The 72089-nt window shown below is 39.1% G+C and overlaps 3 protein-coding genes across 4 annotated transcripts; 1 reads left to right on the top strand and 2 right to left on the bottom strand.

The window, feature by feature from the left end:
- Positions 1-2340: 2340 nt before the first annotated feature.
- Positions 2341-14254, top strand: LOC113588771. The gene is made up of 9 exons (XM_035526230.1): positions 2341-2433; positions 4700-4779; positions 8223-8282; positions 8578-8880; positions 8985-9269; positions 9737-9835; positions 10282-10582; positions 10769-11068; positions 12820-14254. Exons 2-7 carry the CDS (start codon positions 4770-4772, stop codon positions 10560-10562), a joined length of 1038 nt encoding a protein of 345 aa, XP_035382123.1. The 5' UTR covers positions 2341-2433; positions 4700-4769; the 3' UTR covers positions 10563-10582; positions 10769-11068; positions 12820-14254.
- Positions 14255-28813: 14559 nt separating this feature from the next.
- Positions 28814-32149, bottom strand: LOC113588761. 2 transcript variants are annotated; one of them, XM_035526216.1, is made up of 5 exons: positions 32017-32149; positions 31610-31900; positions 30553-30855; positions 30065-30364; positions 28814-29807 (listed from the first exon to the last, which is right to left on the bottom strand). In XM_035526216.1, the coding sequence occupies exons 1-5, from the start codon at positions 32144-32146 to the stop codon at positions 29371-29373; spliced, it is 1461 nt and encodes a 486-aa protein (XP_035382109.1). In that variant the 5' UTR covers positions 32147-32149; the 3' UTR covers positions 28814-29370. The 2 variants fall into 2 exon arrangements, with proteins under 2 accessions (XP_035382109.1, XP_035382108.1); XM_035526215.1 differs by having other exon boundaries at positions 30553-30858.
- A 12963-nt stretch (positions 32150-45112) lies between these two features.
- Positions 45113-47560, bottom strand: LOC118241289. Its single transcript, XM_035525936.1, has 2 exons — positions 47311-47560; positions 45113-46215 (listed from the first exon to the last, which is right to left on the bottom strand). The coding sequence occupies exons 1-2, from the start codon at positions 47558-47560 to the stop codon at positions 45830-45832; spliced, it is 636 nt and encodes a 211-aa protein (XP_035381829.1). The 3' UTR covers positions 45113-45829.
- Positions 47561-72089: the final 24529 nt, after the last annotated feature.

A 72089-nucleotide genomic window follows, 5' to 3' on the forward strand; every position in this document is an offset into this window, starting at 1 on the left:
ATTCCCAAACCAGACTGTGATGTTCCCCATGAGGATGCTCTCGATAGTGCAGGTGTAGAAGTTCCGCAGTACTTTGGAGGGCAGTCTGAAGTCTCTTAGGCATCTGAGGTGGTAAAGACGCTGATGAGCCTTCTTTGCCAGGGAGTTGGTATGGCGGGACCAGGACAGGTCCTGCGAGATGTGAACTCCAAGGTACCTGAAACTATCTACTCTCTCCACCGTGGTTCCACTGATCCTCACAGGTTGGTAGTGCCGCTCCTGCTTCTTGCTGCAATCCACGATCAGCTCCTTTGTCTTACTGAAGTTTAGGAGGAGATTATTTTCCTGGCACCAGTTTTCCAGGTGTTTAATCTCCTCCAGGTAGGCCCTCTCGTCGTTGTCCGAGATCAGACCCACGACAACGGTGTCGTCAGCAAACTTGACAATGATGTTACAGCTGGAAGTGGCTGTGCAGTCGTAGGTGTACAGTGAGTAGAGCAGGGGGCTTAGGACACAACCCTGAGGAGCTCCAGTGCTGAGGGTGAGGGTGGATGAGGCGCAGTTGCCCACCCGTACTGATTGTGGTCTGTCTGTTAGGAAGTTGGAGATCCAGTCGCACAGGGATGTATGCAGTCCTAGATCCCCCAACTTAGTAGTGAGTAAGGAGGGGATGATAGTGATAAATGCTGAACTGTAGTCGACAAATAGCATTTTAACATAATTTCCCCTCCCTTCGTCCAGGTGAGTCAGTGTAGTGTGGAGCAGATGTGCAATTGCATCGTCAGTGGAGCGGTTGTGGCGGTATGCAAACTGCAGTGGGTCCATGGAGGCTGGCAGTGAAGATGTGATGAAATCTCTGACTAGCTTTTCAAAGCACTTCATCACGACTGATGTGAGGGCGACAGGGCGGTAGTCATTGAGGTCGGAGGGTCGAGGTTTCTTCGGGACGGGGACGATGGTGGACCGCTTGAAGCTGGACGGGACGATACTGAGCGTCAGGGAGAGATTGAAGATGTTGGTGAATATTGGGGCTAGCTGATCTGCACAGGCTTTGAGGACCCTCCCGCAGATACCGTCTGGTCCCATCGCCTTCCTGGTATTCACCCTTTTAAACACTCTCCTCACGTCACTCTCCGTGATGATGAGAGGGCGCTGTTCTATGGTGGGCCCCGCGCATGTGCCATTGGCTGCGCCGATAGTACCATTAGCACTAGCGCTGTTAGCACTAGCGCCGTTAGCATTATCGCTGCTAGATGTAGCCTCGAAGGGAGCAAAGAATGTATTCAGCTCGTTCGCCAGAGACTCAGCCGCACTCTTCAGCCCAGAGGGTGGGCTCCTGCAGTCCGTGATCGTCCGTAGTCCCTGCCACAGGGATCTAGAGCCACTCTGCTGGAACTGTGTCTCTAGTTTCTTCCCTCACCGCCCTGCGCACTCCGTATGCTGCAGACTTGTACTCGTCCATGTTCCCGCTGATGATCCCCGCATTGTAGGCAGCAGTGCGAGAGTTCAGAGCCTCGCGGATGGTTCTGTCCACCCAGGGCTTCTGGTTGGATTTCCTCTCATTTGTTTAACTGGCTTATTCACAATGTTCTATAACCTATCTTTTTTTTTTTCACGTATGACAGGAATTAATTCAAATGTGAAACTTGTTTTACTTGACCCTGTGTATTTTTTTTAAGTATGCTAGACAAAACCAAAGTTAGATGTTTTACAAAAATGCCTGAATAAACAATCATGAAATAAATTGTCAATTTTAAGTACTAATCGCTTATTAATAATGATGATGTTTACTATTATTATTATTATTATTATTATTATTATTATTATTATTATTATTATTATCGTTTCATTTACTGAGCCAGTGTAATTTAAGGAGATGGGCCAGATGCGATCCGGGCAGTCATTCAAAACGGACACATTATTTAGTTTCCTGGGCCCACCACACCTCCCACTGCATATAGTAATTATGTTTATCTTGTTTATATATTTACTGTTATTATTGATTATGTTTTATTTAGTTTACCATTATTTATTTTGTTACTCATGACCATCAAAACCATTATCGTCATGTTCACCTGCACACTATTTACATTTTAACGTGCATATTAATTGACAGGATCTTGTCGTAACTCACACAATAAAGGTATATTTAACTGAAATGTATAAAATGAAGAAACGAGTGCACCATTTCAGGCAAAGTCTCAGGCAGCTCTTGCCATACACGAAGCATTGACGTGTCCTACTCTGATTGGCTCAGAGGAAGAGGAGGAGGAAACGCTTTTGCGGGTTGAAAATGCGCGGTACCGTTACAGAACTCCATGGAAGAAGAAAAGATCATTTCGCACATCTGTAGATCACACTTGGCCCGATTAATTCATATATCTGGATCTACCTCAACCTTCATCTGTGTTTCGTCTTACTAGCGACGGCGGCTTTTTAGATCACCAAGATCAGGTAAGATTCTCAAAACTCAGGAGTTTAACATGTCGCAGGTTTACCGCTGAAAGCGGAGGACATCGGAATAACAAATAAAGCGAATTAAAATAAAACTAAATGTGTAGGTTATTGTCCTGCACATAAAACCGATACATAAGCTACCAAACGTTTACCGTTATATCGGTCTTAACAGATGACCTCAACCTCGTGGTTTATCGCCATTTTTATAGTCAATGAATTCTGACGTTTGACGAATTCTGTCAACTCGAAGCATTTTCTCCACATTAAGCTTAACAAACTCAACACTGAGTGGAATTAACTCGACCCGACACGCACATAAAACATTACCACCAACAAAGTTTGTGCAGGAGCTGGTGCCGCTTCCTGCAAACTAGCAAACCTTTTAACGACGGACTGGTTTCAGAGCCCAACGATTACGGAGGTGGATGTGAACTTTGCTTCTTTCTTTGAGGGCATATTTTTAATGTCCAAAATACATTTTTCTGCGGTTTTCGTGCTTTTAGCTCTAAATGGCGGTAAGGCAGTTAAACAACTTCACGAGGTGACACTCAGACCCCGGAGACGTGAGTCTCTGCAGGCCGGCGGATGTGCTGACAGGAAGAGAGTGAAGAGAGTAGCAGCTTAGTGCTAAAGGTACTCGACTAGTAGGGGAGGTCGGGTACGGCTGTAACATGGAGAAAGTTGTAACACCAGCAATCCCACCAATATACGATAGGAGTCATATGATCATTTCAGTGTTTATCCAATTCCTCTCTGATTCCACATGTTGGTTATCAAGGCTGGAAACAAGCGCATTCATATTGCTTAGAGGAAAAAAAAAAGATTCTTGAGGTTTGAAAGTAATTTTTCGACCAAGACTATATTTTGTTTAGTGCTTGTACTAGTATACAAATAAAATCATCTGATTTATGTTAGATTATGTTGTAGGCAAAATGTAATTCATTTTCCCCCTGCTAATATCAAACCATTATACTAATATAGCTTGCTAAACAATAGTTAACAGGATTGGAGTGGGTTGTCACATCTTTAAAAAAAGTTACAATCATCCCCATGCATACAACTAGGAACAATTTCTTGATTTTAACCATTTTACAAAATGCCTAGGCAATGGAAAAGAGAGACAGAGGTGACAGGTGTGCCTGCCGGTGTTTAGGCCAACCTTAACTGCAAGAAATGATCATATGTGCATTGTTCTATCAGAGTTGAATGATTAAAAAAATTTTTTTTAAAGTATGCTAGACGAAACCAAAGTTTAGATATTTTACAAAAATGCCTGAATAAACAATCATGAAATAAATTGAGCATTTTAAGTACTAATCTCTTATTAATGGTGATAATGTTTAATTAATTGATGGAAAAAAAAAATATAATAGTAGCGTTTCATTTACTGAGCCAGTGTCATTTAAAGAGATGGTCAGATGTGGTCCAATATGCTGGACGTGTTGGTACAGACTCGACAGGCACAGTCGGCCCGATTAACTCATGCTGGATCTGGGCAGTCAATCAAAACGGACTCATTATTTAGTTTCCTGGGCCCACCACACCTCCCACTGTATATAGTGATTATGTTTATCTTGTTCATATATACTGTTATTATTGATTTTGTTTTATCTTGTTTACTATCATTTATTTTGTTACTCATGACTATCAAAGCCATTATCGTCATGTTCACCTGCATACTATGTACATGTTAACGTGCATATTAATTGACAGGCTCTTGTCATAACAGATACAATAAAGGCATATTTAACTGAAATGTATGAAATTAAGAAGTGTACCATTTCAGGCAAAGTCTCGGGCAGTTTCACTGTTGCACATTTTCATTTTCTCTATGTTCGCTTCCTTGTGTTGGTGATATTGCATGCTTGTGTTGTGTGAAAAGCTCGTGAAATAGCAAAAACGTTAACCATGGGGAAAGATGTTTTAGGTTTCCCATAGGAAAAAGAAGGCTGCCAACAGTAGTTGGAGAAGATATTAACGAGACTCAGGTGGCCTGATTTGCAGCAATGATACACAAGATCATCATTTCCTACGTTTGTTTGCTCTCTGCATTTTCACTGAGAGTTCATATATTTTCATAAAGAATAAGACTTTTTGTTGTTTTAGTAAAATGGCTGTTATTAAATGTGCAGGGGGTATTTCAAAGAGTGGGTTTAACAAACATTTAAGTTTACTGAGTTGAACTATCTGACCTGACATAGCAAACCTTTTAACAAGCTACATTTTCTGTGTTTTTGTGCTGTTGGTTCTAAATGGCGGTAAGGCAGGTAAACAACTTCACCAGGTGACGCTCGGACCCCGGAGACGTGAATCTGCAGACCGGAGTATTGGACATGTCGGAAGGTCAGTGGATGGTCCCCCCTCGACTTTATTAGATGGCATGCTACTTTTTTCTTGGTCAGGTGGTGCATATTTGCATCTTTTAATTACCTAATTTGTGAGAGAGTGAGATCAATACAATACTTAAAAACAATAACTGTAGAAAAAGATTCTGATAATGGGATTCTACATGGATGTGAATGATAGAGTGCAATCGTTTTTCCATCGGAACTTTAAATTAACATTATTTGTTATATACTTTAACAGTTAACACAGCAACACTAGAAAGAAACGACAATATGAGTAATTAAACAGCATTGATGGCAAAGAAAATGTAGTAAATGTTTAAGTATAACTCAATGTTTAGATTTTTTACTCGTAGCCTGTTAATTTATGTAGTGTATATTGGTAGTCTCGTAGTCAACTTATGCAGATGGTGAAAGTTTTGACATTTAGTGAGAAGCATTTTTATGCCAGTGGTGTTTCTTTAGGACTTTACCATCTCTGCCATGTTTTCTTCCTCCTGGTGATTATATGGTATGGCAGGGTGTCTGTACAAAACAAGCCACAATAAAGTGTCATGCCTTTTCAGGGCTGAACACTCAATGTTCACCCAGGCACTGGAACCTGGCCTGGCCTATGTTTCTGTCTTAGTCCTGTCTCTAGTCCTGCAGAGCGTGAGACTGTAGCAGGGTCAGGGTGTGGTGTCGTAAGAGACAGCAGGCAGGGGTCCTCTCTGTCTTTCAAAAGGAAGTCTGTTTTAATCAAATGGGAATGAACATGTGATTTATAAGACAATGACATGAAGTGACATTCCTTGTGCAAATTTGTTGGAGCCTATATATATAGTCATATATATATATATATGACTGAACCCAGATTTGCTGCTTGCAAACATATTATTTTACTTATTTATTATTGACAGACTGTCTGACGTCCGATCACGCACACTGGAATAAATAAATATATATATATATATATATATATATATATATATATATATATATATATATATATAGACATGACCTTGGGCCCATTGGGCAAAAGGTCCCTACAAGGCCTACATATCGGCCAATAACCTGCTACGTTTGGTAGTAATGTGCAACATTATAGTTCAGTGGTTCTCTGTTATTACCAGAGCAGATCAACTCTGAAGTAAGTGGTCATAGGAAAATATTTTGCATGCTGTTGCAGTCCAGATGCTGGCTTGACAGAATTTGCTGACTTCTGTCCATGTAAGTAAGAAAACAAGGCCTGTGATTGTATGCAAAGTAGTTAATTGTGCACTGATGGCTGCTGGCAGATGAGACTCCAACTCAGCAGTCAAAGTTCTGTGTTGATCTGCTTTTCCTGACATTGGTCCTTTTAGAGATTTAAACACAAGGCTTGTGATTTATTTGTAAAGTAGTTAATATTACGCTGTAGAACCTTCCGATGTCCTGACTGAAACTTTGCAGGCAACATCAGACCATCAGTTCAAGTTGTGTGTTGATGTCTTCAACTTTCCCTCTCTTCTATCTTTAAGTAATTTGTGGCTGTGAGGCTTAATGAGGTTGCTTCTTACCTAAATGAAGGAGTCGGAGTTTCTCAAGAGGTTTCCATATGTCATCATAGGTGATCAGAAACCTTTAGACAGCGGTCTGTATTCTTTGAAGAAATGAGTCTAAAGACTGGTCAGGCAGTCCAAATTTTGACATGATTTGTAATGGCAAAGTTATTCAGCTCATAGATATGACTCACTTGGCATCAATTACTTATCTGTAGTGTGCATAAAATTAGTGATTTTAGATGTGTGTACTGTAGCACCCCATAAAGGTTCATTTGGACCAAACTTCTCAGACCTCATGAGAACCTCAATCTGTGCAAGGGTTTCAAAGTAGAAGATGATCACTTACATAATTTAAGAGTTCTAGAAATAAGTCATGTACAACAAGGCTGCAATGATTGATTGATTGGTTGTTTGGTTGACAGACATTATTAGAGTAACCAAATTTGAAAAGAAAGGATCAAATTTCTTGGTCTTGTCCAAAAAGTGCAATTTTTAATAACGAATGAATGTAAAAACCATGATTTTTTTTTCATAAGTGGAAAGATTTGTGCTTGATTTTCTGGAACTTTGCCACCTAGTGGCCAGATGTTTTGATATTTCACAGATTGGCATATAAAAAGGTTGGAAATATGCAAATGTTCTGAAGGACACATTTGCATATGATGGCTATATTGTTTTGAAATTTCAAAATGCTTTTGATAATTATTGAGATTTAGACTGTTGTGAATATTTTCACAAAGAATAAGTAATTCTAGCAATTATAAAATGGTTCTATGCGCTGCATGCTACAACCCTAATAAAACAAAATTACATTTATTTATTTTGCTTATTTAGAACCTGCAATGTTGGCTGTGGCTGAGTGTCACCCAGACAGTATCAGGAAATTATGATTATTCATTTTACAATTAAAGCCCTCTTAAGTGTCATATGATCCGTGTTCCCCTTAAATTAGTCTTATAATTGAAAGGCATTTTCCTGCTTCTGCAGACAAATTCGACTTCTGAATGACTGACAGCAGACCACCTCTGAATGTCACTCAGTATCAGGGCATTGTGATTTATTCATTTCAAAATTTAAAGCTCTCTTAAATGTCATTGTATGGGCTATGTTCCATCTTAAGTTCACCTAAATTCAGTCAGACTTTACTTTGCACAAGACATACAAAGGTTTTGTTTATGTGACTTGCAGATATATTTTTGTACACTTTACACAAGTATTGAATCGTTCGTTCCCGTGCAGATTTGGCACCTTCTATGCTTTTGAGCTGCTGGAATGGTTGCTGCAGTTCCAGTGTCAGGAGGTTCAGCGTCACTCTGGATAATGTACAATATATACACGTAGCACAAAACAACGTGGCGGCCAGCGTGTGTCGTGTTTTTGGAAGTGTAGGCTTGCTTGTTCAGCAGTGAGTTCTCCCAGGCTGCTTCTTTTAACGCTCTTTATTTAGTTCAGTGTAAAAATTGTAAATGTTTAAATCGAGTAGCTGGTTGTTTGAGTGTGTTTTATGTTCTGTGTTAGTGTAATTTGTGTTTAGAAATGCCCACCCTCATCATGCCTTGTTGGTTTCACTTGAATGCACTCATTACTCATACTGAATATAAGAAAATATTTGTGGTGTGCGGACTTCGTGAAGCAAGGTATTTATTTATTATTGCCCTGTTTGTGGTCCTGTACACTCTCATTACAATTGCGTATTCAGTGGATGCTAATTCAGCCCAGAAGTTCATATAAATACTTGCTAGAAATGTCTGAGATTCCCATGAGAATTCACAGTAACACTGTGTGGATTTTCTGAAAGTGGTTAGTTAACCTCTACTTCACTCCAGCACTCCCACCCTCCATCATACAAAACCATTTACTTATTTGAACCTGAATCCTTCTACCTGAACATATGCAAAGACATCTGTGTTCTCCACAGCCATGAAGAGCTTAGGTATCCTCCTATACTCCATGTTATCAGTCCTGATGATCTCCTGCAGTAAGTACAAGTTTTTAATAATGACACAGTGAACCATAAAAATAACTGACTTTGAAATTAAAAGTTGATATTAAAAATCAGTACTTTCATCAACTGACTGATGGCTAATATATTTGAGTCAAAGAAACAGCAGTGTTTACCTGTGGTATATGATAATTTGGTTGTATTTCAGTGATTATAGTTTTGTGTATACTGTATTTCTACTTTAAATATGCATTAACTGGTATCACAGCTGTATTATGGATTATTTTGTAATTTCCCTGTTATGACTAAACATACTTTGTTTTTGTTCCGGTCTTTTCTCCAGTTTCAGCAGTCAGTCCTGTAAAGGTGAATCTTCATGAAGCTGCTACTCTCCCCTGTAATAGGATGTGTTCTGGTCTGGTTACATGGACTGTGTTCCATAAACCAGGTGACATTCTGGCTCAGTGTAATCAGACATCATGCCAGTCAAAGGAGGGATTTCACATGTCCCATGATCAGTACCTGAAGGGAGATCTCTCCCTCACCATCACTGGTGTTGATTACACTAAGAGGGCCTGGTACACCTGTAAGTGTGATGGTGCAGAGATCTGTGATGTGAGCATTCAGATTGAGTGTAAGTGTTTTTTAGATTTTTTTCTAACCTGTTTATACATGAACTCAGTCCACTTGGACATTTATTTGTTGATATTTGTTGTTTTGCTTGCTGCTCTTCTACAGCTGTAAATGTGCACAAACTTGTCCATCCTGGAGAATCTCTCAGCATGGATGTGAATGTCTCAGAGCCAGTGGAGCTGAACAGGGCTGGTGACACCAAACCAAACCTTGGCAGGCTGTGTGAGATTAGGGGGCGTGAAATTCAGTGTGTCCCTGAGTATGAGAAGAGAGTGTCATTCAGTTCCAGTCTACAGCTGAAGGATCTGAAGGAGTCTGATAGTGGCGTTTACACCATACAGGACACCTGGAATCATGAAGTCATTGGTATATACACAGTAGTAGTTGGAGGTAAAATTTGATTTTACTGTGTAACTCTTCAGTTTTGTGTTTGAGGAATTGTTTTCTGAGAAATGGGTCGTAAACCTGAGGCATACCTCCCTTAGATAATGGGCAAGGCTTCAGTCTTCAGTGTTGTGCACACCGCAACATATTAACTGTATATACAAACAAACATGTTGGCTGAAAGCTCTTTTACTCATCACAGTAAATGAGAAGAGAGAAAGTCACACACAGCAACCTTCATGTTTCCTTCCTTTCCTGGTTATATACCTGTAGCCCCTCCCCTTAACACTGGGCTAAACCATTTCAACAAGCAGGTATAACACAGATTAACACTAAAAATGGATCCATATCTTTCCTGTCATTAATGTTCACCATATGGACTTTAATCATTAATGATACTAGGTCATGAGCTATAGGCAAGTTTACATACTTAACTAGCCAGCTGTGATTCATATTTTCTTTCTTTCCTGCAGGTTCTTTAAGCAGCCACCCCTGTCCCAGCTCTCCCTGGAATGGCCTGGACTCTACAAAGGAGCCGGATGGCTCACGCTGTCGTTCCCACCTGAAAACAGGTAAGAGATCACTCATCATTAGTCCACAGATATAAATGTCCTTGCTGGCTTCTAGCGGGTAACTACTCTCCTGGTGATGTCCTTCATGGCTTCTAGAGGGTTTCTACTGTCCTGATGTATTAGGTCAGCTGACTGAATCACATCAGGGAAATGCTATCAAATTCCTATTTTTCAAATATGTTCAGTTTCTTAGCCATATATTTTTCAAATGGAACCAGGTTACAGCTTGCATAAGGCACTGTGAGCATTATGGTCTCGCATTATGTCATCTAGACTGTACTCACATGGTTATAACAATTTTAGTTGCTTGGGTACTTGTGTTGTAGAACAGAGAATATCTTGTGTATAATGTAAAGTATAATGTGTATACATGTAAATACAATACAAATATGAAAAACAACCTACATGCAGCCTAAGTTCTTTCTATGTAATGTGTTTTTCTGCAGTTCTACGTCAAGGGCCACGGAATCCTGTTATAAGAGTGAAGCTTAATGAGAATCCAACTCTCCCCTGCTGTCAGACGTGTTCTGGTCTGGTCACATGGACTGTGTTCCATAAACCACATGACATTCTGGCTCAGTGTAATCAGACATCATGTCAGTCAAAGGAGGGATTTCACATGTCCCATGATCAGTACCTGAAGAGAGATCTCTCCCTCACCATCACTGATGTTGATTACACTAAGAGGGCCTGGTACACCTGCAATTGCAGTGGTAAAACATTGTGATTGGACTCTTCAGGTCCATGGTAAGTACTACTTTACTGTCAGGTCATGTTTATATTTAAGATGGGACAGTAGGTTAGAACAGTCTAAGACTTTAATAAAACTAGATGGAGTGTTAATTCTGGAGGGTGACTGTATTATTTCATAACACTTATACACTACAGAAAGGAATATCAGGATGTTCCTAAAATATGTTTCTCTACATCCAGAATTCAGTTCAAAAGTTCGTGTTCTTCCTGGAAAATCTCTTACCCTGGATGTGCCCGTCTCTGAGCCAGTGGAGGTGCTTTTTAATAAGACTGATCATGACTGTCCAGTCACTGTCAGACTGTGTGAGATTAGGGGGTGTGAAATTCAGTGTGTCCCTGAGTATGAGAAGAGAGTGTCATTCAGTTCCAGTCTGCAGTTGAAGGATCTGAAGGAGTCTGATAGTGGCGTTTACACCATACGGGACACCAAGAATGATGAAGTCATTGCTACATACACCATCAACACAGCCACTGTTGAGGGTAAGACTTGATTTCAGAGTTCTGTCACTAAATGCTGAAGTGTTTTCCGAGTCTTAAAACCTATTTGTTAGTGACAGTATCATATGATTTGATAGTGGAATATAAATAGGAAGATACTGTAATTAATTACAAACTCCTCACCCAGTTACATTATTCATCTTACACCTCTAAACCAAGTGTGTTAAGTGCAGCGTCCACACAGCCCTGTTGTTTGGACAGGTAATTTCTCCCAAAGCAGGAAAATGTGCAGGATTACAGTCAAATATCTGCTTCTTAAAAAGACCGAGCTTCACAGTACATGATTTCATGTGTGCATACATTTGAGTCACAAGCTTATCTTTCCTCTGCAGGCTTTTATTCAGTGTGTTCAGCTTGTCAGTGAGGTCAACTAAAAACGGCAGATCTGCTAACCATGCCGGGTCGCTCAATTCATCAACACAACTTCCTTTTTCTTTTAAAATTCAGTCAATTTCAGATCTCAGTGAAAAAAATCATGTCTGAGCCAGCGTACATCAATATGATAGATTACAGTGACATATTCTACATCAATTTCAGACAGGAATGTCCAAAATGTTTGTGATTGAATGCTCTTAGTTGTAATAGGTTGATGGCTACTGTGGTGAAAACCATTACATTATCCAGTTGGGTGCCTCTGGCGCTTCCTGATGTATAATGCTGTGCAGCTTCACAGCCTCACCACCACTCAGACTTGCCATGGAAGCCATTCCGTTTCATTCACCTGTCATGGCTGGAGCTCCATCACCTCCCATCTTTGTACCTGTGAGGCTCCTTAAATGGAGGAGCTCTTCTGAAATGCTCAAGTCACTATCAATCCATCACAAAAAATTAACAAAACAGACAAACAACTGTAAGACAGATGACAAACACACAGGGACAGCAGAACTGATAGGCAGGGAAACTCTCCCAAGAACAAGCAATGAGACAGACAATATTCTCCCTCACAGAACAGGCAAGAAAGACACCAGGAGATTCTTGTTGGGAACGTTTCTCTTGTAAATTACCAGCTAGCTTAGCACTGTGAAGTCTTGGTGTGTGTGTGACATGTCTGTTGTGAGGCAGTTATATATGTGTGAGGAGATCAGGCTAATGAGCACTGATTAATTCCCAACTCATGGCCTCCCTCTGGTGGTGGCCCACTATCATTACGAGCCACCTGTTACAACAGCACAAGTACATGACACTAATATGATGTAGCTCTACACTTGTATCATAATGACATTCTATGGACGTGAATGGAAATAGAGCCCAGAATGTGTTACGATTCATTTATTATTATTATTATTATTATTATTATTATTATTATTATTATTATTATTACTGTTTGCACTGTAGTTGTGATAATAATATTTAATCACTTATTGGATTTATAAATATACAGTGTATTTTTGGTAAATGTTAACGAACATTATGTCCTGTTGTAATTCCCCTTATATGGTATATATGTTAGGTTGTGGTCGTGCACACTCCTAATGGAACTGAATTAAAGTTTAATTATGTTAGTTAGCTACTATGCCTTCCCATCTTTCTCTAACTGTTCCTGGTAGCACCCCAAAGAAGAATTCTGTAGCCTTATACATCAACAAACTACCTACACTAGAGTGTTTTACCTGTATTCAACACCAAGGGCTTTTTGTGTAGTTCTCTTCTGGAATCAATTACTAACTCGGGTGTATTAATTACTATTCTGGAGTATTTGTAAACCCTCCTAATGTTTTGTGTTCTGTGTTTAGGTAGGCAGGTGGAATCTGACACAGACACTGTGGAGAAGGATCCAGAGAAGCCTGACAAGAGAGTACTTGCAGTGGTGCTGCCACTGGTCATACTGGTCTTACTGGTGTCTGCAGTGGTGTTCCGAAAAGAAATTACAGAATTGTTGGCCACGGGTGAACACGTAACCAAATGAACAAGTAGAGCAACTATAGATGAATGAGGTACACCAGCCAGTGGAGGAGCAGAGGACCAATCAGAATGTTCCGGAGAGAGAACCAGACACACAGGAGCCACTCTTGAATCCTGATTCATCAAATAATGAATCACTGCTCTTTGATTCTGTTCATGATTCACCAAATCCTGAGCTTCTTTCTCACCCTGTTCCTGACTCTTGTTCACATGTTCCAGCTCCTTCACTGGACTGAATCACAGAACTACTCTCTGCAGAGAACATGGTCTCTGCTGCTCTAATCTTGGGGTACTTTTGGGTGTTTTGGGGGCTCTTGGATACTTCTGGGTATTTTCACACTTGGTGCTTTTCAGCATTTCTACTGCTCTCAGTTGCTGAGTCATGATGTCTATAGTATATGTGAACACAACAATGAACTCAGACATCTATGCAGATCCCCAATTGAACTGAGGTTGGTCTCAGTACTGTTTGTTTTGTGTTCTCCTTGATTCAAGTGCTGTAAAAACAAAATGGCCTGGTTCGTTGTGCATGTCCAGTCAAAAACAAAGTGACGATCTACACAGGTAACATCAAACTGGAGGAGAATGTCTGCATATGTGATTGTGTGGTGTGAGGAAGAGACCTCAGCTCTTCTTCACATCTGGATGGTGCTAACCCTCTGGTCACAGTAGTGACCAAATTATGTTTTGATTTTGTGAAGCTCCCCTGTTTATGGAGCATGTATGTTCAAATGTGATATGAATGTTAAGACAAACATGAATGTCTGTCTACTCAGTGACTGTTGCTTCCTACAAAAAAAACTGTTTTGAGACTGGATAAGTTCCTTTTTAAGTGACTGTTTAACAATATTAAAAATGTCATTCAACCGTGTGCTGAACACTTTAAAAAGTTTTAATTATTTTTGTGTCTGGAGGACAGCAAGCAGTATTTTAGACTTGTCCTCTTGTCTTTTTTGATTTTGCTGTGCCAGTTTTACACTTCTTGTTCTTGCTAGGGTTTTTTATGGAGGGGTTGGAGGGGTGTTTGTGTATTTGTTATAATGGGTAAATTTGACTTTCCTGTATTTACTATGTGTCAGTTTGACACATAGCATAAAGCTAACTTGCTCCTAATGCCTGACATTTTTCCTGTTGATCTACACTCTGCTTTGAAACCAGAGATTAAAAGTATTTTAGATACCCAGCTTGTTGTAAACAGTATCATACTGGAGAAGGAGGGTTCTGCCTTTAATCAAGAAGACTGTGAACGCTCACCTCCTGCGAGGCACGTGGTTTGGCCAGCCATGTGGTGTAGGAGGACCTCGTTTGTGGCCACGCCTGCACACCTGTACCGTTTGTCTGTGTATTTAAACCCACGTCAGGGAATGCAGGGTCATTGGTCATTGTTGACGTAACGTGTGGATGTAGCGTGTTGATGTTTCATGGTACCGTTACATGTTTTCATTATTGTTAATTGTTTGTGTTTGTTTAATGTCAACCGTTTCATGTTCGTATTATCATTTGTAATGCTTGTGAGTGCCGTTATCGTTCCATGTTTATATGTCAATACATTTATTGATTTATGTCCCAATCGCTGGAGTCTGTGCGTCCTGCCCCTCACCCTACGGCACTCTGGACACCTCGTGTTACATTTTGGGGTATGCTTTAATAGAGAACACTGTGGTAAAGGCTTATGGGTCCATCATACATGTTTGTCTTTCTGCTCTTTTTATCTGTGCACTTTGTTTCTCAATGCAGCTGCATTTTTACTTGGATGAGTTGAAATTGGTTTTAAATTACCTTTTAAATGAACTTATTCATACATTTTCTGTTTTAAAACTATTAATTCCTTTAATGTCTTAATTGCTTCAAGGTTTCACTGTATTCTTTGCATAATTAAATTTTTTGCTTTACTTTTAATTTTGGCAAAAACCTTCCTGAGGGGATGGATCTCACGCAAGACTCGCCTTCCCACTGATCAAGTGGTATGTCCCGCTGCATGCAGTGGCAGTTCACCCTTGAGTGTTTATTGTGACTTCACAGCTCACACCACCCAACCTAACACATTATAAGAGAGGTTGGCTGGTGAGTGGTGTCCCCCTCACACTACTCATGTGTTAGGTTGGCTGGTGAGTGGTGTCCCCCTCACACCAAACACATAAGAGTAGTGTGAGGGGGACACCAGCCAACCTAACACAAGAGTGGTGTGAGGGGGACACCACTCAGACCACCCAACCTAGCACATTATAAGAGTAGTGTGAGGGGCACACCACTAACACCATCCAACCAAACACATGAGTAGTGTGAAGGGGACACGGCTCACCCCACTCAACCTAACACATTATTTAAGTAGAGTGAGCAGGAATTATTGTGTTTGAACACTTGAATACTGTGGCCCTCTGGGATTTTGTGCTGCATTTAAAAGGGAAGATCAGAAACCTTCAGTATTGGCACATTTGGGTTTTCCATAATGGAAAGGCTGGGAGTTGCTGCTTCACGGCAGCCCCTGTAAGGATGAAGACCCTGTAAGAACGAAGACCCTGCTTCTTGAAGCCAAAGAGTCTTGTTTACTACTTACTATGATTTTTAATAAGTAGTAAAAAGAAAGTTTTAGAGTTTTCCCATAGAAATCACAGAGTACTGACCTCCATAATTTAAAAATGAAGCCGTAAGGAGTGACCAATTGCTATACATGACAGGTCCATAAATTTGAAGGATTTGAAGGAGGCGTGGTGGATAAAGGAGAGCACCAATCACTGCAGCAGAGGTAGACGGAGTCTCTGAGTGAGTCTGGGAGCAGCTGCGGTTAACTCAGTGGTGTTAAGTGTGTCTGGCCCTTTCAGCCATCTTCTCTTGCCTCCATACACGTCTGCTTTTAGATTTAAATGTGTCTGCAGTGTCGTCCCCCACCAACCACATCCATCTGCCTGAATTCCCCCTGTTTTATACAAATATACAAGCATTATAATTTTGGTGTAGTCAAGTGGATGATGTTACTGTTTCTAATGAAGTGGACCCAAGGCCGATGGACTTTGGCCCCTACTGTGACATCATATCCATCCAGATGAACTGGCAGACGTCTGGGGCTCATCCAGTTGTCCCAGCAGTCTGATATTCAGGCAATTATGTAGTCTGAAGATTAAATGCAAAGTTCTTTTTTAATGAGCAAGTATGGTGAGTTCAGCTCATAGGCTAAGCTCGTGTGATGAAGTCTCTCCTCTGAATTTATTGATGTCATACAATCTTTGCCTTGCATTAGTTTTCCCCTTTGAATTGAAAAATCCAGGAAAAGACTTAAAGCTTTTTGATGTCTGTTTCTGTGCTTGAACAGGAAGTTATGAACTTGGTTGCACATGAACTGCAGTTCAAAGTTGAAAAAAAAGACTGTCATTGTAAACTTACATGTATGTATAATAATAATTCCTCTGTCAAATGCAAACAAATCAAATCAGTCATGTAAACATTTGAATATTCTTAAGTCTTTACTAAACCAAAATGTGTATATTTTCTGTGTGTCTGTGAAGCAAGCAATTTGTTTGGCGTGTGTGTGTGTGTGTGTGTGTGTGTGTGTAGATACTGTTTACTGTGTGAAATACCATCAGAACTCTTTCTGAAGTGTGTCCATTCAGCAAAATCTTCATGTCCTCATTAGACCCTCCACACCTCATCACTCAAACATAAAAAAACAGCTCTTAAAATAACTACATACCTGAAGGAGGTTAATTTTACTGAGCTGGTCTACAGTAGATGGGACATGTGAAATGCCTCCTCTGACTGGCATGATGTCTGATTACACTGAGCCAGAATGTCACCTGGTTTACAGAACACAGTCCATGTAACCAGACCAGAACACGTCTGATTACAGGGGAGAGTTGCAGCATCATTAAGCTTCGCTCTTATAGCAGAAATCCTTGGCCATTCATGTAGAACTGCAGAAAAATACATCACATGTGTGTTCAGGTCATTCAACTCCTTTATAGAGTCCAGGCCATTCCAGGGAGAGCTGGGACAGGGGTGGCTGCTTAAAGAACCTGCAGGAAAGAAAGAAAATATGAATCACAGCTGGCTAGTTAAGTATGTAATCTTATCTAAAGGGCATGACCTAGTATCATTAATAATTAAAGTCCATATGGTGAACATTAATGACAGGAAAGATATGGATCCATTTTTAGTGTTAATCTGTGTTATACCTGCTTGCTGAAATGGTTTAGCCCAGTGTTAAGGGAAGGGGCTATAGGTATATAACCAGGACAGGAAGGGAACATGGGAAGGATGTTGTGTGTGACTTTGCCCTCTTCTCATTTACTGTGATGAGTAAAAGAGCTTTCAGTCATCATGTTTGTTTTGTTTTGTATTTACAGTTAATATGTTGTGGTGCGAAGATTTCTAATTAAAAATGAAGCCTGAAGTCTTTGCCCATTATTTAAGGGAGGTATGCCTCAGGTTTACAACCCATTTCTCAGAAAACATTCCTCAAACCCAAAACTGAAGAGTTACACAGTAAAATCAAATTTTACCTCCAACTATTACTCTGTATGTAGCAATGACTTCATCATTCCTGGTGTTTACACCGTATGGTGTAAACTCCACTATCAGACTCCTTCAGATTCTTCAGCTGTAGACTGGAACTGAATGACACTCTTTTCTCATACTCAGAGACACACTGAATTTCACCCCCCCTAATCCTACACAGTGTGACAAGCTTTGGTTTGGTGTCATCAGTCCTGTTCAGAATCACCTCCACTGGCTCTGAGACATTCACATCCATGTTGAGAGATTCTCCAGAATGGACATGTCTGTGGACATTTACAGCTGTAGAAGAGCAGCAAGCAAAACAACAAATATCAACAAATAAATGTCCCAGTGGACTGAGTTCATGTATAAACAGGTTAGAAAAAATCTAATTAAAAATAAAAAACACTTACACTCAATCTGAATGCTCACATCACAGATCTCTACACCATCACACTCACAGGTGTACCAGGTCCTCTTAGTGTAATCAGCACCAGTGATGGTGAGGGAGAGATCTCCCTTCAGGTACTGATCATGGGACATGTGAAATCCCTCCTTTGACTGGCAAGATATCTGATTACACTGAGCCAGAATGTCACCTGGTTTATGGAACACAGTCCATGTAATCAGACCAGAACACGTTCTATTACAGGGGAGAGTAGCAGCTTTATGAAGGTTCACCTTTAGAGGACTGAATGCCGAAACTTGAGAAAAGACTGAAATAAAACAAAGAAATAAAAAAAATTAAAATAAACATTTAGTCACAAGAGAGGGAATCATAAAATATGAATAATATATAATACAGCTATGATACCACTTAATGCATATTTACAGTAGAAAAATGGCATTCACAAAACTCTAACCACTGAAATGCAGCTTTAATTGTCATCATATGTCACACATACAAAGATATCAGCCATCAGTGGATTTATGAAAGTACTGGGTTTTTTTTAAAGTTTATTTTCAAAGTTCATTACTTTAATGGTTCAGTGTGTCATTAGTAAGACCTTACTTGCCATTATAGTTCATCAGGAGTGGTAACATGGAGTACAGGGGGATATTTAAGCCATTGCCAAAGAATCGTCATTTTTACCATGCCAACTACCAAATGTATCAATCTTTTATATCCCTTACCATCAAATATTTACACTTCTTAATGGGTTTCTTAGTGGATTTGACTGCATAGTTGAAAGGCCAAGTATGATAACATGGCACAGAACGGAAACTTGGCTTTGAGCAGTTAGTGCAGTTTCCTATGCAGTGCAGAGCTAAACTGCAGCAACTGCTGCCAAGCTCCAGCACCCAGCCACAGTGGCACGTCCGCCTGCATGGGTTTCTGATTGTGGTGTGGCATGAGATATATTCTTCTCACCGATACTCTCAATGCAAGAAACTAAAGAAAAAAGAGAAAAGGTAGATACAGGGTAGCAATGAATGTAAACAAGGCCATGACACTTTTTTCTGGAAGCACTGATAACAAAAATCCTTTAGGTGCTAAAGTGAAGTGCCCGTGTCAGTATGACAATGTGAAACAGGAATGTACAGCAGCCCTAAAGAGAATGAAAACCTGATCCTGTTGCATGTATGGCAATGTGTTATTCATACAGATGTTTTCTTACATCAGTGTATCATCAAACCCCTAGCTTGAAAATGTTTAAACTGAGTGTGAGTGTGTGTGTGTGTGTGCATGTGGGCATGCATATGTGTGTCCGTGTGCCTGGATTTGTGCGTGTGAGTGTAGTGTTTTTGAAACCCTCTGAGATGGAGACATTCGGAGGAAGAGCAGGGCAGGGTATAGGTGATTTTTCTTTACGTCTGTCTGTTTACAGAAGCCGTGGATAGTAGACGCTGCTGATTACTGTAGCCTTACATGCATAGCTGACTTTGACTATGGGGGATTTCATCAAGACGACATAACTCAGAGGTCACTATATCTCCAGGCAATGAGGGAATGCAGGATAAAGTTCCCAAAGCGTCACACGTAGGAACACTTAATCACACACATGCAGCACGACAAAACCTTTGCAAGGTTTTCAGGCTTAGCAAACAAATATTTAGCACTGTTGTATTTTACAAGCAGTGGTGTAATAAAAGCACCTTGTGAATGCATTTACATTTAAAGTAACTCTTGCTTGCTCATTCGACACAGTGGTGTCATGTATGTATAAAGTCTGTGTGTGATAAACACCATGGCAACTGGTGGATCAATAAGACAACAGCAACATTTGGCGCATCCTCTTAAACGCGAGCCAATGGACAGCTGTGGCCTGTTTTCTATCACGCTGTAGAGATATTGTGTTCTGTAAAAGGGTTGCTTTCACCACATGGCAACTGATCATTCATGAAGTGGCATGGGATCATGCTCTTTACAGGGCACCTATAGAGGAACACATATTGAGTGAGGTGAATGTTGTAGTCAGGTCCTATTTGTTCAACAGTACCTAGAAGACCATGAAGAAAGAGCATTCTATGCATCTGTCACATTCAAGCTTTATACATGTAGAACTAGTACCTATTCAAACCTCAACGTAGTGTGTTTAAGATAACAATATTAGCAATTCATGACTTATGACACAGAGTGACAGTATAGCTTCCAAGAGCAAGTATTATAAATAATCCTGTTATTGTACATGCATACTGGGTGGTAGTAGAAATTGGTGATGTATTTTCATTCATGAAATATCAGGGTTGAACGAATAGGCTTAATTTACACAAGGTTAAAAAAACATTTACTCGTAGTACTAAGATCTTATCCCACTGATACGTGATGTGCTTGATGATAACCTGTCATCAGTCTGACAGCCCAAGCTGCTGATGAAAAGCCATCATTTTTGGATGGAGAACTGGCACTGAAAAGCACTGTGGCGCTGAAGACGGAGACTGTGAGCACTTTCTTCTTCCATATCAGCTATCAATATAAGTGAGAACAGAAACCAGAGTCTCTGAGGCTTGACTCTGTACCAGTTTACTCTCTCTGCCCTCTCAATCTGATTTACAACCAGAAAGCATTTAGCTATCACTTCCCTCCCCACTCTGAACTCCATAGTTTGTCATACTTATCTAAAATATATATAATTTATAAGAAATTTATATAAGAAATCAGTACTTGCTCAGGGGGAACATAAGGGTTTACCACAGAGAAGTACGTTTTAAATGAGTAGGAGGCTCAGGTTTACTATGACAAAAATCAAAAATGGTTATTCTGCGGAAACTTCTTTGCGACTTGACTCAGTGGCGGAGTCAAAGCTCTGCCAGTAGGTGGTTGCCAAACACAGATTTGCCTTCACTGCTGTCTAGGACACTAGTGTGCTCAAAAAATATATTTCTAATCATTTCTGTGCATCTGATGGTTGCTTTCTTCATTGTGTCGGTGTAATTTTTGTGTGTGCATACACATGTTTCATGAAATGAAACTTACAAAGATGAAACATGACAGAGAAATACAGCATGCTATGAAACTGACCACTTCCTTTTAAAGGTGAGAAAGTGCACAGTGAGTCAGAAAGATGGCAAAAGCAAATAGATAAAAAGATAAACAAAGGAAAGAGAATAAAGGAAGATTAAACATAGAGTGAAATGTGTATGTGTGTGCATTTGTGTGCGAGTGTGTGTGTGTGTGTGTGCAAGAGAGAGAGAGAGAGAGAGAGAGAGAGAGAGAGAGAAAAGCAGAGATGTGAGGCAGAAGATATCTGAGTGACTGGACTGACTGTATATTCTGTGGGGAAAAGGCTTTTCTGATTGAGTGCACCCACTGATTCACCAGGACAGGAGCTCAGGTCCAGTTTATGTCACTGCACAAACACTTTATCATCTGCGATGAAACTATGCCAGTCTGCAGCTGCTGGTGGACATGGCCAGGTTTTAAGACTTGACTCTGGAGAAAGCCCCACCTGCTTTGGCCCTTTTCCCTACCATACTGTTTAATGTGCACTTAATATCACATCTGATGGGTGTGGCTCTGGTACAGAATTCAGTGTGCTATACATACACAATGTTTGTCAGGGATTACACCCGTGTGGTGAGATTAGAAACCACTTAACAAATACTGATGGTGGAGCTTAGTGATGGTGGACTCTGTAAGTGCAGCTTTTCTGTTGAAAAAGAGAGTGAACTCAGCAACCACAGTTACATCCCTTATAACAGACAATCCCTTTGATCTCGATGTTGTTTTACTGAACTGGATCTGCCACATGTCATTCACATCTGTCATTGCTGCTCCACTGGATTCTCCTTGAGGTAGATACACATGTACACACACACACACACACAAAGAATAACGGGTCTTTAGACGAGCAGCCAGCAGTCCTCCACGTACGGGGAACGGTGCTGCAGAGTTCTCCATACCACCATCAACAGCTGAACAGGAAGTGACATGTTAAAAAAAAAAAAAAAAAAAGATAGAGCAAATGCAAACATCTAAACTAGACAGAAATATCCCCCTGCCTTTGTAGCACTGGGCACAGTGTACAATTGGTACAGATTTCTTAGCATTGCGCCAGATGAAGTCATGGTAGCCTTATACTGTTTATAATAAGCAAATATGTTACCCAATATGTAATATAAATAACAGAAAAGACAGAGGATGCCTAACTTCAGGCCACTGCATTAATATTCACTGGATGACTGCTGTTAAAGTTCTGCTGTAAGGTCTTTACAAACATTTTTTGCTGTCTCATTGCACTTGGTACAGATTGCTTGATGGGCATTATACGAATCATGGACAACCTTCTGCTCTGCTTTACTTACATGATAAAAGCTTACTTATTTTTGCTAAGACATACACACAAGTGGCACCACTAACTTTGTTTATGAAACTGTTTAATTGCAGTTTCACACAGTAAACACTACATTAAATATAGCATCAAACAGCACAGGAATATGGTAAAAGTCGTAATCTAACTGTGTGCATTGATTAAACTTGAGGCATCTATGCAACTGCTCACCTAAGCATGGATATAATATATAATGGTATCTATCTGACTTTAATTGAAGCCAATAAAAAATGTTAAAACACATCCTTCGATAGGAGTACTTTAAAATAAAATAATATATTTAATAGTTCTGCCAGAGGATGAAAAAATGATGTGTTTTTCATTTTTGTTATTTGATAAACATCATCATGGTCCCAGTAAGTTGATCTTTTGATAAATTTCTCTCAACGTGCACATACTTCCTTTGGTGCTTTCCATCCATGAAGTCTGGCTTTTATTCCTGAGCTCACACAGAGCATCTATAATCAAGCTGGCACGGTCACAGAGAGTGAGGCTTAGTGTCAGACATGATATTAGAGAAACCATGGGCAGTTTTAGAGGAGAACTTGAAAAGCCTGAAGACCTTTGCTCTTGGCTGTACAACGCATTTCAAAGCTTGGACACGGACTACATCTTAACGCACTTCTGAAGAAACCTGCCTCATTGCACAGAGTACCAGACCAGAGGAGACAGAGCAAAGAAAGAGCAAGACAGAGCGTGAGTGGAACAAAAAAAACCCTTTCCTTCGTTTCCTGCACATCAAAGCTACCTCCACTGATGTGCATGGTGATCAGAGCTCCATCCTGCAGCAGGTGCAGTTACAATAACAGAGCAGATCACACACTCTAACTTTCCTCTGCAAATTATCTCTGTCATAAGCTACATACTTCTGCAACCACTTGATATGTGTTCCTCCATGTAGACCTTAATCTGGACAGTCCTGTGATTAGAATCCCACTTGTGTTTGATAATTTTAGCTTTATCATTAGCTGCAGTCCAGGTGTGTGTGTTCAGATCCAGACTGATGAAGTCTTCTCCATCATAGCTATACTGCATGGATCCTCTCTTGATTCCTTCATTATCCAGCTTGCAGCCATACATCAGCTGCACTGTTTGAACCCTTGCAGATGCACAAACATGATGACATCACATAATGTCACTGCTCACATCGTGTCTCCTACTCTGCTACTCTGGCTCTCTTTCTATTCCACCTGCTATATGACTCATTAAAAAAAAGGCTTTACTGGTAAAGGTGGTATTCCTTGTTCTGCGATGGTGGTATTCCTTGTTCCTGACATAGAATCCATTTCAGCAGGAAGCTGGGTGGAAATCATAAGGATGGGAAAAGACAAATCACTTCCGTATTGTGTGGTAACCACATAACTATGTAACATGCTGCACTTTGGAAAGTTGCCTCTTAGACAGCAGGAAAACCTTCAGTAAGCACACAGACATAACAGACGAGGAGTGAAAGAGAAAAGGCTCGTTGGAGATATTTTTGGCCTTGCCTATAGTTTAGCCCAGATGTAATCAGGAGATGAGTCAGCAAAACACAGTCAACATCCACTAGTGAACTTGCAGCCTAAGTAATCATGGCAGGCATTGCATTTGTGTTCTGTCCTGGTGATGAACTCAGTGAAATTCTCCTGAATAAGGACATATATGAGCAACAAATCAGAATAAAGTGTTTTAGAATACAAAATGAACAAAGTCCAGTTTTGAGCATGTTCTCTGGTCTAACAATGTATAATCTACTTACCCATTTAAGTTTAAAATATTAAATTCAAAATCGCTGCAATTCTGATAGGACTTATTTGCTTGTTGTCTGTCCAAGGTGAATCAGAATTCAGGTGCAGAATAACCAGTTGCCAAAGGGAAAGGAATTTTTTTTATTTCTAACTAAACAAAAATGGCGAGGGTTTTAATTAGAAAGCACTGGATTTCGTTCATACTTAATCTTTAATAAGCAATTTATAAATGCATCTAGTATACTTGAATGTATAAACTAGAATACATTTCCCAGAAATTAAACAGGCAGTGTGAAAGAGAGTGAATGATACAACAGCAGACAGAACAGGATGGAGTGATAAAGGCTCATTTGTCCAGAGAGAGACAGAGCAAATATGAAGTATGTTGGCAGTAGCTTGAATGTCCTGTGAGTGGAAGGATTGTAAAAGTGATGGAAGTAAATGAGAAGAAAGGAAAAAGAAATGAAAGCAAACAGAATGTTAGTGGAGAAAAAAATATGAAAGGATTTAAAGAGATATTTGACAGGTTTTAATAATTACTGTAAGGCAGAGCTGAGAAGTGGCGCTGATGGTTTTGCAGAACTAGTAGTCCTGGCCAAGTTGTCACGTCTGCAGACCTGAGCATTACCCGTTGTCATGTCAACCAAATCATGTCCGGGTTTTCATTCGTCTCCATGGTTCCCTGTCTCCTCCCGTTTCACGCCAGCTGTTCCTAGTTTGTTCCTGATTGTAGTGTTAAAAAATCCCCGTCCCGACGTAGCTTGTTTGTTGGTCATTGTGTTGGTTATCGAGTTTCTTTCACGATTTCTGGGGACAGATCCCGTTTGTTCTGTGTTGAGTTACCTTTGCTGCATCTTGCTTTCCTTGTTTAGTTCTGTATCTTCGTCGTCTATATTGTTTGCTCATCTTATGTAGCTCGGTTCTGTGTTGTTCCCGTTTGTCTAAGTCTTTATGCTCACTGTTGTTTTATTATTGTTGTTCTCCGTTAGTCTTTCCTTAATGTTTTATTCCCCTGTTGCCCATTTCTCGCCCTCACCCTGTTATCATATTATTTTTCTGTTAGCCTGTTTGTTGTTCTTTCTATTCTGTATTGTTAGTCTGTGTCGGTTGTTAACTTATTTATTTATCTATCTTTATTTATTTATTTATTTATTTATTTGTTTATTTATTTATTTATTTATTTGTTCTTTTGTTTATTCTGTTCAGTCAGTTTGGTTCGTTATGACATCGTAACTTCGCACGTGTGTTCGCTCTCCACCCCCTCCCGCGTTACACAAGTGAAGGCTACTGTAAAGATGAACAATCAGCTGGAGTATGTGACACTGGGATCATGGTCAATCTAGCTAAAACCTCTACCATGGGAGCAGAACACTAACAGCTGGTGTGTGATGCAATTTTTTTTTCTGGACTTGAAGTATAATCTGCTGCTAAGATCAACAATTTATTTTATTTATTTTTAATTTTTTGGCAGGAGGTATAAAAGTCAGCCACTATGAGCTTTGCAGCACACGTCAAACTGCTCCAATCTGACACACAGTAGTGTCAGAGCCACAAACACATTCAAAGCTTGTAAAGTTACTATTGCTGGCATAATCAGGAAGAAGATCCAAAAGCTTTACTCTGTCTTTCCTTCATCTTAAAGAAAAAAAACATTTCAATTTAGAACCAAGAGCAATACACAATTATTGGCCCTGTCATAAATTATATTTTAGGACTGGAAGTCTGATCAGGTGGAGATGCCCATCACTGTATCCAGTGCTGACACTAACCCTCTCAATCCACCTGTTACTTCACCTGGGACTCCACCTCTTGTGGACCACAGCTGCTGATCACCGATCCAAGAACTGCTGAGATATGTAGCCACTGATGCTTCTTTGTGTGAAATTCAAAATAAAAGGTGCAAATAAAATGGCACAGTCTTCACTGGACTATGTGATTCACCTACTTCATCAGTTCCACACACTCAAACACTAAAATGTAAACAAACACATTCTGTGCATGACAACAGTTGGGCTACACTCTAACCGCACCCTTACAAGGTGTTTCTAATAAAAATGTTTCTCATTAAGTTTGTTATAAGTGTAATTAAATCTAAAATTTATGTTGACTTATCAGGTAACAGTGAATAAAGAACTTCAGTGAAGACTACATCATCTATCAAACACTCATAATAGATATTAAAGATCAGTGCTAAGAATTCATGATGGCATCCTGTAATATAAAGGCACTGTTGTACTGAAACATCAAATACGAATAATGAAGTAACAAACAAGAAAATAAATGTGATGTTATATTTCTAAGACAAACTACAGCATTTGAATGTTGTTTTCAGCTTTGTTGTAGCATGGAATGATAAGAAAAATACTAGTTATGATTGAAGCCTTTACAAAAAAACAAAACTGAACAAGTGACCTTTTGTGCAGTGTTAACCAGCTGGTTTCTCTGTGATTGATTTCATCATTGTTCTTCTCTCTCTACTTCCTTCCTGTACAGAGCAACATGAAGATGTTGTCACTCATAATGTCATAACTCATATGTCACTTGTATGTGAATAATTTCTAGTTATACAGTCATGAGACATAGTCACTCCCATTCGTATAATATCAATACTGGAACAAGCTTGCTGATTGATCCACTGAAGAGAAGGAGATCATTGTTAATACAAACTCCTCTGAGCGACAGAGAGGCTGATCGAGGTGGTATTATGCAATCTGTGCCGACAACAGTCCTTATGTGCATCGTTAACAAAAAGAAAAATACACTGAAAGATATTCCTCATGTAAGGAAGACATTGGTTAATGGTTACATAGAAAACTGCTTAACAATGTAAGTAAGTAATATTTGTTTGTAAAGCACATTAAAACCATTTGTGTTGGCCAATGTGCTATAAATAAAATAAAATGAAAATGATAAATGAAAGGAACATAAAACACAGACACTGAAGTATGAAATACAACCACAATCTCCCACTTTGTTCAAATGTCAGTTTTCTGGAATAAGGAATAATTTATAAACCCTGATTTAATAACAACTATAGAAGGGGTGTGGTGTTAAACTGTGGTGGTAAACTGTTCTTCACTCTTGGAGCATAGACAATAAACACGTGGTCACCTTAACATTATAGGTGTTACGACCCCGTCTAGGCTGTGAGGCCGTAACAAGGAAAAAGGAATACAAACGGCTAATGTAATGGAAGTTGTGACAAAGTGAGCAGCAACAAAACAAACAGAAGCACAAATGGAAGGTGTTTTTCAGTGTATTTTACAGAGGTTATGGTTCATAAACAAACAATCATACTGGTGCAAATGTCTTCAGGAGTGATCCAAGCCAAAATAACAAACAAAACCCACTCTAATTAAATAAAAGTACACACTTACTAATCCTAACAACACAAGAAACCTACAACAAACTTTCCTAACTCCGTAATACAAAAACAGAGACAAAACCCACACCCAACAAAAATGGCAGTCACTCCCTACCACCAGTGTCCAACACCAAACCACCAAACAAACATTTAAACAATCGATATATATGTATATATACAAAGCTACCAAAGCAGTAGGGGCGAAGCCAAAGACAAAGTCCAAAAATGGGGAAAAACAAGGTCATACACAAAATGTCATACAAATGTTAAATCACAGCAAACCAACTCCAAACTAACACACAATCTCCTTCCTTCCTCTCTCCCCTCTTCTCTTCTCTTCTGGGAGTGGCCTTTAAATGGTCGACACAGTTGGCTGGGAAACCCGGCAAGGAATGGGGCGGAGTCTCAATCGGGGTGGAAATCCTGGCAGTGGATCTGGAACACACACACACACACACACACACACACACACACACACACACACACACACACACACACACACACACACACACCTTTCCATAACAGGTGTACCCTCTGAATGCAAGTTCTAAGAAGACTTCAAAGAATGGCTGTGTGGTTGAAAGGGAAGTCAAATTACCAGTGTAAGAGGGGGCTAGGCCAATAAGAGCACTTCATAGTGTAATGAACGTAAATAACGTTGTGTGGTTGTACAATATGTTGAAATCTTGAACACAGAAATGTAAAGAAATTGCTGAACACTTCCTGTAAGCCACAGTACAAGGTGAATAGTACTAGAAAAAAAGTTTCTCCTTTTGTGACTGTACTTATCTTCTTATATGTAAGCGTTGGCTCAGTCTGGCTCATGTTTTGTTTTCTGTGGTGCTCTTAATGTAGTCTTTTGTTTCTGTTTTCACAAGCAGGTTCCTATTTGCCTGTTTATACTTCTAGTGCTTGGTCACTGGAAGTATGAAAGATGCGAGTCAATAGGAGCAAGTTGGCTTTGTGGAAGACATTAAACGGCTCCAGTGTAGGATACACAGTACGTAGGCAGAAGTCAAATTTATCCACTAAATTTGCTTGTATCAAAGCTACTATTACCACATTGCTATTACTCACATAATCAGGAAGAAGAACCAAATGTCCCATAGCAACCAAACACATGCAGAGATAACAGATGTAAAGGTAACAGATGCAAACTGAACCCATGCAAAGAAGTCTGGTCATCTCATATGGGCAGAGCCTTTTAAAAGGCTGGATGTGAAGAAGAAGAGACCTCAGCCCGTCACACCGCACAATCCGATGTACAGCAATTTTCCCCAGTTTGATGTTACCTGTGAAGATTGTCACTGTGTATGACCAGCCTCAAGGTCTGCAGCAAATAACACAGAATGAACTGGGGCAGTTTTGCTTTCACAATGCAATACAAACCCCAAAACAAACCATACTGAGACCACCTTCAGTTCATCTGGGGGTCTGCTTAGATTTCTGAGTTCATTGATGTGTTCACATATACCATAGAAACCATGACTCATTGACTGAGACCACTAGAAACACTGAAAAGTTCCAAGTGTGAAAATGCCCAGAAGTATCCAAAAGAGTCCCAAAACACCCAAAAGTACCCCAAGATCAGAGCAGCAGAGACGATGTTCTTTGAAGAGAGCACTTCTATGAATCAGTCCAGTGAAGGAGCTGGAACACATGAACAAGAGTCAAGAACAGGATGAGAGAACAGCTCAGGATTTGAAGAATCAGGAACAAAATCAAGAGTAGATTCATCATTATTTGATGAATCAGAATTCAAGAATATCTCCTGAGTGTCTGGTTCTCTCTCTGAAACATTCTGATTGACCTCTGCTGCCCCATGGGGTGTTGTACCTCACTGATCTCTTGCTGGCTCCTCTTCCCAGACTTAGAGCACATAACTGCCCTCTTCACTTACCCAAAGCCTAAAGCCCATAACTACTAGTAGCCTGCTATTTTGATGACTCTCCTTCATTTTGACCTTCGTCTTCCCTGGTGGAGGAACCCGTTATGTCACCCATGATGGTATGTGAGTCAAATCCTCCATTAAGAGTCGTCCGAGCAACTCGACTCCTTTATCTCTGAACATGCATCTTTCACCTCATTATTTGATGAATCAGGAACATGATCAGTGAGCAGTTCATTATCTGATGAATCAAGAACAGGATGAGAGGGCAGAGATTCAGTTTTTGATGAATCAGGATTCAAGAGCAGGTCCTGAATATCTGGTTCCCTCTCTGAAACATTCTGATTGGTCCTCTGCTCCCCCACTTGGTGGGGTAAGTCCTGCATCTCATGCTGCTGTTCATTTGGTTGCACATTCATCCATAAACAACATTCATTTCGGAAAAGCCAGTAAGACGCCAGTAAGATCAGTAGCAGCACCACAGCCAGTGGCAGCCCCAAATGGAGCAGCAGCCTGCTCATGCGAAGCGTCTCTGGCTCCTTCTCCACGGTGTCTGTGTCAGGTTCTTGCTCCCTACCTAGACACAAAATATAAAACATTAGCAGGGATTAAAAACACCCCAGAAGCAAACTCTGCAGTATTGACTAATAATTTCTGTTTCCACCTAATTTGGAATATCCTTAATGTAACTGGCTGAGGAGTTTGTAATTAATTACAGTATCTTCCTATTTATATTCCACTCTCAAATCATATGATACCATCACTAACAAATAGGTTTTAAGACTCTGAAAGCACATCAGCATTTAGAGACACAACACTGAAATCAAGTCTTACCCCCAGCAGTGACTCTGGTCACCATGTATGTAGCAATAACTTCATCATTCCTGGTGTCCCGTATGATGTAAACACCACTATCAGACTCCTTCAGCTCCTTCAGCTGCAGACTGGAACTGAATGACACTCTCTTTTCATACTCAGGGACACACTGAATTTTATGCCCATAAACCTCACACAGACTGACTGGGTTTGGACTGGCATCACCGCTCTTATTAAAAAGCACTTCCACTGGCTCTGAGACGGGCACATCCATGGTGAGAGATTCTCCAGGAAGGACATGAACGTTAAAGCTGAAAGCTGGATAGAGAAGAACAAAAATATTAAGAATATGCTGATATTCCTGATATTTTCTATATTTCCTGTATAAGTATTATGCAGTAATACAGTCACACTCCAGAATCACTGCATCTAATTTTATAAAAGGCTTAGACTGTTCTAAATTACTGTTCGATCTGAATACGACCATACAGTAAAGCATGTCTTACCATGCACTTCAAGATTCCAATCACATAATGTTTTACTACTGCACTTGCAGGTGTACCAGGCCCTCTTAGTGTAATCAACATCAGTGATGGTGAGGGAGAGATTTTCCTTCAGGTACTGATCATGGGACATGTGAAATCCCTCCTTTGACTGACATGATGTCTGATTACACTGAGCCAGAATGTCATCTGGTTTATGGAAGACAGTCCATGTGACCAGACCAGAACATGTCTGATTACAGGGGAGAGTTGTATTCTCATTAAGCTTCACTGTTGTAACAGGATTCTGTAGCGCTTGAGGTGGAACTGCTGAAAAATAATCAAATAGCAACAGAACTTTGGGTGCATTTAGGTTCCATTTTCATTCATGTTTACATTGTTTTTCCAAGTATGTACATTACACTTTTCCACAAGACCTTTTAAGTAACCAGTTTCTCTGTTCTGTAACACAAATAAAAAAGCAATTAAAATCATGTTATGTGTCCAGGCACGAATCCCTCCTCCTCAATTCCTCCCCATGTCTGAGTGAGTGTTTGTGTGTGTGTGTGTGTGTGTGTGTGTGTGTGTGTGTGTGTTTGTGTACATTACCACGTCTCTCCCTCATTAATCGGTCATGTTTCACACCTGTCCTTCATTATCATCCTTGTTATTGTGTGTATTTAAGGTCTTGTTTGGTTATCAATTTTGTCTGTGTTTGGCTCTATGTTCCATGTGCTTCTCTGTGTAAGACTGTGCTTGTTCAACGCTGCTGTGTTTTGATGTTTGTTGTGTTTTAATCCATCAGTGTGGTGTTGTTCTTCATGTTTTAAGTTTAGTTCATTACTGTGTCAATAGTAATGTCAACATCTGTTGTTTGAACCATGGCTCAACTCTGTATCATTACAGGATGTGAGTAAAGATGTTGTATAATGTAGAATGTCAAATCCTCATAGTGCATTATGAAAGCTTTAACCTGGTTCCATTTTTAAAATATTACCAAGGGATGGAATAGTTTTAGTAAAGAGGGATTTGAAAGCATTTCCGTACTGTAGAGTTACAATCAGATAAAATTAAATCTTACCACCAACTATTACTCTGTATGTAGCAATGACTTCCTCATTCCTGGTGTCCCATATGGTGTAAACACCACTATCAGACTCCTTCAGATCCTCCAGCTGCAGACTGAATCTGTATGACACTCTCTTCTCATACTCAGGGACACACTGAATTTCACGCCCATCAACCGCACACAGTCTGACAAGGTTTGGTTTGGTGTCATGAGTCCTGTTGAGAATCATTTCTACTGGCTCTGTGACATTCACATCCATGCTGACAGATTGTCCAAGGTGGATATGTTTGTGGACATTTACAGCTGGAGAGGAACAGCAAGCAAAACACAACAAATATCTTACAAATAAAGTATCCAAGTGGACTGATTTCATGAATAAACAGGTTAGAACAAAACTAATAAAATATTAAAACACTTACTCTCAATCTGAATGCTCACATCACAGATGTGTTCACCACCACAATCACAGGTGTACCGGGTCCTCTTAGTGTAATCAACATCATTGATGGTGAGGGAGAGATCTCCCTTCAGGTACTGATCATGGGACATGTGAAATCCCTCCTTTGACTGGCATGATGTCTGATTGCACTGAGCCAGAATGTCACCTGGTTTATGCAACACAATCCATCTAACCAGACCAGAACACATCTGATTACAGGGGAGAGTAGCAGCATCATGAAGATTCACCTTTACAGGTCTGACTGCTGAAACTGGAGAAAACAAAACAAAGTACATTTAGTCACAAGAGAGGAATTACAAAATGTCAATAATACATAACACAGATGAGATACCACTTAATGCATATTTAAACTATAACCACCGAAATACAACTTGAATAATTATCATATGCTACAGGTGTAAACACTGCTGTTTTTTTGACTATATCAGCCATCAGTAGGTTGAGGAAAGTGTTGTTTTTTAATTTCAACTTTTATTTTCATTCAATTATTTTTATGGTTCACTGTGTCATGATTACAAACTTGTACTTACTGCAAGAGATCATCAGGACTGATAACATGGAGTACAGGAGGATACTGAAGTGCTTCATGCCTGTGGAGAACACAGATGTATTTGCATATGTTCAGGTAGAAGGATTAAGATACAAATAGCGAAATGGTTTTGTGCGGTGGAGGGTGGGAGTGCTGGAGTGATGTAGAGGATAACTGACCACCTTCAGAAAATGCACACAGTGTTATTGAAAATTCTCATGGGAATCTCAAACATTTCTAGTGGTCACTCATATGAACTTCTGAGCTGAATCCACACCCACTGAATACTGTATTATAAAGAGAGTCTACAGCACCACTGAATACTGAATTATAACGAGAGTCTACAGCACCATTGAATACTGAATTATAAAGAGAGTGTACAGGACCACACACATAAAAGGTGATCATGAATGAAATAGTCATCTTCAGGAAGTCCGTACACTGCACATTCTTTTTTGTACGTGAAACTAACCCCAAATATGATACATCCTTCTAAACACTCAGGCTAAAGACTGCTGCACTTCCTGTACCGCCACAGGTGTAGAGGAGAGCCACACAGGACACGTAATTAACCAAATAGTACAAGCAGGTTTTACAGAGTTTACGGATTCGTAAAATTAGTTCATGAAGTCTTTCATACCAAATACGATTTGTCACGGTGAAAATGTGACAATTTTATATAAGCTCCAAAAGAAAACAAAACAACAAAACCACAACCAAGCAATGTGCAGAAGCATCCTTATACTTTTCTTGTTCTTAAAATAACATTTGTAAGCTGGTCAAAAAATGTTTTAGGGCAACTAATGATGACAAAACTCCTAAATGCAGGTGAGTATGAGGTGAAATGTTAATGGTCACAGCTGGAAGGCAGTGCAGGCAGAATGAATGACATTGTGACTCATGGTCATGACTACCAACATTTCCCTGTAATGTTTTTGTTTGGTTTCATGCAGGATTCTGACAGTGATGAGTCCTAGACACTAGTGTCTGCTGGTGAACTGACAGTCAGCAGTGAAGATGTGCCTCTCTGTCCAAATCATCTCCACCCTGACACAGTGTCTATTGCCACCACTGTTGAGGGAGGTACTGTAATGGACAATCTACAGAACCTACCTCATCAATGTGCCTCTTGTTTGGGTTGTTATATGCTTTACACTTGGACTACCATAAACCAATGAAAACACTCTAAGCTTCATTCAAAGGCTGGTGCTTGGCTTGGGAAAGAACAAACTGTCACCACATCTGCAAATTCTTAAAAGTCTCCTATTGACTTAGAATGGAACTAATCAAGAGTGATGTTTGGCATTAGGTCTCGATTATTTTAAGACAATGAATTCGGGTTTTAATTGTTACATTAGCTCTATCAAGGCACTCCTTTCAAATTAACAGCCCAGGGGATCATCATTATGTCTAAAGGATACCGGTGTATGCTCATTTTTGTGAGATGTCAAATTTTTTGCACTTTATGCAACACCTTTGCACTTACCAGACTGTAGGTTCTTTACAAACAAGCTGTTGCTTCAGGATTATATAATTAATCAGGTTTGGAATTTTTTCCTAATTTTATTTTTCCTTTTAATTTATTTTGGCACATATGCAGATTCAGATGTCATCATATAAACTGAAGCCAACTTTGTTTTCAGACCTTTGTGCCTCTTCTAAAAAATAAGAAATGCACATAATGGAACTGTAAACTCTGTCACTAATTTATATTGTGCAAAACAGTAAATGGGATTAGTTTAAGAGATTGTAATCTGTTTTTCATTAATGTAGACTGGATGTGTGAAGAAGCACTTGAGTTACATGAGTAACACTTCGTCTTTTTAAGACTATTGGTTTACATGGTTTTAACAAATAAACACAACTGACATGTTTTAACTTGCAGGAAATGTCATATTAGTTAGCCCAACTTAAATAAATGTGTTATTTGGAAAGCACACACTTGAAGTTCACTTGAAATTATTAAATTGTTTGAAATAATAATTCTGATTAGTCTGCTAAGTCAGAAGTATATTTAAATTGAATGATCATGTGCTTTATACAGGAGTAATTATACTCAAGTGCAAGTAAGATATAGTAAATCAGCATTGGTTAGTGCAACAAACAATACCTGTGCCACTTAGTTGCCACTCACCAGCTACTTCATTAGTTACACCTTGTTACTACCATGTTGGAGCCCTTTTTGCCTTCATAACTTCTGTCACAGTACGGCCCCTCCCCCGCCAAATGTCTCCTCCTGTGTGTGTGTGTTCGTCAATGTGGCCACGCCCTCCTTGTGTCTCACACCTGCTCCTTATTGTTTCATTATCATATATATATATATATATATATATATATATATATATATATATATATATATATATATATATATATGAAGGTCTGTTCTTTACGCGCTTGTGTTGTCGGTTTTTGGCTCCATTAGTGTGCGTGTTTGAGTGTTACATAGAGTCTTATGTTCCACGCTACTCATCCCCGCATCATCCTTAAAACCTTCAACATTACAACTGCCTTAATTCTTCATGACATACATTCAACAAGGTGCTGGAAACATTCCTCAGAGATTTTGGTCCATATTGACATGATAACATTATACAGTTGCTGCAGATTTGCCAGCTGCACAACCGTAATGCGAATCTCCCTTTCCATCACATCCCAGAGGTGCTCTATTGGATTGAGATTTGCTGATTGCGACGGTGATTTGTGTACTGTACATTGAACATATTGTCATGTTCAAGAAACCAGTATGAGATGATTTGAGCTTTGTGACATGGCACATTATCCTTCTAGAAGCAGAAGATGGGTACACTGTGGACATGATCAGCAAAAATACTCAGGTAGGCTGTGGTGTTCAAACAATGCTCAACTGGCATTAAGGGGCCCAGAGTATGCAAGAAATATCTCCCACACCATTACACCACCATCAGGCTGAACCATTGATTGAAGGTAGGATGGAGCCATGCTTTCATGTTGTTTGTGCCAAATTCTGATCCTACCATCTGAATGTTGCGGCAGAAATTGAGACTTATCAGACAAGGCAACATTTTGGGAACTGCCTATTGTCCAATTTTGGTGAGCCAGTGTGAATTGTAGCCTCAGCTGCCTGGTCTTAGCTGACAGGAGTGGCAGCCAGTGTTCAACAACACGTCGAACATCTGCTTCAAGGTTCGACGTGTTGTGTGTTCACAGATGCTCTTCTCCATACCTCGGTGGTAATGAGTGGTTAATTGAATTACGTTTACCTTTCTATCAGCTCAAACCAGACTGGCCATTCACCTCTGACCTCTGGTTGGCATTTTCAACCAAAGAACTGCCCACTGGATATATTCTCTTCTTTGGACCATTTTCTGTAAACCCTAGAGATGGTTGTGAGTGAAGGTTGTGTCCCAATAGATAAAACAACCATGACACTTTCAAAATCACCTTTCTGCCCCATTCTGATGCTAGGTTTGAACTTCAGCAGGTTGTCTTGACCATGTCTACATGCTCCAGTGCACTGAGTTCTGCCCTGTGATTGACTGATTAGATATTTGCATTAATGAACAGTTGAACGGGTGTATGGGAATGGGTTTGAGTTTTATGGTAGCCTACTCCCAATGGGAACGATAATAAAATAGCTGTTAACATATTTTTTCTCACATGGTTCAATCTAAAATGGGTTCTGCTCTGATGAGTTTTTGTCATAGTTTCAGACAACTGCAGGTAAGAAATTAAGAAAATGTAACTCTAATCTACACTTTTCTTGGGGTTTATACTGATGCTTCTGAGTAAAAATAGAGCCAATATTCAAAGCATTGCATGTCAGAAGATGTGAACAAAAATTGCATAAGAACAGATGTGTGCTGCAGGCTGTCTTCCTCGAGCAGGTAGAGTCATTATCACAAGAAAGTTGTTAATAAATTAAAAAATGAAAGTAACTGTTGTAGTGGAACTTTATACAGTTATTGTAGCACTGACTAGACGAACAAGCTCATTATTGTAATGGTGAAATTTGTAGCAAGGATCACACAACACAAGCAAAATAGGACCGAGATGGCATTTCAACGTGTACTCACTTTTGAATCAACCTCATGGATCATGGTTGAATCACCGTTGAATTTTTTTCCGATTTTGAAAATGAATCAACAGTAAATTACTCTGATGTCGTTTCAATGTCTTGCTTTTCATAATTGGATAAGCATTTGCAATTGCTTTCACATACCGTGATTGAAGTTTGTTTTATTTTTTTAGTGATTCACTGATGATATCACATTGTGAAACATCTTTTTAATACTGAATACACTGCATTTGCTTTTCACTCCATACCACAGACTATAGCAACCAATTGGGAATGCCCTTGCAACCACCTGGAATACCATAGCAACCACCTAGCAAGCCCATAGCAACCACTTGGTAAGACCATAGTAACCACCTGGTATTAATACATGTAGTCAAACAGGTTAGACATGTTTCTTGGATGTGCTCCCTATCCATTATGGTGATCTTGAGTATAATCCTAATTTGGCATGCAGTCTGGAATAAGCATCTTACATCAGATGGCTGTCATTCAGTTATTACTTTCGAACTTTTTGCACACTATCCTAGAGAGACTGTCCTTTGCCTATCCAGGTTTTGGATCAACAGTAGACCCCTTCCAGTTGAGGACATTATAGCCAAGTGATGTACTTCAATTGAATGTGGTTTCATAGCAACAACAAAGTGGATTTTCTGCCTTCACAAATCAAGTGTCTCTTAACATGGAAAGTGTGAACCAAATATGATCCTACTTAAACCTACAGCTCTGGAAAATGGTTGGCAATGTAGACAGGATTTGGGATACATAAGATAAAATGTATCGTATTTAATCTGTGGTTTGTTCCTTTTTAGATGCTGTCATCAGTTCAGGTTATACAGACTATGACAAAACACAAGTATTCACTAGAAAGCATGGGTAGTGATAACTGAAAGAAATGAAGATATGTGGGATTTGCATTTTTAATTGCCTTGCTTATAGTTTCCTGTTGTACTTTTCTGGTAGTATCAAAAATATTCTAAAAGGTGGACTGCTTTAGTTTTTCATTCTGACATCTACAGTGCACACACACACACACACGCACCCCCCCACACACACGCACACACACCCACACACACCTAGCTCCTATGAGTCCTCGCTTTGCCATTCTCCAAATCGCCCCCAGACCAAGTTCGTAGCGGACGGCACATCAGAAAGCAAAACGTTTAGTAGTTTATCTATCATTTAAATGTACAGGCTAATAACCAACAAATATCGTTTAAAAAAAAATCCGCTATATTATTTATTTTACTTTCGGCGTTACACCCGCGAAATGTTGAACGTGTCAACGTTTTGTGAATCTTACCTGATACTGATGATAAGAAGGTAGTGAGGCGAACCACAGATGGAGAAGGTCGTCAGAAAATCCAGATGTATGAATTCATTAGGCTACGTGTATTCTATACATCTTGTAAATTAAAAAAAAAAAGAAATCTCAGTACTTTTCCACTTCCAATGAGGTTTTCATCTGCACGTCTTCAACTGAAAGCGAAACTAGTGATCTATACTCATACCTATGGAATGTCAGATATTTCACAATGAGCGAGGAAGTGTGTTTTGTCTCCTGCTGGCCATTTTGGAGCGTGTCTTATGAGGACATGAAGATGATTACTGAGCAAAATCGCTGTAGAAGGACCTCTGTTAATTTTTCACACAGTAACAGAATATTCTCTCACATACTTTGGTTGTTTGGTGAAGACTAGAATATTCAAATGTTTGCATGATTGATTTTCATGACGTTTACATTTTACAGATATATTTTACAAATATATTTCTATTTACACAATGTTATTGGCTTTTTCCAACTTTGACATGCATTTAATGTAGTGCAAGCACGTTCATCACTTCCTGTTCAAGCACAGAAATTAACATTAAAAGTTTTAAGTCTTTTTCTTGATTTTTTACTTCAAAAGCGGAAAAACAACGCACAGCAAAGATTCTATGACATCAATAAATTCAGAGGAGTGAACTCAACCCATGAGCTTAGCCTGTGAGCTGAACTCACCATACTTGCTCTTTAAAAAAGAACTTTGCATTTAATCTTCAGACTACATAAATGCCTGGATATCAGAGTGCTGGAACAACTGGATGAGCCCCAGACGTCTGCCAGTTCATCTGGATGGATATGATGTCACAGTAGGGGCCAAAGTCCATCGGCCTTGGGTTCACTTCATTAGACACAGCATCATCATCCACTTAACCACACCAAAATCATAATGCTCGTATATTTGTATAAAACAGGAGGCATTCAGGCAGATGGAGGTGGTTGGTGGGGGACGACACTGCAGACACATTTAAATCTAAAAGCAGACGTGTATGGAGGTAAGAGAAGATGGCTGAACGGGCCAGACGGGTGCGCTCAGACTCACACAGAGACTCCATCTACCTCTGCTGCAGTGATTGATGCTTGTCTTCATCCACCACATCTCCTTCAGCTCAGTTTTAAGGACCTGTCGTGTATAGCAATCAGTCACTCCTTACAGCTTCATTTTTAAATTACGGATGTCAAAATTATGTTATTTCTAGGGGAAAACTCTAAAACTCTCTTTTTAGAACTTATTTAAAAAATCATAGTAAGTAGTAAATAGGACTCTTTGACTTCAAGGAGCAGGGTCTTCATCCTTACAGGGTCTTCATCCTTACAGGGGCTGCAATGAAGCAGCAACTCCCAGCCTCTCCATTATGGAAAACCCAAATGTGCCAACACTGAAGGTTTCTGATCTTTTAATTCCAGCACAAAATCCCTGAAGGCCGAAGTGTTCAAGTGTTCAAACACAATGAGGCTACAGATCATTTCCCCAAGTGCTCCACTTTACTGCCCAGTACATTTATGGATCCATATAAATGTAACCAGCAATGTTTCTATTTTCCCCTGTTTGAACTCTAGGATGTAATGAATATTGATCTGTGTGACATATATGTTTCATCTGTGTGAGTTTTTTCTTCTATCACTGAGGATTACAAACCGTGAGGCTTCAACATGATAAATAACTGTACAAACTTTACTAATTCTGACATTATAACTGGACATCTGCAGGAAGTGTGTTTACAGTTATAGATCTGATTCTGTGTTCTTAAACCTAAACACGATGTGGGAGACACTCCAGGGACTAGCCTTCACGCACACAACAGGAGCCTGTGTTTTGTGATTTGTGTGTTTAAGTCCTCCAGAAGTGCTCCAGGTTTGGACGGCCACAAGCTATCTGTTAATGTCAGGGATTGATGTTATATGAGTAAACAAACAATGACAATGACCACAGGTGGATGTGTGGGATGGTGTGCGGTAATGCGTGCAGCATTACATGTGCCGTCCTGCATGTCCTGCCACTGTTGTTGCTTCATAGAACACATTAACCTTGACCTCTCAGTGGAGATGTGAAGATGTCTTTAGTGATGTGTACTGTGTTACGTAAACCCACAGGACTCTGTGCAGATGTTCAGCCACATGTGAGCAGATTCTGTCCTGGAGTGTTGAGCTCAAAACCTGGAAAGCATCAGCACTGGGTTTAATATTTTCCTTTTTAAATTGATCCCTTTTAAATGATCTTTATTGTTTGAACACGTCCTAATTAGACTGTTACACAATACCCACATGTAATGCTTACTTCAGCATTATATATTTAAGGAACTCACAGTGACACAGTTAGTAAGGAATGACTTATACCTGTATCTGCAATTAGCCTATAAACAGGAATAAAATCACACAGGAGCACCTGTAAAAAAAGAAACCCCATGTAAAATTTAATCTGGTTTAAAAGGGCTTTTTAACCCATTTAATCCCAGTTAAAATTCCAAACCAAGACACTCCTTAAATTAAAATATCTTATTGTATGAACATGTCCTATCTGGACTGTAACATAATGCCCACAGCTAATGCCTTCTTCAGGACACAATACAAGTAACCTAAAGAATTATTTTTAGCTTGGATGGTTGTCACTAAACTGCTTTAGTGATACAGGGCTTGAGTTTGACACTAAACGCTGGCTCATAATTAGTTCCGTGGTACAACATCTTCCCCTAGTGGCTCCATTCAGTAACATCTGCAGAAGGAAATCATTAAGCACTGTGGTACCTCTTCCTGTAAGCAGCGTACATCGGTTGTTCACTACATTTACAGTTAACATTATAGTGCACTATACAGGGAATCTTAATTGCCCACTTAAAATTCAACCACTACAAAATGGCTGACACACTACATAGAACACAAAACAGTAGGGTGCGATTTCAGACAAGTGAGAGAGTGAAATTGTCTGAAGGAGTGAAAGTGGGTGTGAGTGAGGGATTGAAAATCTGATCAGTGAGAAAGGCTGAGTTTGGGATGGAAGGATGATATCAGAGATTCATTTATCTCCTTTACTCATCCTTCTGCCTTTGTCACTACATTGTTTCTGTTTCTGCTTATTTAGTATTTTTCCTTTCAGATCTGGTACAAGCAGGTCAATTGTCTTAACTAACTTGCTACCTGTAGCTCAGCAGGTGAGTAGCCACTTATTGTATGAGGAGTTATTCTGTAATTAAACAGAATCCTGTTAAAGGGAAAACATTCCCTTTCCATTAGGATACTATTCCTAACAACTGGGTTTTCAAAATATTTTTTGAATCTATTGTTTCAAAGCAGAGTGAGGATCATCAACATGAAAAATGCCATTTGGAGTAAGTCGGCTTAGCGGCACACATCAAACTGCTCCAGTATAGGAAACAGTACATACAAAGAAGGCAAATTTAACCATAATCACATATCCACCCCATCCCCTCCTTAAAAGACAGAAACACCAACCAGAACAAGAACTGTAACTCTCACATGGCAAAATCAACGAAGAAGAGGACAAGTCTCAAATCTGTTTTGAGGTCACAGTGCAGAAGGAAGCACCTTGTTTGAGTTCTCAGAGACTGACCTTGAAACACTTATGAAAGTGATTGCACTCAAAATCCTACTAGCATTCCTATAGACACCATACCAACAAAACTCTTGAAACAAGTTTTCAACGCACTGTCAAATGACACTGTTAATGTTGCTAATCAGTCATGTAAACAAGGAATTTACCCACAGACTCCAAATAGCAGTTATCAGGCCCCTTCTTAAAAAGAATAAATTAGACCCCACTAATCTCAACAATTACAGACCGAACTCCAATATTTAATTCTTTGGGGAGATGATTGAGAAGGTGGTCTCCCTTCAATGAAATAAATGCGATTTTACACACTGTCTTTAGAACTCAGCCCAACACAGAAACTGCACTAACTAAAGTCTTAAATAATCACAGGCTAAACCATGACACCAGTAACCTGTCTGTACTGGTTCTCCTTGACCACAGTGTTGCATTTGTCACAGGTGACCATCGTATACTGCTAAACTGTCTAAGAGGCTGGGTTAGCTTAACTATTATTCTGAACAGTCCTATCTGACCAGTCATGAGTACTAGGTTGAACTGTGTGAAAGCAGTTCTAAATGCCATATGGTTATCCTGTTGTGTCCCCCAGGGCTCGATTTTGAGACCAGTTCAATTTTGAGACCATATAGTCTCTGTATGCCTCCGTTGGCAATGATCATCAATAAATATTTAATTGCACAAGTATGTAGACAAAACACAATTATACATGTCTCTCTATATAACACCTGGGGCTCCATTGTCTGATTTTTCAAGTCTGATTTTTAACTGTCTAAAAGACAACAAGTCCTGGATGGGTCATAATTTCCTGCAACTCATTGATGATGAAATGGAATTTATCATCATTGGGAATGGTCGTGTGTGCACTGATACAATAATTTACCTGGAGTCTCTATCAGCTAAGGACCAACAATATCAAAAAGCATGGTGTCAAATTTTATTGTGACCTAAGCTTTAAATGCCATGTTCTTCATGTCTGAAGAACAGTGATCTATCATCTGCATGTCATAGCCAAAGTCAGATATGTTCCTCACAGCATCTGATAATGGAAAACTTCTGCATGCATTTGAATCCTCACATCTGGACTACTGTAATGCTCTGCTAGTAGGTATTCCTAAGAAAACTCTTTCAAGCCTACAGGGGGCTCAGAATGTAGCAGCCAGAGTACTAGCATGCACAAAAATGAGTTATCATATTACATACATTGCCTGGCCAAAAAAACGGTCACCACCTGGATTTAACTAAGCAAATCGGTAAGAGCCTCCCATTGGATAATTACTGCATGGGTGATTATGTTTTAGCTGGCAATAAGTTATTTAACCCTAACTGATGCAGTGAGTAGCTTCTCATTTGTTAAACAACCATGTCAAAAGACACATCCTGTGGTCGTGGAAAAGGTTAATCTGTTTCAGAAGGGTAAAATTATTGGCATGCATCTGGCAGAGAAAACATCAAAGGAGATTGCTGAAACTACTAAAATCGGGTTAAAAAATGCCCAACCCATTATTAAAAAGTGGAAGGACAGTGGGGAAACATCATCTACGAGGAAGGAATGTGGGTGGAAAAAAATCTTGAATGATCGTGATCGGCGATCACTTAAATGTGAGGTGAAATCAAATCATAGAAAGACAACAGTAGAACTCAGGGATATGTTTAATAATGAAAGTAAGAGCATTTCCACACGCACAATGCGAAGGGAACTCAAGGGATTGGGACTAAACAGGTGTGTAGCCTTAAGAAAATCACTTGTCAGTGAGGCTAACCAGCAAAAAACAGCTTCAATTTGCTAGGGAGCATAAAGATTGGACTCTGGCGCATTGGAAGAAGGTCATGTGGTCTGATATGTCCAGATTCACCCTGTTCCAGAGTGATGGGCACATCAGGGTAAGAAGCGAGGCAGCTGAAGTGATGCACCCATCATGCCTAGTGTCTAATGTACAAGCCTGTCAGGGCAATGATATGATCTGGGGTTGCTGCAGTTGGTACGGTCTAGGTTCAGCAACATTATGTGCCCAAAGAATGAGGTCAGCTGACTACCTGAATATACTGAACAATGAGGTTATTCCATCAATGGATTTTTTCTTCCCTGATGGCACTGGCATATTCCAAGATGACAATACCAGGATTCATCGGGCTCAGATTGTGAAAGAGTGGTTCAGGGAGCATGAGACATCATTTTCACACATGGATTGGCCACCACAGAATAAATGTTGCGACATTGCAGAAGCTTGTGGAAACGATGCCACAGTGAATGTGTGCCGTAATCAAAGCTAAAGGCGGTCCAACGAAATATTAGTGTGACCTTTTTTTTGGCCAGAGGCAGTGTATATCCTTAAAGAGTTGCACTGGCTGCCTGCGTCACACAGAATTGACTTTAAAATCCTACTGCTGACATTTAAGTATTTACATGGTCATCTCAGCAGTAGGATCACAAGGCAGGCACCATCAAGGGCCCTCAGATCATCCAATAAAACATGCTGAGGTTGTCTACCACCCGACTAGAGTTCTGATGCTGCCTTTTGTTGCTATGGCCTCAAAGAATTCCCTTCCTTTGACAATTTACATACTTTTAAGATACTTTTAATTTTGAAACGACTTTAATTAGACGGCTCTGTCCCAGCTGTATCTTTACTTTGCTCAGTTTTATAATCCCTTTTTTACTTTTAACTGTGCACTTTGCTTTAATTGCTGCAGTTGCACTTTTATTTCCTTGAAGGACAGTAATGTGGTTTATAGATTATTATTTGTTGAAGAGGGATTCAAAATCAACTCCCAAACCTACTGTTAGTTTTTAGAAGACATTTTCTTCAAGCAGTGGTACAGGAAAATGCATCTTGCAAGAAGACTTGATTTTTCATGATTTTTATGCAGGACAATGCTCTATCACATGCTTCGAAGTACTCCACTGTGTGGCTAGCCAGTAAAGGCCTTAAAGATGAAGGAATGACATGGCCAGCTTCCTCACTGACCTAAACCCTATTGAGAACTTGTGGCCTCTTCTTAAATGGGAGATTTACAGTAAAGGAAAACAGTACAGCTCTCTGAACAGTGGCTGGGAGGCTGTGGTTGCTGCTGTGCAAATGTTGATTGTCAACAGAATAAGAAACTAACAAACTCCATGAACAGAATGCTTATGACTGTTACTGAAAAGAAGGCTGGCTGTATTGGGCACTGATTTTTATTTTTATTTTTTAATTTATTTAAATTTATTTTGAAATGTCAGAGGTTTATTTGTAAATTTTGTTTATTATTCTCAGTTTAACAGGTGAAAAACAAGTGAGACAGGACATTTTCTGTTTTTCATTTAGTTGCATAATAATTCTGCACATATAGATATTCTCCTAAAAAAGTCAAAACCTCACTTTTACTTCCATAAATATTCAGGTTTGAGGTTTATTGACATTTTGGATTGACTGAGAACACTGTAGTGGTTCAATAATAAAACGAACCCTCAAAAATAAATCTTGGCTAATAATTGTACACACAGTGCATTTATTTATTTATTTTTTACATTACACCATTTAGCTCACACTTTTATCCAAAGCATCTAACAATTATGACTGAATACAATTCAAGTAAATGAGGTTTAAAGGTCTTGCTCAGATGTCCAACAGGTGCAACTTGGCAATGGCAGGGCTGGAACTAGTGACCTTCTGATTATCAGTCCAGTACCTTAACCACTGAGCTACTAACAGTTGTTTCGGTTTATTGAAAAACAATTTTTAAAAAAACAAACAATTTTAACAAGAACTATAAAACATACTGGACAAGGAAAAAAAAAAAAATCTATCTATAACTCAGCAACAGTCACTGAGTAGCCAGATATTTATTTTTGTCTTAACATTCATTTTGTTTATATCACATTTGAACATACAGCATACAATCCCACAAGCAGCCATTCTCCCCCAGTTTGATGTTACCTGTGTAGATTGTCACTGTGTATGACCAGCCTCAAGGTCTGCAGTAAATAACACAAAGTGAACCATGTATTGTTTTCACAATAAATGAATCAAGGACAAAACAATACACATCATATTGAGACCAACTTCACTTGGGGGTCTGCTTAGATGCTTATTGACTCAGATTGTTACAAAGGCTGAAGGCAACCACTCTACCCAGGACACAAACCCAGGTCTGACAGGAGGTAAATGTGAGCTCTGACCACCAGACTAAAGAGCAGCTCGAGCTCCCATTTAACCTTCCTAAGTGACGGTCTCTGTCACACAGACTCACCACGACTAGGTCCACTTGAAACACTTAAAAAGATCCAAGTGTGAAGGCACCTAAAACGGTGCAGTTCTGTGATTCAGTCCAGTGAAGGAGCAGGAACATGTGAACAAAAGTCAGGAACAGGGTGAGAAAGCAGCTCAGGATTTGAAGAATCCGGAACAGAATCAGTATTTGATGAAACAGGATTCAAGAGTGGATCCTGAGTGTCTGCTTCTCTCTCTGGAACATTCTGATTGGTCCTCTGCTCCTGCACTGGGTGTAACTCATTCATCGCTTGCTGCTCTACAGATTCATTTGATTGAACGTTCATACATGACCAACAATTCTGTAATTCCTTTCGGAATAGCACTGCAGACACCAGTAAGACCAGTATGAACAATGGCAACACCACTACCAGCACCATCTTGTCAGGCTTCTCTTGTTCCTTCTCCTCAGTGTCTGTATCAGATTCCACCTGCCTACCTAAATACAGAACATAAAACATTAGGAGGGTTTACAAACACTCCAGAATAGTAATTAACACTCCTGATTTAGTAATTAATTCCAAAAGAATTATTAGCAGTGTGTAAAGCCCAGCAAAACCTGTTATTTTTATAATTACATTAGGAGTAAAACAAAAAGCATACAGGAAATGTACAGTAACAGCAGAAGGTAACAGAGCACACACACAGTTATGAGCATAGATGAATATGAATACTGTAGAACTGATACCTTTTATAATACAACCCTACAGCCTCTTCAGATGAAGGCTTATATGTAAGAACTAGCTCCATCCTAACCATACATACATGAGAAGAGGGCATGAGAGGTGTAAACCCCACAATACTTACACTGAAAGCACAGAACATTTTAGATGTGTCATTTTCTTTTATTGTATTTCCCATGTTCAATTATGACTACTATTGTCTGTTTCCAACTAACTTGGTGCAACAGCCCGAGTGCTGCAGCATGTGGAACAGGAGGCACAGACTCCCTCGACAGACAGATGTTTATTAACAAACAACGAATACAATGATGGCACTCATACTTAACATAAATGGTGAACATTAACACTGGCAACAAGAACAAGGGCAAACATGAACAATGACCGACAGTACTGCACACACGAGCCTGGGTTTAAATACACAGACATGACGAGATTAAAACCAGGTGCAGGTGTGTGCAGGCGTGGTTACAAACACGAAAAACAAACAAGGTCCTCCCACTGCACGCGGCAAGCCAGACCACGTGACTCGTGGGAGGAGAGCATTCCGTGACACTTGGATTATTTCAAATGTTCCAAATACAATATTTTTTCTTGAGTGGTTTGCATATAAGCATATTTGTCTTGTAATGTATAAAATATACATCTCTGCCTCAATAGGTTTTGTATGCTGCTTCACTTATCACACTTGGTTTAAAGGTGTAAGATGACTAATGTAACTGGCTGAGCAGTTTGTAATTAACTACAATATCGTCCTATTTATATTCCACTCTCTAATCATATGATACCGTCACTAACAAATAGGTTTTAAGAATCTGAAAGCACATCAGCATTTAGTGACAATCAAGTCTTACCCCCAGCAGTGGCTGTGGTGACAGTGTATGTAGCAATGACTTCATCATTCCTGGTGTCCCGTATGATGTAAATTCCACTATCAGACTCCTTCAGATCCTTCAGCTGCAGACTGAATCTGTATGACACTCTCTTCACATACTCAGAGATACAATTAAGTTCACGCCCGTCAACCATGCACAGTTTGACAGTGTTTGGTTTGGTGTCAGCAGTCCTGTTCAGCTCCACTAACTCAGAGACGGGCACATCCATGGTCCTGATATTCCTTTCTGTATTGTATAAGTATTATGAAATAATACAGTCATCCTCCAGAATTGTCACTGCACCTAGTTTTATTAAAGGCTTAGACTGTTCCATCTGAAATATAAACACGACCAGATGGTAAAGTATTACTTACCATGGACCTGAAGAGTCCAATCACATAATGTTTTACTACTGCAGTTGCAGGTGTACCAGGCCCTCTTAGTGTAATCAACATCAGTGATGGTGAGGGAGAGATCTCCCTTCAAGTACTGATCATGGGACATGTGAAATCCCTCCTTTGACTGACATGATGTCTGATTACACTGAGCCAGAATGTCACGTGGTTTATGGAACACAGTCCATGTGACCAGACCAGAACATGTCTGATTACAGCGGAGAGTTGCACTCTCATTACGTCCCACTCTTGTAATATGATTCAGTGACTCTTGATGTAGAACTACAAAAAAACACATCATATAGTCACATAGAAACAGAACTTTTAGGTTTTTAGGTTTTATGTGTATTGTATTTCCAATTAAACAAATTACAATTTTACACAAGGTCTTTTATCTGTTCTATAAAACAAATATGCAAGCATGTGAAATTGTTATTACAATGTGAGTACAGTCAAGATGGCATAAAATGTAAAACCATAATGCACTATGAACAGTGCATGAATGTCTTATGCAAGCTTTAAACTGGTTCTATAAAAAATATTGCTAAGAAATGGATTAAGTAAGTAGGAATATATTATCACTTCCCTGACTAAAGAGTTACAGTCAGACACAGTAAAAACAAATCTTACCAGTAACGTTTACTGTGTATGTAGCAATGACTTCATTACTCCCGTATGGTGTAAACACCACTATCAGACGCCTTCAGATCCTTCATCTGCAGACTGAAACTGAATGACACTCTCTTCTCATACTCAGACACACACCGAATTTCACACCCATTAAGATCACATAGTCTGACAGTGTTTGGTTTGGTGTCATCAGTCCTGGTCAGAATCACCTCCACTGGCTCTGAGACATTCACATCCACGCTGAGAGATTCTCCAGGATTGGACATGTTTAGGGATATTTACAGCTGGATAGGAACAGCAAGGAAAACACAACAAATAAAATTAATAATAAGTAAAGAATCTATGTGGACTGAGTTAATGTATAAACAGCTTAGAACAAATCTAATATAATATTAAAATACTTATGCTCAATCTGAATGTTCACATCACAGATGTGTTCGCCACCACAATCACAGGTGTACCGGGTCCTCTTAGTGTAATCAACTACACTATCCCTCCTTTGACTGACATGATGTCTGAATACACTGAGCCAGAATGTCACCTGGTTTATGCAACACAGTCCATGTGACCAGACCAGAACAGGTCTCATTGCAGGGGAGAGTAGCAGCATCATGAAGCTTCACTTTTACAGAACTGAATGCTGAAATTGGAGAAAAGACAAAACAAAGTACATTTAGTCACAAGAGAGGAATTACAAAATACTAATAAGACATAACACAGCAGTGATCAGCCATCAGTCGTGAAAGTGTTGTTTTTTTAGTTGTAAATTTTATTTTCAAAGTCCATTATTTTAATGGTTCAGTCTGTAATTATTAACACATTGTTGTACTTACCATTATAGATCATCAGGAGTGGTAACATGGAGTACAGGAGGATACCTAAGCTCTTCATGGCTGTGGAGAACACAGATGTCTTTGCATATGTTCAGGTAGAAGGATTCAGGTTCAAATAAGGAAATGACGTTGTGGAGTGGGAGAGTAATACTACAAATACATACAATACTAGCCAATTGCTTTTTTGGAATTTTTTGTGGGTAGAGGGGAGGGAGTGCTGGAGTGAAGTAAAATCCACACAGTGTTATGGTGAATTCTCATGGGAATCTCAGACATTTCTAGTGGCGACTCATATGAACTTCTGGGCTAAATTGGCATCCACTGAACACTGAATTGTAATGAGAGTCTACAGCACCACTGAATACTGAATTGAATGAGGGTGTACAGGACCACACACATAAAAGGCAATGATAAATAAATACATTTTTTCAGGAAGTCCGCACACCACAAATATTTTCTCTTATATTCAATATCAGTATTAACGCATTAAAGTGAAACCAACACAAGGCAGGTCACATCCCACTAAACACTAAGGATAAATACCATTGCTGTTTGCATTTTAGTGACACACCCCAAAGCGGTCAGCAAGAAATTAAACAAGAGTTTCATTTTGTTGTAGTGTAAATGTGGTGTTTAGGTATGGCAAGTGCCACGTGCCAATTACATTCATTAATATAAGAGAGTTGGCCCACGCATTTACCACATCTGGTGTAAAATGGGTTTAACAGTACATTTATGCTGCAGTAAATCAGAACGCTCGTTTCACCTTCTGCTGGCCACTTTGGGGGCGTCATTAAAACTAAGCAAGTTTACTGGTCCAGGAACACCAACTACTTTTGTGTTTCTGTATTCCTTCAGAGTTGTGCTGTGTCCTGTACACTCTCTTTATAATACAGTATTCAGTGGGTGCCAGTTCAGCCCAGAAGTTCATGAGTGACCACTAGAAATGTCTATGAGATTGTCTCATGGGAAAATCCTGACACAAAAATGACAAACACTGATTTCTTTTAGTGTGTAGCTTGATGTGACATTACAAAATGCCCCTTGCAGAGAAACCCTCTTCTCATTTGCATAACTTTTTCAACACTCTTCAGTTGGTCCCCAATACACTCACTCCCATAATATCTTCATGCCCATCATCGGCTCTCTGCATAGAAATGAATGAGAGCAAAAATCGCCTCTTTTCACTGCAATATAAATGTTCCGTAAGACTCAAGAAGTCAATAATCAAACCTTTGTGAGGTGGTCTACTGTAAATCTGAAGTGGAACTTTACTGTGGTAACAGAAAATTTCCTTTTAATTCTCATCAGAATTCAGAGGGAACATAGCTCATGTATGACATGTATGAGGGCTTTAATTTTGAAATTAATAATCACAGTGCCCTGATACTGAGTGACATTCTGAGGTGGTCTGCTGTCATTCAGAAGTCGAACTAGTCTGTAGAAGCAGTAAAATTCCTTTAAATTATAATCCAAATTCAAGGGGAACATGGATCATATGACATTTAAGAGGGCTTTAATTGTAAAATGAATAATCATAATTTCCTGATACTGTCTGGGTGACACTCTGAGCCACAGCCAACATTGCAGGCTCTAAATAAGCAAAATAAAGAAATGTAATTTTGTTTTATTAGGGTTGCAGTATGTAGCGCATAGAACCATTTTATAATTGCTAAAATGATTTTATTCTCCTGAAAATATTCACAAAAGTATGAACCTCAATAATTATCAAAAGTATTTTGAAATTTCATAACAATATAGCTGTCATATGCAAATTAACCCTTCGAAAATGTATCATATTTCCAATCTTCTTATCTGCTAATCTGTGAACTTTCAAAACATCTGACCACTAGGTGGAACTGTTCTGGAAAATCCTGCATAAATCCTACAGCTTTTCACTTATGAACATAAAATTGGAATCATATCATTATTTTCAGCAATACTAACAACTGTAATTACAAGTGCTTTTCAAAAGATTCATGGTTTTTACATTCATTCTATCATTTCAAAATTGGCAATGTAATAATGTGTCCATAGTATTGACCATCATGTCAAACTGGACTGCCTGACCAATAGTTAGACTTATTTCTTCAACAAATAAACCTGTCTAAAGGTTTCTGATCATCAATGATGACATATGGAAGCCTCTTGAGAAACTCCAACTCCTTCATTTGGGTAAGAAAACAACCTCATTAAGCCTCACAGCCATAAACTGCTTAAAGGCAGAAGAGAGGGAAAGTTGAAGACATCCACACACAACTTTACATAAATACATGAACTGATGGTCTGATGTTGCCTGTAAATTTTGACGTAGTTAGGAAGGACATCGGAAGGCTCTACAGTGTAATATTCACTACTTTGCGTTTAATCCGAGGCCTTGTGTGTTTAAATCCCCAAGAGGACCAAAGTCAGGAAAAGCAGTTCACATCAACACAGAACTTTACAGACATACATGTAATGACAGAATGATGTTGACTGCTGAGCTGGAGTCTGATCCACCATCAGGAGGCTCTACAGTGTACAATTAACTACTTTGCATACAATCACAGGCCTTGTTTTCTTACTTAAATTAACAGAATAGTAAATTCTTTCAAGACAGCATATGGGCTGCAAGGGGATATAATTTGATATAATTACTACAAATTGTATACATCATATTCTGCTCATTTATTTATTTATTTTTTATACTTTAAACTTTCTTTTAACAGAGGGCAATGAACATAATGTAGTGCATGTCTGATGTTTTCCTGGGAATAAATTTGTGAAAGTAAATAAGACCTTCATAGAATTTTAATTAACTAAACTTTGAAAAATATGTCCAGATTAATATTACGAATATTACTGTGAATTTTCTTTCATATATCCTGACCCACATTGCTATTGCTCCTTCAGTAGTAAATGTATGTGAACATAAATCTTTCCATTCCATTACCATGCAGCCAATTGCAAATTGTTTTCTTGCAATTCAAGGCTTTTCACAATATACCTGCTTTCTCTACTAACAATAACAATTAGAAATAATAATATTAATCAACAGTCTAATCATCGTCATTGGCTATGTGATGCATATCTAATGGTTCAACATCACAGCCGTTGTTGCATCACGTTACAGGTGTAGTTCCACCTACTGTCAGGACTTTTATATTTATGGCTTTTAGCTGATGCTTTTATCCCCCCCCCCCACCCCCCACCCCCCCAAAAAACAAAAAAAAAACCTGATTAATGCTTTCTTCACTGGTCTATTGGTGAGTATTTCACACTCCCTTCTCTTTCTGAGCATGCGGTATAGCCAAAGGATTGAAAGCCTGACTAGCGACAACGCTGATGCCTGGCTCATTTGGAGAACAGGACATGAATTGCAGTGGAGCCAGAATTAACCAGGTAGGTTGGAGGAGAGGAGGCAGTTGTCAGGTTTTTTTTTAGAAGGGCATTTATACAGAAGCTTTAAAAAATAAATAAATAAAAAAATAAAAAATTTTTTTACAAAAATACTGGCAGGCACACCTCTGTCACCTCTGTCTCTCTTTTCCATTGCCTAGGAATTTTGTAAAATAGTTAAAATCAAGAAATTGCTCCTAGTTGTATATAACTACAATATAATCTAATATAAATTTTATTTGTACTACTATAAGTACTAAACAAAAAATAGTCTTGGTCGAATCTTTTTTTTTTTTTTTTTTTTCCTCTAAGCAATATGAATGCGCCTGTTTCCAGCCTTGATAACCAACATGTGGAATCAGAGAGGAATTGGATAAACACTGAAATGATCATATGGCTCCTATCGTATATTGGTGGGATTGCTGGTGTTACAACTTTCTCCATGTTACAGCCGTACCCGACCTCCCCTACTAGTCGAGTACCTTTAGCACTAAGCTGCTACTCTCTTCACTCTCTTCCTGTCAGCACATCCGCCGGCCTGCAGAGACTCACGTCTCCGGGGTCTGAGTGTCACCTCGTGAAGTTGTTTAACTGCCTTACCGCCATTTAGAGCTAAAAGCACGAAAACCGCAGAAAAATGTATTTTGGACGTTAAAAATATGCCCTCAGAGAAAGAAGCAAAGTTTACATCCACCTCCGTAATCGTTGGGCTCTGAAACCAGTCCGTCGTTAAAAGGTTTGCTAGTTTGCAGGAACCGGCATCAGCTCCTGCACAAACTTTGTTGGTGGTAATGTTGTATGTGCGTGTCGGGTCGAGTTAATTCCACTCAGTGTTGAGTTTGTTAAGCTTAATGTGGAGAAAATGCTTCGACTTGATTAAAACCTCCGACATGTTAAACTCTTGAGTTTTGAGAATCTTACCTGATCTTGGTGATTACTAGCCGTCGCTAGTAAGACGAAACACGAATGAAGGTTGACGTAGATTCAGATATATGAATTAATCGGGCCAAGTGTAATCTACAGATGTGCGAATGAAAATACTTTTCTTCTTCAGCGGAGTTCTATAACGGTACCGCTCGTTTTCAACCTAAACCAGCAGAAGCTCGTCCTGTATCCTTCAGTCAGTCATAGAGTAGGACGCGTCTATGTGTCAACACATCGGAATTCCCAATCTGGGCAACACTGCGCGTTTTGAGTCCGTTTTGAATGACTGCCCGGATCCGGCACGAGTTAATCGGGCCGACTGCGGTAGTCGACTCTTTCCCAACAGGTCCAGCATATCGGACAACATCTGGCCGTCTCTTTAAATTACTTTATTATTATGTTTCATTGTTAATGAAACATAATAATAATAATAATAATAATAATAATAATAATAATAATAATAATAATTATTATTATTATTATTATTATTATTATTATTAAGCGATTAGTACATAAAATGTTCAATTTATTTCATGTTTGTTTATTCAGGCATTTTTGCAAAACATCTAACTTTGGTTTCGTCTAGCGTACTTAAAAAAAATACACAGGGTCAAGTAAAACAAGTTTCACATTTGAATTAATTCCTACCATACGTGAGAAGGATGGGTTATTTTAATCATTCAGCTCTGATAGAACAATGCTCATGTGATCTTTTCTTGCAGTTAAGGCTGGCCTAAACGGAGTGAAGAAGCCAGTTAAACAAATGAGAGGAAATACATTAGAAGTATCCAAGACTAGGACAGTGTGTACACGCAGGATTACGTTTTCTAATACGTTTTCTAAGAATATATTAATTAAATGTATTGTGGCCTTTTAAAATATGGTGATACATCCTTCAAAGTTCACCTAGTAAAACAGAAATTGATGGTTAAGGTTTTTTTTGTTGTTGTTGTCTAAACTTTATTTGTTTTCAAATCGATTTGTTCCAGAACAATAGCAAGCAAGAACATTTCTATAGTTAAATGTTCACTAAGACAGAGAGTGAGTGTGTCATGCTGATTCCTGGCGCTGCCGCTCCATACTCAACTTCCCAGGATGCCTCAGTCAGTCATGTGGAGAGCCTTCCAGCAGATCCCACCTATCCGAGAGTTCACTTACGATATACATCGCTAGAGTACTAGTCACACTCACCTGTTACTTATTAACGTTATACTTAAACGCTTGTTCGTTTCTCATCGTTAGGAGGCATTGCCGTTATACTTGATCTGCATACTAAGTGTTCTCTCTGGTCAGTTTGTGGTCTTGTCTATTTTCTGGATTATCCATGTTTGCATTTGTACTTATGTTCCATTGCTTGATTACTGGCTACTCGATTTTTAGATCATTTATTAAAAAATGTTTGTCAGTTTAAACAAAACATTTAGAATATTTTTATGACTCATTGCTGAAGGTCTCTCTCCTTAAAGAGTTGTTTAATTAGCACAATATCTTACAAGCATTAAACATTCTGTTCTACACATACAAAAGCACAATCATGAACATATTTGCATGGAAAAAAAACCAAAAAAACAAAACTTTTTAAATGCGATTTTAGGAGGTCCTTATACCAGATTATCACTCCCCTGTGTCTCGGCCATATGTTGTACTGGTGTGTTTGAATGAAGGTTGGGGGATTTACCTGTAGCCTGGGGGACAGTGAGTATCTACATCTCTAAGGACAGTAATGTCCTGGTTGTTTATCAATTTTAGATACTCTGGGTTTGGGCTTTTTGCTCCTGAAAGGGATGAAGAAACACCCCGGTTATTCCAGGGCCTTACTGAAAGATTTTCACTTTCAGTTTGTTGATTTAAAAGGTAAGTTTTTAAATTTATGGAAAAGAGTAAGGTAAGTGTAAATATGCAATTGTGTTAGTTAATTTTACAAACTTATACTTAATAAGTTAAATATGAATATATAATAACATGCCCACAGACAATTCTAAATGGAACCCTATATAGGGTACTTGTTAAGGAGACAATGCAGAATTTGGAAAACACTAGCTTGTGCCGCATAAAATATCTGGAACACCAGCAATAAGTAGATTAGCGGTAGAATCCCAACACGCTGAAGAAAGGCAGATGAGCAGTGTTTTAGTTGAGAGAAAGAGAGAGAGGGAGGGAGGGATAGAGGGAGAAAGAGTGAGAAAAATGGAGGGAGAGACAGGGAAAGAATGAAGGAGAAAGAAAAAGGGAGAGAGGGAGGGAAAGATGGAGAGATAAAGAGGGAGGGATAGAGGGAGGGAGGGAGGGAGGGAGAGAAACAAAGGGAGGGAGAGAGAGAGAAAGAAAGGGAGGGATGGGGAAGGAGAGAAAGAGGGAGAGAGAGAGAAACAGGAAGAGCAACAAAGAAAGAGAATGGAGTGATGGGGAGGGAGGGAGTGGGAGGGAGAGAGAGAAAGAAAGTGAGGGAGGGGAGAGAAGGAGGGAGTGAGAGGGAGGGCAGGATAGAGAGAGTGGGAGAGAGAGAAAGGTAGGGAGTGAGAGAGAAAACCCTTCAGAACATATGACACGTAGTTTTGCGCTCCGTGTATGTTGTGCATTATGCACTTGTGTCACACTGTCCCAGGAACAGCAAACATGCAAATATGCAGCTGTGAGCAACAGCCAAGACAAACACCTGGAATGGTTCTAAACTGCACTGAGACCACAGGTGGGGTGGAGAGCTTGAATCAGAGGATTTTCTCGACACGGCTGAGTCAGGCCTAGGTGAAGCACCAAACAGAGAGGCGAGAGCATGGTCCGAGATCAGAGCCAGACCGAGATCCAGACTGAGGGTGAACCTCCTCACACTTGAACAGCAGCTGTTCCAGCAGCTCAAAAAAATAGAAGGTGCCAGATCTGCACAGGAACAAAGGATTTGAAACTTGTGGAATGTGTACAAAAATATATCTATGAGTCATTTAAACAATGTCTGGGGCAAAGTAACGAATAATCATACATTCCTGATATTGTCTGCGTGACACTCTGAGCCACAGCCAATACTGCAGGCTCTAAATAAGCAAAATAAATAAATGTAATTTTGTTTTATTAGGGTTGTAGCATGTACTGCTTATAGTCCTTTTGAAATTGCTGGAATTACTTATTCTTTTACTCAGATAAAATGCAAAGTGCAACATAGACCATAAGACAGAACACCGTACTTGACACAAGGTGCAGCAGGTGTGAAATGACTCAGTAAAGGGACCTTTACTGGTCTAAAGGTGATGCTATTGCACAGCATTTTATGTTATGAGCATTTCCTCCCACACCTTAAGGTGTAGAACCAAAATGCACTTTCATTGCATTAATGGACAGTGTTTATTCTTCTTGTCCTTAGAGAGTAAAATTACTATGACACAATACAGTTACTACTATGTAATATTAGTGGCTACAACTGATTTTAACCTAAAATACATTAATATATAATAATGGAGGCCTTGTTTTTGCATTTATTTACATTGAAAATAACAAAAATAATTAGAGTCGATAAAGATTAAAGAAGGTAAATTGAGAACAGTGTAATAAAGGACTAAAAACTAAAAAGACTAGAAAAGACTAATGAAGTCATCATGTGTCCCCTCTGCTGACCCACTGGGGGAGGATTCCCATCATGCACTGGTGGAGAAGGGGAACTGTGATTTTTTTCACACACACACACACACACACACACACACACACACACACACACACACACACACACACACACACACTTTTAAGATATATGTTAATGTTTCTTCATCTCATACATAAATAATCTCTCTCTCTCTCTCTCTCTCTCTCTCTCTCTCTCTCTCTCTCTCCCTCACTCATTCTTTCTTGCAGAATGGAAACATGTCACATGTCTTTAGATGTGTTACTGGTAATATTACAAATTCCCAGAGCAGATTTATTTTTCGTTTTGAGAAATTTTGACACATATGACTATCACTGGGGCTTCCCGTTTTGAGATACGTTTTGAAGACTTAAAATATCACGTGGGTTGTGTTTAAGCCCAGTTCGAAAGTGCGGATGATTGGGTACTTTCTCAATACTGCACACATTAGAAGGGGTGTGCTACGTACATGGGATACGACTATCTTAACAAGCTCTTGTTGAGAAAATAAGAGACATTCTTTAACTGACTGAAGACCCAGAAATGTCTGTGCCAGCAGGGGGAGCTGTTGTTCATAGTAACAAAACTAAAGTGTTTCAGCAGCAGGGACTTTCCCGGCCCGCTACCAAACAGCACCGGCATGCAAATAGGCTTGGCATGATACACAGTGCCAAACGGGCAGGGAATTTTTGGAGAGAGAGAGAGAGAGAGAGAGAGAGAGAGAGAGAGAGAGAGAGAGAGAGAGAGAGAGAGAATAATCCATCATAATCCATCATTTGGACTGTAGGTCAATTATTTTATAAGGGTGTTGCGCAATAAAAAAACCTCACCAGTATATTCTTTTTGTGACTGTTTAATTGCGTGTGTTAACACTGTGTTACTGTACCAAACACTAACAAGAGTCGGTCTGAAGCGTCTCCACTCAGCAGAATCGTCTTCATGTCCTCATGTGACCCCTCCTCACCTCATTACTCTGCTTCACTTTCATCACTATATATGCAGCAGATTTTGAACTGACGGAAGTTTATGCTTTTTAAAATATCTTCTCTCTCATCACTAAACAAGTGCATTTTCAAGCCACACCATTTTAAAGCCCTTTGTCTTGAAGCCATTTTTCTTATAGTTTTCATAGTCATTAGTGCTTCCAAGCAGTTTGGTTGCTATTAATTTCAGCATGCAAAACTCCATCCATGTAACATGTACACAAGCATTATATTCAGGTGCTAATATAGAAGGGAAGGTAAAGATACACACACACACACACACACACACACACACACACACACACACACACATACACACACAAAGGCAGGTTCTTTATGTTGGACAGAACATATGCTGTCAGAGTGGGTGACAGTCTGTCTTCTTGTATTATCATAGACTTATATAGCACCTTTCTAATACCAAAGGATGCTCCATTACAGTTTTGTTTGTACTTTTTATCACCCAGTGTGACTGAATGACAGGAACAAACACAAGACGTCTAGGTTTTGAACTTTGAACAGTGTGGAATCATGGCTTACAGCATTTTCTATGGGCAATGTTTTTAGCATTGTAAAACAATAATATATTAATATAATTGCATGACTCCTAGAAATAGGTTGATCCTATTACTTCTTATAGATCTTTTTAATAGATTCTTCTCATAATTTGGTAAAAGAGGCATTGTAACAGTGAGCTACTTATGTAATTACCCAGTATCTATAATAGTACAAACTACAAGACTTGATGGTTATATGTTCTCTCCTGAGACTGTTGACAGCACAGCAACGAAATGACCCATACTGTTATAACAGTATGACAGAGTGACTCTATACCACCAGGTTTGTAGTGATGTTATAACAGTATAACAGAGTGACTCTTTACCACCAGGTTTGTACTGATGTTATAACAGTATGACAGAGTGACCCTTTAACTCCAGGTCTGAAGTGATGTTATAACAGTATGACAGAGTGACCCTTTACTACCAGGTCTGAAGTGATGTTGGTTTGTGTTTGTTTATCCAGTAACTGGGAGTGTCAGAATTATCCTGCAATATCATTTCTTGACATTGTTTTGCTTTCTTCACCTAGAATGACACACAGTTCTGCCAGCCAGAAGGCTGTTCCTCTTACCGTAGAGGCAGGTTATAGCAGGTCACCAGTATAGTTCAGTTTGTTTCACTTTCTTTGACTTTTTTCGTAAGTGAATAATGAACTAAAAAAAAATCCATTCTATCAATTCAATTGAAGATTCTTTACTGGCATAAAAACTGCATTGCTTGCATTGTCTGCATAACTTCGAAGAGTGTGGTAATTTTATTAAAAGTATCTCCTTTGTTAGATGTGATAGCCATTAAACCTTGACTGTTGTTTGTGTAAAGGCAACATTCCTGCAGTCCCTTCATTTACTTTACACTAAACCAAACCACCACATTATAATTTAGGCTGAAGAATATTGTGTAAAGCAGAGAGGCAGAGATAAGGCACTGGCCTCTCATCACTTTATTTAGGTGTGTAGTACATATACAGTTGTATGTGTGTAGTTGTAGTATTTGTACAGGTGAGATGTTTCACCAGTGTTTAACTAGACGCTGTAATAACAAAATAATAAGAATATGTAATAAATAAATTGTCCGTTTAGCTCAGTACTGGAGTAATGAAGATACTTTACCATGTTTTTAACTATGAGTAAAAAAAGCATGCAGGTGTGGTGTAGACACCACTAATCTTCTTTCCTTTTACCTTATAAATCAACCTTCTCTGTGAAGTTCTGCCTAGCAACATGTGATGTAATCACACACCAACAGAGGACAAGCCGAAAGCAACATTGTGTTGAACAGAGTTAGTTCTACACTTTTTATCCTCGTTTTATTTACGAGTTTAATTCACTGGTTTAGTTGTTGACTTCTCTCTGACAGAATCACACGTATGACTCAATTCCGGCTCGGGCCCAGCGTAATGCACTGGAAATAATTGGGTGTGCACTCCTCTGCACAGTGTGTGTTATGCAGTCAGCCCAAACAGCAGGAGCGGTCTGGCCACATTACCACTGAGGGAAATAAAAAGAACAGATTCAGTGTATTTAATGAATAAATAATCAATAAATGACAAAAAGGTCATTTCCAAAACTGTAACAGTAACCTATTTACAACATTTAATGTTTAGTTCAGAAGAGTTTACCATCCAACATTTCTAAAACCCAAAACCGTTAGCCAAACTAATGTTTCAAAAATAGATTTGAAATCATTGGTAAAATCTTACAAAAATAGTACATACACCCACAAAAATAACATTTTCATGTTATTTCACACACATATATTTCCACCATGAGATAGACGTGTTAGATTCAGAGTGCTGTACTTGGAAATAAGGTCAGGAGGTGGTGTGTTCAGGGTTTTGATCTAATGCAGGGGGGCGGAAATAGGAGGCATGAAAGAGGTGGACACTTCGGAGGGATGGGACATCACCTCTACCACAACTAGGATGGTGCTGCTCCCTTAGAGACTATGAGGTCAGTGAATAAGTCCACCCAGCACACCCACAGGTGAGTCCAAGGGTGCTGTGGGACATCCAGGGACTCGAGCTTCCCTGCAGGATGCTGGCAGTGACTCTTGGCCTGATAGAACGTTGGCACGGAGACTGGGGCATCGGCTCTGAGACTGGGCCATCGGCTCTGGGACTGGGGCATCGGCTCTGGGACTGGGTCATCGGCTCTGGGACTGGGGCATCGGCTCTGAGACTGGGTCATCGGCTCTGGGACTGGGGCATCGACTCTGGGACTGGGGCATCGGCTCTGAGACTGGGGCATCGGCTCTGGGACTGGGTCATCGACTCTGGGACTGGGGCATCGGCTCTGAGACTGGGCCATCGGCTCTGGGACTGGGGTATCGGCTCTGAGACTGGGCCATCGGCTCTGGGACTGGGGAATCGACTCTGGGACTGGGGCATCGGCTCTGGGACTGGGGCATCGGCTCTGGGACTGGGGAATCGACTCTGGGACTGGGGCATCGGCTCTGGGACTGGGGCATCGGCTCTGGGACTGGGGCATCGGCTCTGGGACTGGGGCATCGGCTCTGGGACTGGGGTATCGGCTCTGGGACTGGGGTATCGGCTCTGAGAAGAGAGATGCTGATGAAAAGAAAAGAAACTAGCCTGCCATACTCACCCTTTAAGCCTTGAGTTAATTTAAACATGCTGCCCCTAAATCTAACATGCTATACATTAGCTAAACTTCTATAAATTACATCCCAGACTATAAATTAATGTAATCATTTTTTAAAAGAACACAAAGACATGAGTGGCTATGCTGGTGGCCTCCTTTATCAAAAGGCTTGACTGTACATAACAATAAAATCAACTTGCTCGACTTGTAATTGGAAGGTTGCCAGTTCAAGCCCCACCGTTGCCTAGGTGACACTGCTGAGCCTCTGAGCAAGCCCCATAAGCCTCAATTGCTCAAGATGTATTCAGTCATAATTGTAAGTCACCTTGGATAAAAGTGTAAATGTAGCTGGTTTACCAGCTGTTACAGACAGGTAAATAAAATAGAGCGGTAACCATTCTGAAATCTTGATTTTTTAAGGTTCGAAAGATCAGCTGAGCTGTGCTGGGGTAAAGGCTGCAGTGGCGTGCTAATTTTCCTCAGTACTAAACCTATCAAGGGAGCTGTAATCATAAAGTACAGGAAACAGCTATAGTAACAAGCTCTGGTTAAAAGAAGAAACATGATCTATTCTTTAACGCAGATGATTTTGACAACCTGCAGGGGGAGCTGTTTTTCATCTTAATAAATTGAAAGTGTTTCTGCTCCTGGGACTTTCCATCTTCCAAACAGAACAGGCACACACACAGGTTGGCATGACACGTAGTGTCAAACTGCCAGAGAGATAACAGACAGCAGATAACAGAGAGAGAGGTCTGTGTTTGATAGAACCATCAGTTGAACGACAGGTTAATTATTTTATAAGGGTGATAACCAGTAATGTTTGAAGTGCCTCAAATATCAGACAATATAAGAGCAGATTTCTTCTTCCTTATTGTGTGTGTGTGTGTGTCTGTGTGTGTGTGTGTGTGTGTGTGTGTGTGTGTGTGTGTGTGTGTCTGTGTGTGAATATTCTGTTATTGTATCAAACAAAAATACTCCAAAGATTCCAGTCTGAAGTGTCTCCACTCAGTAGAATCATCTTCATGTCCTCGTCTGACCCTCCACACTTCATCACTTTGTTTCACTTTCATCATCTGAAAAACAAAACAGTTCTTAAAATCACTCCTGTCCAGAAGGCTGTCAACTGTCAACGTCTGCAGCAAATTTTTAACAGAATCAAGCTTATACTAAATAAAACTAACTTTTTCCCTTGCGTTACCAACAAAAGTGTTCAAGTCATTTGAATTCATTTAAATATGTTTTTCTTGAAGGCATTTTCTAATAGATGTTGTAGCCTTTGTAGCAGTTTTCTAATTCATTGTTCTCATTCATTCATTCTCATTGTTCTCATTTCTCATTCATTGTTACTCCACATCAACCAGCAGGATTGAAGTTGAAATGATGAAATCTCTTTTCCAAAGCCTTAACTTTTTCCCTTCAGCTTTGCAGTGTGTGGGCTACAAAGCCACTCAGAATGCTGCAAAGTTGTGTGTAGTTATAAGAGGTTATTACTGCAGTATTCATCTGAACATGTAGGCCTAATAAAGTGTTCATCTTTGGGCTGGAATGACACAGTTATGACGGTCTGAGCTCTGTAATGACCAAGAACATAATGCAATGATGATCAGATTATTTACATGACAGACATACAGGATTTCTAATATCCCTCTGGTCATACAGAATGTGAAATACCTAACGTTACTGATTATGTCAGGTTAATATGCATTTGGAGACAATGGTAGCTTAATACTAAAAACAGATGTTTTGTTGTTGTTAGATGGTCCTAATGAATATACAAATAATGTTTGAAAATCCAAATAAATAAATAAATTAAACAAAGGGCAACAACTGCGACTGCTCTCTACTCTACATTAGAAGAGTCTGAATTTCTGCCTAGATGATGCAATATAGTATACAAAGAGAGAACAAATGAATACACATAAACACTGCATGTCAAACCTTCACCGCAGCAGCTACAGGAAAGACTATTGCTAGGATTATTGCTGAGATCATCATTGCTAAGGACATTTCATGAATTACTAAACTTAAGATTCACACATTCTTCTTCTAGCAGTGACTGTTTTCACTAATGACGTTACTGTAAAATGTTTAGCTGAATGTTAAATAACACATTATGCATTTTTATAACTTAAAGGGCCATCAGATATTAATATACATTTTTGATTAATACAGAAATCCCACTGCCTGATCTGTCAGACCAGGTAACAGTTAGTAGTCGTGGTTCTGAACTTTGAACAGTGCGGTTATAACTACAACATTTTCTGTGGGCACTGTTTTTTAGCATTGTAACTCTGCTAGGAGTGATTGCCTGACGTCTTGTGTCATCAAACGGCTCTCTCCAGGCGGCTACACCTCGAGCACCAGGTCGGCTTCTCTCCTGGGTCACAGGGGGAACAGGAGGGGGCTAGAAGCTGAGGGAACTCCGCAGGGACGTGAGGTTGGAGGTCATGTGGACCAGGGACTTAAGGGAGTACTCGGCTCAGGGAAGCTTACACCACTGTACTGGCTGATCACTATAAAAAGGTTGGCAGGAAGTGCCTGAACACCTGGTTTAACTGGTTTAGTTAGCTGGTGCATTGACACTGCAGCCTCTCACATCTCTTAGTGCACTTCCATGGCAACGTCCAAGGCACTGTTGCCCCTGACTACGTTCGGTTGGCCAGGCCTGGTTTGAAATTAGGTCAATTGCCACACATATAGGCACAACAATGTTTGACCTAAAACATTAATATGTCATAGTGAAGGCTTTGTCTTCGCATTGCATTTCATTGTTATTGAATTTCATTGCGTTACGTAGTAATAAGAGTGGATAAAGTTGAAAGAAGGTAAATTAAGAACAGTGTAATAACATTAATGGAAACTAATGAAGTCATCATGTGTCTCCTCTGCTGTCACACTGGCGGAGGATTCCCATCATGCTCTGGTGTAGAAGGGGAACTCTGATTCCCATCATGCTCTGGTGTAGAAGGGGAACTCTGATTCCCATCATGCACAGGGATGTGTTGAGCCTGTTGCTGCACATCCAGAGGGTCCATAACACAGACAAGGCCAAAGTCTTCATCACCATCTTCATCAACTCGTGTGTGTGTGTGTATGTGTGTGTGTGTGTGTGTGTGTGTGTGTGTGTGTGTGTGTGTGTGTGTGTGTGAGAGAGAGAGAGAGAACAAATATAATCAATCATTTGGACTGTAGATCAATATTTTATAAGAGTTTCACCCAATAATCTTGTGTGTGAAAATTTTATTTCTGCATCAAAGACAAACATGAGTTGGTCTGAAGTGTTTCCACTGAGTAGAATTATCATCATGTCCTCACTTGACCCCTCCACACCTCATCAATCTGCTCTCTTCTCCAGCAAAGACAAAGCAGGTCTTGAAATAACCATTTTCCTGAAGGCTGTTTATTTACTACAGTATATCACCTACAGTGTAGATGAACACACTACTCACATGTTTGACACCCGTGACACTTGTGAATAAGTTCACAAAGACATGGGTGACTGTACCTGGGGAGGGTGTTCCACTTTCAAAAAGAAGTGACTACACACGTGACTTCAATAGGGGGTTCCTATTTTGCAATCAGGATTTTTTTAAGGCCTAAAAGAGTACATTGCCTGTGTTTGAGCCCAGTTAGGAGCTGCACAGGAGTTGTACCTTTCTCAATATCAATCAAGGTTTATTTATATAAGTGAACAGAGAGCGTAATCCTAGGTACATTACAGTTAAAGAGGCAGTCTGTAAGCCAGACACTGAGCTCTGTGTCATAGCTTTCTGTCCGTTACATTTGTCTCGTGACTATTCGCACACCATTCCGCCCTCCATGAATGCAGAGGCTGTGCGTAACATTATTCAAAGCCCCGATGCATTCATAGCTGGACGCTTCAACCACAACTCTCTTACATTTATGGCGGACATTTCAAACAATACTCTCTCGCCTTCTAAACAGATCCATTTGATATATATAGTGAAATAAGCCTCAGGGATGCCAACAGGGGGAGTTGTTCTTCATCTTAACAAATCGAAAGGGTTTCAGCCCCAGGGACTTTCCATCTCTTGCTACCAAAGATGCTTGGTCAAACCGACAAGGTGTTTACAGACGTTATACTGCAGGGTGGGACAGGAGAGAGAGAGAGGTTTATGCTTGATAAAACAACTAGCGGGACTGTCAGTGATTTTATAAAGGTGTTAACCAGTGATGATTCAAGCACCTCACAAATATAATCTGAGGATCTCACATATTTCTTTGTTATTGAGTTTTGTGTGTGTGTGTGTGTGTGTGTGTGTGTGTGTGTGTGTGTGTGTGTGCATAAGTGAATACTGTATCAAACACAAACAGGAGTGGGTCTGTAGTGTCTCTACTCAGCAGAGTCATCTTCATGTCCTCATCTGACCCCTCCACACCTCAGCAGTCTTTATTTTCCTCACTAGCAAACAATGAAACAGGATTTTAGAGCAGTTTGGTTACTGACTGTTATTTCTAGAATGTAAAGTTCTGTCCATGCACCATTCACACAACCTCTTCATTCATGAAGCCTGAGCGCTACAGCTTTCTCTCTCCTTTCAGCTTTGCAGTGTTCAAAACTACAAAACCACTCAAAATGCTCTGAGGTTGTGTGTAGTTATGACCTGTTTCTCCAGTATTTAAATGGATGCTGTTTAGTTAACAGAGTACTGAAGGTATTTATTAATTTCAGTGTTTTATTGAAGCAGTTACTGACACTGAGCACTTTACTGGTGAATCACCAATAATTTGTGGACATTTAAATGAGAAAATTCAAGATAAATGGAGATAAATTCAAATACTCTACTTTCATATTAGAAATCAACCTCTCTTCTGAATTTCTGCCTAGCAACTAGTGATGCGATGTATTACGCTGTGCTTCCATGTGCAAAGAGAGGAGAGTGAAAGCATGTTGGAGAAAACAAAACCCTACATAACAATCCCTCAGCCGGCAATCTCTCACCAAAGATGTGATGCTGTACAATTGTTGTGTTTATTTTTTATTCTGACCTAATAAAAGATCAGCTCAGATGCGTTAGTGCAGAAATTCCAGATATTCAAACTTCACATGCTTCACAATCACAGGATTGAATCGGTCCAACTGGGTAACAGTGTGTCTTTTTCCTCTAGATAGGTGTTAACTTCCAGGGTGTTACGAGTCAAGCTCTTGTCCAATACAGTTTAGTTTTTACTTTTTGCCACTCACTCTGATTGGGCTGGTAGTGGCCTAGGATTTAAACTTTGTTACTATGGCGTCACAGCTTTTATGCACTGTATCTCTGCTAATAGATTAATATAATAACATGATTCATGATGCATGACACATAATAAAGAAATAATCATTTGCTAAAATGGACATAACAACAGGTTAGTAGCAGGTCACCATCAGGTGTTTTATTGGCATAAGAAATAATGGAACATGTGTACTACATTGTATTTTCCAAACAAACAAATTTTTCCAACAAACTGTAATCTTTTTCTTGAAAAACTCTTCAAGTCTTTACTTTTTTTCTCCCTTTTTAGATTAACTGTGGTATACGTAAACACTTCTGCAATCCCATAATTTAGTTTTTGCACTATACTGTACCATCTGAATGGAAGAACAAAGAAACATCTTTTCTGCTTGAAGAGATGATTTTTATTACAATAGCACAGTCTTAACAAAGACTATCAACACAAACAAACATAATTACCCTCCCTTTGTCCATGTGGGTCAGTGTGGTGTGAAGCTATGCTAGCTATTCTTCTGTAAAACAATCATATATATTTATATAGTATATGTGCAGTTGTAGTGCATGTATGGTTGTAGTATATGTACAGTTGTAGTATATGTATGGTTGTAGTATATGTACAGTTGTAGTATATGTACAGTCATTTAACAGGACACTGTAATAACTGTGTTTGTTTACCTCAGTACTGGAGTAATAAACACATAGAACACTGTGTTTTTAAATCGTGCATGAAATTATAATTTGAGTAAATGTAACATAGTAGGAGCAGGTTAAACAACACTAGACTTTTTTAACCAGTGCTCTCCTTTTACTTTCTAAACCATCGTCTGTGACATTCTGCTTAGCAACATGTAATGAAAACAATAAAGGATAAATATAAAAGACCAGTATGTGGGTCAGCACTCTTGCTACACTGTTAAAGCTGGTTTTATTTACTAGTTTAATTTACTTTAAACTAGTTTAACTTACACAGAGAAGCAAAGCTAGTTAAGTGTGAGGAGAGTTGGAGACCCCTAAATGATTAAATATAGCAGTGTGATTTAATAAGCAGGACATCAGGTGTACAGGCACACTGCACTACTGTCTGTGTAAAGATTAGCAGAGATAAAACACACCTTAGAGAAATGTCAGATACATGTGCACATTGATCTTCTCAGAAATTCAAACTGGTAAAGGGTACAGTGCATGCTTTGGTACCTCTGTAGACCCAGGCCTGACTAGATTAATATATTTAAATATTTATGTAACATGTTATTATTATTATTATTATTATTATTATTATTATTATTATTATTATTATTATTATTATTTATTATTATTATTATATAACATTTAAATATGTTATGTCATTTCCTGAAGACTTCTTCTCGCAGTCTTTATAAACCTGCAGTTTCTCTCTGCTCGAAGGACGTGAAGGTGGAAAAATACTCTAATCCCTCAGTGTCATAATATATGAGGTTGGTGCAATAGGTGCTGAGCTGTGGGGTTACAATCAACCTCCTCTCATATTTTCTTCCTAGCAACTAGTGATGCAGAGCAGTTACACATTAATGCCACGCTGCCAAAATACCATAATTACTTATTCACTTATTCACAAAAAACAAGCAGCTTACCGTGGTAACAGTAGACTGATGAGCTTGCTTGGCTCTAAAAATGCCACTAATTTCAGTAAAGTTCATAATAGTTGGAGTTCAGTATGACTCAGGGAAAACAGACTTCTGAGAAATCACATGGTTTCTCAAGTGTGTTATATTGCTGCCAGCAGCAGGTCAGACTAGTATGGCTGCGTTCATTTGTTTTTTATTTTTCTAGATACTTATTTAATTAATTCCTTTACAAACAAACATCTGGGTCATACTTTAATTTAAAGATCTGCAAGTCATGTCATACCATAAACTGTTTAAAAACATTTGAGATTTAAGTTGTGAATTGTGTAAACATCTTAAATTATATACTATATTATATAAGTTGCTTTTAAATCACACATTTATACATTCACTGTAGCTTATTAATAAAGGTGTCTTTCATCAAGTTGTTTTTCTGTTTAGAATTTTCCCATCAGAGTTGCTTAGTTTTTCTCATTCCTTTTAATCATAGAGTCTTAGGAATGCTGAAATCTTCTAAATGTAAAGAATTATTTTGATATGTGTATCAAGACCCTGAGTGACCATGTTTACATTCAGATACAATTTCAAATATAATGATCAAAAATGCAAACTTTGATTATATTTTATAATTTGACTAGATATTCCATTCTTTAAGACTCCACAAATCTGTATAAACTCTTTTGACAATTACATTTCATGTAGTACAGCAGACTTCAGGAGTTGGACATGATACTTAACTGAGAGAAACGTTACAGAGTACTGAGAGTGCAGTAACATGGAGGTCCTACAGGGGCAGCTGTTCAGTGATTCTGATGATAACATACCGAAAGTATTTCTGCATGTATTTCTGGAATTCTGGGGAGTTTCCACCCGCCTCTACCAGACAACACTGGCACTGGCACACAAACAGGTTTGGCACGATGTCCACACACTGCCAAACAGCAAGAGAGTTTACAGCCTTTATACTGCACAGAGAGAGAGATAGAGAGAGAGAGAGAGAGAGAGAGAGAGAGAGAGAGAGAGAGAGAGAGAGAGAGAGTGAGAACAAATATAAGCAATAATTTGGACTGTAGGTCAATATTTTATAAGAGTTTTACCCAATAATCTTGTGTGTGAAAATTTTATTACTGTATCAAACACAAACATGAGTTGGTCTGAAGTGTTTCCATTCTCCAGCAAAGACAAAGCAGCTCTTAAATAGTTTTCCTGTATATTTATTACAGCATATTACCTGCAGTGTAGAGCCCTACAGTATATTACCTACAATATATTACCTACAGTATATTACCTACAGTATATTACCTACATTATGATCCCTACAGTATATTACCTACAGTATGATCTCTACAGTATATTACCTACAGTATATTACCTACAGTATGATCCCTACAGTATATTACCTACAGTATGATCCCTACAGTATATTACCTACAGTATATTACCTACAGTATGATCTCTACAGTATATTACCTACAGTATATTACCTACAGTATATTACCTACAGTATGATCTCTACAGTATATTACCTACAGTATATTACCTACAGTATGATCCCTACAGTATATTACCTACAGTATATTACCTACAGTATGATCTCTACAGTATATTACCTACAGTATATTACCTACAGTATGATCCCTACAGTATATTACCTACAGTATATTACCTACAGTATGATCTCTACAGTCTTTTACCTACAGTATATTACCTACAGTATATTACCTACAGTATGATCCCTATAGTATATTACCTACAGTATATTACCTATAGTATGATCCCTACAGTATATTACCTACAGTATATTACCTACAGTATGATCCCTACAGTATATTACCTACAGTATATTACCTACAGTATGATCTCTACAGTATATTACCTACAGTATGATCCCTACAGTATATTACCTACAGTATATTACCTACAGTATGATCCCTACAGTATATTACCTACAGTATGATCTCTACAGTATATTACCTACAGTATATTACCTACAGTATATTACCTACAGTATGATCTCTACAGTATATTACCTACAGTATATTACCTACAGTATGATCTCTACAGTATATTACCTACAGTATATTACCTACAGTATATTACCTATAGTATATTACCTACAGTATATTACCTACAGTATGATCTCTACAGTATATTACCTACAGTATATTACCTACAGTATATTACCTACAGTATGATCCCTACAGTATATTACCTACAGTATATTACCTACAGTATGATCTCTACAGTATATTACCTACAGTATATTACCTACAGTATGATCTCTACAGTATATTACCTACAGTATATTACCTACAGTATATTACCTACAGTATATTACCTACAGTATGATCTCTACAGTATATTACCTACAGTATATTACCTACAGTATATTACCTACAGTATGATCTCTACAGTATATTACCTACAGTATATTACCTACAGTATATTACCTACAGTATGATCCCTACAGTATATTACCTACAGTATATTACCTACAGTATATTACCTACAGTATGATCTCTACAGTATATTACCTACAGTATATTACCTACAGTATATTACCTATAGTATATTACCTACAGTATATTACCTACAGTATGATCCCTACAGTATATTACCTACAGTATATTACCTACAGTATGATCTCTACAGTATATTACCTACAGTATATTACCTACAGTATATTACCTACAGTATGATCTCTACAGTATATTACCTACAGTATATTACCTACAGTATATTACCTATAGTATATTACCTACAGTATATTACCTACAGTATGATCCCTACAGTATATTACCTACAGTATATTACCTATAGTATGATCCCTACAGTATATTACCTACAGTATATTACCTACAGTATGATCCCTACAGTATATTACCTACAGTATATTACCTACAGTATGATCTCTACAGTATATTACCTACAGTATATTACCTACAGTATATTACCTACAGTATGATCTCTACAGTATATTACCTACAGTACATTACCTACAGTATGATCCCTACAGTATATTACCTACAGTATATTACCTACAGTATATTACCTACAGTATGATCTCTACAGTATATTACCTACAGTATATTACCTACAGTATGATCTCTACAGTATATTACCTACAGTATATTACCTACAGTATGATCCCTACAGTATATTACCTACAGTATATTACCTACAGTATATTACCTATAGTATATTACCTACAGTATATTACCTACAGTATGATCCCTACAGTATATTACCTACAGTATATTACCTACAGTATGATCTCTACAGTATATTACCTACAGTATATTACCTACAGTATGATCTCTACAGTATATTACCTACAGTATATTACCTACAGTATATTACCTACAGTATGATCCCTACAGTATATTACCTACAGTATATTACCTACAGTATGATCTCTACAGTATATTACCTACAGTATATTACCTACAGTATATTACCTATAGTATATTACCTATAGTATGATCCCTACAGTATATTACCTACAGTATATTACCTACAATATGATCCCTACAGTATATTGCCTACAGTATATTACCTACAGTATATTACCTACAGTATGATCTCTACAGTATATTACCTACAGTATATTACCTACAGTATGATCTCTACAGTATATTACCTACAGTATGATCTCTACAGTATATTACCTACAGTATATTACCTACAGTATGAGCCCTACAGTATATTACCTACAGTATGATCTCTACAGTATATTACCTACAGTATATTACCTACAGTATGATCCCTACAGTATATTACCTACAGTATGAGCCCTACAGTATATTACCTACAGTATGATCTCTACAGTATATTACCTACAGTATATTACCTACAGTATGATCTCTACAGTATATTACCTACAGTATGAGCCCTACAGTATATTACCTACAGTATATTACCTACAGTATGAGCCCTACAGTATATTACCTACAGTATGAGCCCTACAGTATATTACCTACAGTATATTACCTACAGTATGATCC

Source organism: Electrophorus electricus, chromosome 5 (assembly GCF_013358815.1).
Source record: "Electrophorus electricus isolate fEleEle1 chromosome 5, fEleEle1.pri, whole genome shotgun sequence".
In the NCBI taxonomy this organism is placed as follows: Eukaryota; Metazoa; Chordata; class Actinopteri; order Gymnotiformes; family Gymnotidae; genus Electrophorus; species Electrophorus electricus.

What these genes read in the sequence shown, in the direction of transcription:
- LOC113588771 (XM_035526230.1), top strand. An exon ending in TGTGAGCATTCAGATTGAGT is followed by an intron (nt 8,881 to 8,984) that starts GTAAGTGTTTTT and finishes GCTCTTCTACAG; the next exon opens with CTGTAAATGTGCACAAACTT. An exon ending in TCGTTCCCACCTGAAAACAG is followed by an intron (nt 9,836 to 10,281) that starts GTAAGAGATCAC and finishes GTTTTTCTGCAG; the next exon opens with TTCTACGTCAAGGGCCACGG.
- LOC113588761 (XM_035526215.1), bottom strand. Translation starts at nt 32,146, where the DNA reads ATGTCCCATGATCAGTACCTGAAGGGAGATCTCTCCCTCACCATCAAT. An exon ending in TGTGAGCATTCAGATTGAGA is followed by an intron (nt 31,901 to 32,016) that starts GTAAGTGTTTTA and finishes GTTCCTCTCCAG; the next exon opens with CTGTAAATGTCCACAAACAT. An exon ending in TTGGAATCTTGAAGTGCATG is followed by an intron (nt 30,365 to 30,552) that starts GTAAGACATGCT and finishes TTCTCTATCCAG; the next exon opens with CTTTCAGCTTTAACGTTCAT.
- LOC118241289 (XM_035525936.1), bottom strand. Translation starts at nt 47,560, where the DNA reads ATGGATGTGCCCGTCTCTGAGTTAGTGGAGCTGAACAGGACTGCTGAC. An exon ending in CACCACAGCCACTGCTGGGG is followed by an intron (nt 46,216 to 47,310) that starts GTAAGACTTGAT and finishes TTCTGTATTTAG; the next exon opens with GTAGGCAGGTGGAATCTGAT.